We start from the raw sequence: 71,735 nt of genomic DNA, 5'->3' as shown, positions 1-71,735 counted from the left end.
CTCCCCATCTTTGTTTTAACCCCAAACTTTTTATAGCTATATATACATGTTAAGATATACTATAGCTATATATACATGTTAAGATATATATAAAAATAAAAATAAAAATTATATATATATATATATATATTATACACTTAGTATATAGCTTATATACTATACACTTACAATATTTTTGTCTTTAAATTTGAATTAAAAAATTTAGGTGACAATTCTATAATATAATTTACAAGGAATTGCCTTAGATATTTTTATTACCATTTTTTTCCTCTAACTTCTATAAAAAAAAAAAATTTAAAAATAAAAAGTATCTGTTGGGCCCACTTAGGCCCGGGACCGGCCTACTTAACTCGGGACCGTTAGTTCGTGGTCACGGTCCCGGACCGATTCCAACAAGAAGCCCGCGAAGTCCGGGACCGCTTAGGACTGGCCCACTTAGGACCGGGCCCGCGAAACCCACTTAGGATCGGACCCGACCCACATGCCACCTTTATTCCAATATATGAGTATTCTCTCATAGGTAGAACTCCCTCTTTTTATATGATATCATTTTCTTTTTAGTTTGGTCCAAAAAGAATGATATTCCGATTACTTCATCCATAAACCTTATTTTTTTATATTTTAAAATAGCGATACGTTCTAAAAAAATAAAGGAGAAGCTTCCATTCTAGAAGCTGTCGCTTCTCTTTTTTCTTTTTAGTTGTGAGCACCTAATTTTTATTTATATTTGAGTTTTTCATCACTTTTTAGTATGTAAATAAATTTGAAGTTTAATGTACATATTTTAGCTCTTATTTCTTCTTTTATATATTTTACTTAAGAAAATTAAAAACAACAAAAAATAGTCACATTTTTAATATAAGCTTTATCTCCATTTACAAAGAAAGAAAAAGTTTTGGACTAGTTCTCCTAAAGTCTTGTTTTGTTCAAATATCCTGAGTCATGACCCAAATTGGGCCAAACCTAAGCCCAATAGCCAAAACCACATCACATTTTTCCCTAACAAAAACCTAATCTCTAACCTAGACCCCAGGATTCTGAGAAAGAAAAGGGTGCCGCTGTTGTCTTCGAAAAAAAAAAGGAAGCACCCCCATTTCCTTAATTCCCCTAAGAGATCCCTTTGAATCATGAGATCTCACACACTAAAAAAAAAACACAGCCACACACACACAAATAGAAAAGAGAACAGAAAGAAACGAGAGAAAATGGAAATGGCGAAAGTCAAAGTTTTTTGAAAAGTTTGATCCGGGGTTGACTTTTTGATATTGGGTTGGATTCCGATTTCGGAAGTTGCAGTAGGTTCGTAGGGTCATTTATGACTTATGTAAAAAAATTGAACTCAATCGGACGTGATTTGATAGGTTTCAACGTCGTTTGTAAAATTATAAAATTTCGAAGTTCATTAGGCTTGAATCCGTGAGAGGTGACAAGAAAATGGAGTTCAGCGAAAGCTCACAAAAAATGGAGTTCCTGGGCCTCTTTACATTACTCCATTAACGTGGCTCTAAAGTAGTACACAAAGCAGCCATTAGAGCATCTCATTAGTTAAGCTCTATTCCACTACTAAAACCCAGTCATATTCGAAACCATAAAAATCGTTCTCTGCTAGCTCACTCTCGCCGGCATTTCGCCGAATTTTTACCATCTCCGGCCACCTCTTTTCCCTCGTGAACAGTCCCCAAAATAGTCCGAAAACCACCGCAAAGGCTGTCGTCCTTCACACAAAACAAGCAGCTCCTCCACATTCCATCAACCACTACAAAATGAGCCAAGTTCGGTTTGAAGTTCGAGGTTACCTGTGAGGCCGTCCGAGTTGGCAAGCCGTTGATACTTCCGGGTCGGAATGCGGGTGTGAATTCGGTTTCATTATTGGAAGGGCAGAATTACAATGATGCTATGAACAAGTATGTTTTTTTTTATTGGTTCTTAAGGTGAATCATAACAGATGTTTGTGTTTTTTTATTTATTTATTTCTATGCTTGTTGTGCCCTTGTGTTTAATATGCATTTATCGAGCATAAGATGTAAATATAATTTGCAGAAATTGATATCTTTGTTCTTCTTAATACATGAATGCTTGGGAAAAGTATAGTGACCATGGGCAGTTTGCTTAGGGAAAATTAATTATCTCATAAACACCGTAGTTTCCTTTAGGCGCTATTAATAAATTATCGTGATCATGGGTACGATTCCTGTGGCATTATCACGATATGTAAATCCCAATTAGAGTGCACATTTCATGCGACTCGACCATCACTTTAAATAATAATTAAAATAAATATGTTGTGAATTACGGGTGCATTTCACGTGACGCGATTTGCAATGCGTACAAAAATAACGAACGCGCGACATCGCGACTTGTTCAAATAAATTTCACAAACATTAAAAGGCGATTAATTTAATTGAAAACGGTGAGAAGCTAAAAATGCACAATGGGTTCTAAATATGTAATAAATCAGATAAGCGACCGTGCTAATTCCACGAAACTCGAGAGTGCCTCACACCTTTTTCCGGATTAACAGAATTTCTTACCCGATCTTCTGTGTTCGCAGACCATAAAAATAGAGTCAATTTCCTTGATTTGGGATTTAAAATAAATCGGTGACTTGGGACACCATAAATTATTCCAAGTGGCGACTCTGAATTGAATAAATAATCCAATTTCGAATAATGTCACTTAAATTGAAAAAACTCCCCCACCCCCTCGGGAAAAAGAAGGTGTGACGCTCTGGCGACTCTGATGGGGACCAAGAACCCTGAATCTCTGGTTCAGGGTTCAGAATTCGAGCTTAGAATAACTGTTATACCTGGCTTTTGTTTATTATCTAATTTTTTACGTGTTTGAGTCTAATGTGCTAAATGTCTCTTTTTACCGCTTTGATATTGCTTGAACGGTATATAGAACTGGTATGAAACCCTTCTTCATTCTGAGTTTTCTGATAGTTAGTTATGTTGTGTTTGCCTACCAGCATCACAAAATTTCTGTCTTGAGATAAAGCCAGTTTAGCCTACCAGCTTCTAGTGAAGGATTTAGTCACACATGTTTAGGCGAGAAAGCCGTTAGCTAGCCAGTGTTGTTCTACTACTGGTGACGTTTGACGCTCCTTGGCTCGGGTTGTCCGCCCGGGTAAGCCAGTCTAGATACCTTCTCTACCAGTATTTAAACCTAGAAGAACAAATCGCATGCCGGATATCCCTAGTAGGTTCGCATTGTTTGCATCACGTGCATTTGACTTAGTAGGGGTCGGCACAGGGGTCGAGTTGTGTTTTAGGACAAGTACCTTGTTGAGACAATTATGTCATATTATGTGTTACTTGTTGTATTATTTGGGAGGCTTGTATGTTGCCAACTTTAGCATAAATCAATTGAATGAACAAAAAAAATGATGTGGTCTAGTGCTTATGATTTTTTAAAGATTAATTTTCAAAAAAAAAAGAAGAGAAACATAGTTGGTTTGACCGAACTACGCGGGTCTGATTCTTACCGGATGTGAGATATGTAGGCAAACCTCATCGGTTCCGGTCCCCAATTTTTAAAAATCCAAAAAAATAATAATATTTTTCTTTAATTCCTTATTTAGAAGTCTTTCTTTGAGACGTAAAATCCAAAATTCCAAAAATATTACCTTCCTTTTTTTTTAAAAAAAAGGTCTTTCTCCCAAAATTCAAAAAAAAAAAATCAAAATCTAAAAAAGTATTTTATGTCTTTATAAATTTACAAAAAAAATAAAAATTCAAAATATTTTGTTTCTTTTTTTAAAAAGTATTTCTTTCGGAGATTAAAAAAAAAAAGCAAAATAAAAAAAAATCTGTGATTATTTGTATATGAGTAAAAAAAGAGTTAGTTTATTTTACTTTATTCCTAATTTTACCCGAACTATGCAAGATATGATTCGTGCGGCGTCATGATACGTAGGCAATCCTCATCGGATTCGATCATAGCCATTAAATAAATCGAGTGAAAAAAAGAGAAGAAAGAAAAAGAGTGACAAAAATAATAAAGAAAAATAAAGAGCGAAAAAAAGCAAGAGTGAAAAAAAAATAATCCAAAAAGAACGCTTTGTCCAATTTGAAAACGAAAATCGCGAAAAGTTTTCGTAAATATGCTGTCAAATGTCGCGAGCAAGCCACCACAGTAAAACCTCCAATGAACGAAGCAGAAATGGTTACGGTTTTTCTACAGGCCCAAGAGGCGGATTACCTCCAGAACATAATATCTGTTATGGGTAGACCATTCGCGGAGGCTATCAAAATTGGGGAGATGGTCGAAAATGATTTTAAAACATGCCGAATCTTGAGTCATGCTGCCTTTAAGGGCACATCACAGACCGTTCAGAATGGTTCCGGGGGTTTGATGAACGGAAACAGGAGGAAAGATGGAGCATGATGTTTTTGAGCTCGAGGGGGGCCGCATGTCATTCAACCAATCATATATGCTTTCTAAGGCCTCACAATACTATTATCCACATCAAGATGCTGCTTATGACGTGGTACTGCCTCCCAATGCGGTGATGAACGCGTGACAGTACACGCGACCACAACATTATACACAAAAATCGAGCTCTACCTCCCAGAAATGCCCGTCATTACCAAGCTCTGTATAACCCCTAACCAAATGTTCCCCAATACAATCCTCGCCCAAAAGATCCCCTCAGAAGGAATCAGTTCACCCATACTGGTGAATCATATTCAAGTTTGTTTCAAAAGCTAATCGGGTTAGGTCTGTTGTAGCCAGTGGCCCCGAATCGGCCAAACCCTGAATCCCCCTCGCACCAAGCTGATGGTAGATGTGAATACCACTCTGGAGCAGTGGGACACGATACAGAGGATTATTGGATCCTCAAAAGGGCAGTTGAAGAATTGATGATCCAGCATTGAAAGCCATAATAGTCATTGCCGCGATAGAAGAGAAACCTAAAAACAGGCGCCAAACCTGAAAGTTCCCTATTAGACGGGAGTCTCGGTAGCCAGTCTTGCTATCTTTTTTGCATCCGGATTATTTTAGGGTGTAATCCAGATGTTTTACATTTATTGTCTTACTTTCTGATATAAACCCTTCTATCTTTAAAAAAAAAAATTAAAAAAAGAAAAGAAAAAAGAAATCAATATTTCATTGTCCAAGAATGTCTCTTTTCTTAATCTTGTCATTATTTTTATTCTCTTTTCAGTTTTGTTAATAAAGATTTTAATAACATGACATGCTTGCGGACTTCATGCCCAGATCCTAAAATGCCGTCAGACCTCGAAATAATGAATCAAGAAGCAGAATGTGTTGAAGATAAGGCTTGTGAGAAAATAAGCAAAGAATTGGAACACTAGGCCTAAGCCAAGATCCAAATGAAATCGGAAGAAGTTGAAATTCCCTCTCTTTGGATCATTGTCGAAGCCGAGATTGAGGATAAATATTGGGTTAAAATCGGTTTGGAACAATTGACTATGATTGATAAAAAACATATGGCCGCAGTTTTCCACGTGAAGTTGTACCAACAAAGAATGGCATGTGCCTACAACAAGAAAGTGCGGCCCAAAAAGTTTGAAGTGGGGCAACTCGTCCTAAGACGTATCCTCTCGCATCATGAAGAAGCCAAAGGAAAATTGACTCGAAATTGGAAAGGTCCATACATTGTAACGAGAGTAATGCAAAAGAGAGAGTTGTACCTGGGAAGCATCGAAGGAAATGTCCCTGAAACAACCGTCAACGCGGATGCAGTCAAAAGATACTTTGTTTGACCCTCTATATAGCATTAATGTTCTCTGATTTGGATGATGAAGGCTTTCATTCTCGCTATCTAAACACCATCAACCCTTTGCTAACCCTTTTGAGCCGGTTACCTTTCTTTGATTACCCTCTTTGGAACCTGAAGATATTATTAAAAAACAAAAACAAGAAAGAAAAAAGAAAAAAAATACAAAACAAAAAAAAAAGGAAAAAAAGAGAAAGAAGAAGAAAAATAAAATAAAACAAAAATCCAAACAGGTTAATGGCTTGAACTACGTTCGACTTGATTCCGAAAGGATACGTAGGCAGCCTCTCTATGGGTTCAGTCACACCAAAATAAGAATCCACATTCCCCCAAAAGTTAAAATTAGGGAAATGTTACAATGGTTCGACGATAGTTTCGCCTTAGAGGTTCCAAAGTTGTAATTCAATCCAAATCGTTTTTACCCAAATCCTTTTCAAGTCCTTTCGATCAATCAACGAGAATGTTCAAGAATGGGAGGATACATTTACTTGGATCTAATGCAATCAAATGAGAGAAATAAAATGAGAGAGTTTTATTGGTGAAAATCCTCACAGGCACCATAAGGAGATGGTAAGCAGAGAAATTAAAATGAGAGAGTCTTGTTAGTGAAAACTCGCAAAGAGCACTGTAAGGCAATGGTGAGAAGAGAAATGAGAGGTCAGTTGGTAAAAATCCGCGAATGGCACCACTGATCAGAAAAGAGGATTCCCATATTTATTTATTTATTTATTTATTTCTATGCTTGTTGTGCCCTTGTGTTTAATATGCATTTATAGAGCATAAGATGTAAATATGATTTGCAGAAATTGATATCTTTGTTCTTCTTAATACATGAATGCTTGGAAAAAGTATAGTGACCATGGGTAGTTTGCTTAGGGAAAATTAATTATGTCATAAACACTGTAGTTTTCTTTAGGCGCTATTAATAAATCATCGTGACCATGGGTACGGTTCCTGTGGCATGGTCACGATATGTAAATCCCAATTCGAGTGCACATTTCATGCAACTCGACCATCACTTCAAATAATAATTAAAATAAACATGTTATGAATCACGGGTGCATTTCACGTGACGTGATTTGCAATGTGTATAAAAATAACGAGTGCGCGATATCACGACTTGTTCAAATAAATTCCATAAACACTAAAAGGCGATTAAGTTAATTGAAAGCGGTTTCTAAATATGTAATAAATCAGATAATTAGGCCAAGTATTAATTGTTAAGCAACCATGCTAATACCACGGAACTCGGGAGTGCCTCAAACCTTCTCCCAGGTTAACAGAATTTCTTACCCGGTCTTCTGTATTCGCGGACCATAAAAATAGAGTCAATTTCCTCGATTTGGGATTTAAAATAAACCGGTGACTTGGGACACCATAAATTATTCCAAGTGGCGACTCTGAATTGAATAAATAATCCACTTTCGAATAATGTCATTTAAATTGGAAAAACTCTCCCACTCCCTCGGAAAAAAGGAGGTGTGACATTAGTCTTTCCTTGCAATGAACCGAAAGGTGAGAGGCATGGCTTAGTCTCAAGGTTTAATTTAAAATCACTAGTGAACCCAACTGCAATGGATGGTAGAGGGTCCATAGTACCCGAAGTATTTCTAAATTTAAAAATAATTTAATTTAAACTTCTCATTTTATCCTTAATGAGAAGCTTTATAGTAACACAAATATCTATGACTTGTTTTAGATCACAAAATTTTAAACTTTTTTTTTCTTCTTAAACTCTGTAACCGGATCAAATTTTTGCACGTACAGTGGAACGAAGAGAGTAGTATTGTAAGTTTTCTTACCCATAACGGGAAAAGTGGTCTAATAATTAACGTCTACCCCGGTATGCACTATTCGAATTATAGGTTGGATAAGCTCACATGGACAATCATAGTTCAACGTCTAGTATTTGTTGAGTGTTTTGTGTTAAATCCACTCAACGCCAAAAATTAATTCATGAGGTGTAAATTATATGTGGTATGTTATCCTCCATCAACGCTGAGACTCTTAAAATTCCTTTATACGTTAAGACTAGACATCTAATGTGTGGACAATATAATATAAAATTTCAACATTAAGTAAATTAAGAATTAATATAAGTTTGACTTCGATCATTAACATGGTAAAAAATATTAATTTTAACTCACTCAATTCGAAAAGCTAGATTATCATAAGGTGAATATTGGTTGAGACAATAAAAAGATTACGCCCATATCCTTAAGCAGTGTTGGACATTTTCTAATACTACTAGCTTTTTTCCCCCTCTGAGAATCCTCCAAAGAATGAAAAAGATGGAAAGGAAAAGACTAGTGGGGATCTACAATCAATAAAAGACACCTTAGAAGATAACACCAACAAACACAATCAACTGCTGTAATGTTAAATTTTATGAATATGACAAAAAAATTTGGATTCTGAGAGCTTTATTTTTGTGTGAAGGCAATGCAAGCATGCAAGACATTCTTTCATTTTCGTAATTTAAACTTATGGTGACATTTTTATATTCAGATGTGAGATAATGACAGGAATATCGACATTCTGATAGATATTCAAATATTTTTTCAGTGAATTGGTTGCATAAAGTGGGAACTCATCTGAAGGCGGTGGATTTTCTTTTCCTATAATTTCAAAAAAATCATGCCCAAATAGAAGGTATTAGCTAGCTAATTGAATAAATTAGTCTGCTACCTAGATTTTTTTATTAGGACGTCTGGATATTCTTATTTCATTGTTTAGCTGAAAAACGGCGACATTGACAATCAGTCAATCACCAGTTTACCGTCATTTATTGGAATCTTTTTTTTTTTAAATTTTATTTTATAGAATAGGAACCTTCGCTGCATTATATTTTTAAAAATTTAACACTCACCGGTCTAGGGTATGCGGTACATGAACCGGGTTGATTCGGTTTTTATATATTAACATCAAACCAAACTATTTATATCGGTTTGGATTGATTTGGTTTTGTCGGACTTTTTCAAATTTTTTTGTTACATGAATAATATGTCTATCTTACTTTGTTAAATTTTATAAGTAAATATATGTTTAATAAAAATTAAAAAAATTGACAAACATATGATCTATTAAAATATTTTTATGAGAAAATTTTCTTAGTAACTCATGATAGTTATTTTCTTAGTTGTCTGACAATAAATTTTCGTTGATGTACATTTTCAAAGTTAACCGAATTCAATAATTAAACATAAAAATCAATATGATGCCTAAATAATGATATGTTCTATTTAATTTTCAATTATCGAAATACCACTTCAAATTCAAAAAAGATATAAGAATATAATAGATCCTGACATATGAATATTGAAAAACAAAGAGATTGACGCATTTCAATAACATTTGATAAGAAAGTGATCAAACAACACATTATTTAAAGTTAATAAAAATGGAGCACTTCATGTTCTATATAACATTCCATTCCATACGAGAATCCCAAATATTTCTAGACATTTTTTTTAAATAAAATTGTATATAAGTCTTAAAAGTATATATAAAAATTATATATTTATATGTCGGTTTGGTTCGAATTTTTTTACTCAACACCAAACCAAGTCAAACCAAACCTCGTCAAGTTTTTTAATCGGTTTGGTTTGATTTTTCGGTTTGGTGTGGTTTTTCGGTTCGGTTTGTACACCCTTACTCACCACTAGGGGTGTATATAGGTCGGGTTGGTTCGGATTTTTCAATTATCAAACCAAACCAATAGTGTCAGGTTTTTAAATTTATAAACCAAACCAAACCAACAAAGTCGAGTTTTTCAATCTCGTTTTTTCTAGAATTTTTTGGGTTTTTTCCGGTAAAGTCTTCATAGCATTAAATATGTAACTTGTACTCCAAATATTTCTTAAGTCCTAATAAAATATAATTATATAATATATTTTTCAAGAAACTAACACAATAATATGAGATAAGTCATAGCATTATACTAAAATATTCAATAACAAAGATAAGATAATAAAATTATATAAAATAAATATTGCTAATTAATAAGCCATAATGAAAATTAACATAATCTAAAAAATACTATATAGGTCATGCTAAAATAAGTATAGCTAATAAGTATTAATATTAATTACATAACTAAGCACTAAAGAAAAAGATAAATTGAGTTATGAACTTTCATTATAAAGTATAAACCAGTGTAAAACTAAAATAATTATCCAACACTATCGTCATTCCTACTTCCTAGTATTGAATTGAATTTCTTTTGTTAGCATTAGTATTGATTTGAACTCTGTTTGAGTTAATACATTTATGGGCTTTAAAATTTATTTACCGTTCAAGAATGTTAAGTCTAAACTTGAAATAATACGTTAAAAGATGAAACTATGAAACAGTTTAAGAAATATTTATAAACTATATTACAATAAATATTTATATGTATAAAATATTTTTAAAAACTATATAAATATACTATCAGGTTGGTTTGGTTTCGGTTTGACTTTTTTTAGTTAAAACTAAACCAAACCAATTATGGTCAGATTTTATTTTTCAATACCAAACTAAATCAAACCAAAACACATTTTTTTTTTCGATTTGACTCGAATTATCGATTTGGTGCGATTTATCGCTTTTCTTTGTACACCCATACTCACCACCACAAAATAGTAGCAGCATAACTTGCATTCTGCATCCGCTCATCTAAAATTTTAGATTCACTTCCATCTATTACTGGATTGTTCTTTTTTTCATTTTCTATTTTTCTTTTTTGGTTCACCATCTCTTTGATGGAAGAATATTTAATTGTATAAAACAGCAAAATGAGTAGTTAAGTCTAATATATAAGAAAAGTGATTGAACCTCATTTATTTTTAATTATTGATATACAGTATTATAAACTCTTCATCTAACTATCACTAGATTAAGGTAATAATTGTCGAGAAGAAGAAGCCATGAGATCTTTCTCTCTTGACATTACAAAATCACAAATGATTGGTTTGGACCCATTTCAATTATAAGGATCCCGCTTCCAGTCCAATATGGTTACATGATGATGTAGAAATAGTTTCAGCTTAGACTCTTGAGCTTTAATTTAATCATAATGCTTCTAAGAGTTCAACAAATTATTAAATAAAATATTAAGTCATTAATAGTTAACTTATGTAAGCTATATAACCTGATTTTGCTCGGTGAAGGTGTGCACGCGTAAAACCGAACTCGGTGTTCGATCGAGCTTATGGAACGGAGAGCCAAGGTCAGTACATCTGTAATTGGGTAAAAATCAAAGTCCTAGGTTTGATGTGACATCCAACATGGTTAGCCAAGGGCGGAATATAATATTCGAGATCGGACCCAAAGCATCATCAAAACTAGCCATCGAGATTATCATATTTGCCCTCGAGTTAACCAAAGGTATAACCGGTCCCGTTTCTAGGGGTCTCGGAAAAAGCTTTGCCGACTCATCCGACAAGGGTCCGTAATTCTCACCATTAACTAATAATTATGGCGGAAATCACGGAACGACTCAAAAAGAGAACCAACGGTCAGCAAATCAAGGATTTTTCCTTTTATAGAACAATAAAATAATACCTTAAAAGGTAGATCTCCCCTAATATATAAAGGGGACTTGACAATTCATTAGGAACATTGTAACATACACTCATAAGCAATACATTTTTCAAGCTCTTACTCTTTGATATTTTTCGGTCAATAAAAGTATATTCAACTCAAGAGTGGCTGCCATTCTAAAATTGAAATCATCCAATTCTTGTGGTTTGCAATTATTTTATCGCTATTTATTTTAATTGCAATCTAATTTATCGCTTTGTATCAAGTTAATCTACATGTCCTTATAACCACTAACAAATTCAATTGTTATTCGATTTTGAGGGTAAACAGTTTGGTGTCCACCGTGGGGCTAAGGATAATAGTGGTTATTTGATACAAATCTTCATAACACACACTACTTTACACTTGCTCTTTGAAGTGTCTTTGATTTTAAGCTAAAAATGCCAAACTCTCAATTAGCACCCCTACATATCGACAACGAGTCCGATCATCAGGGTGAGAATAACAACATAGTGCCCGGTAATATAGGGCCACCCGCTGATCCCGTTGGAATTTCGATCGCAGATCCGATTGATGTTAATTCACATATGGCTATTGACGCCAACTTGCCTACCGACCCCGAAAATAGCATTTGTGGTTGAGCCCGATCGACAGCTTGAAACACACAAAATAATGAAGAAGACGGGATCAACCTACGCATGATCTTCGAAATACTGCAAGCTCAACAAGTGGTGATAACTCAGTTGCAGAGCCAAAGCCAGACGTCGACCAGGGTTGAACCCGATCCGCCTCGTGAAGTCACCCGCATAAATGAACCGGTCGTAGTAAGGTCAAATGAACAAGAATCGGGTACTAACTCCGAGATTGTAAAGATGCTCGAGGAGCCGACAAAGTGGATAGGATCAGGGGAAACGAAAATTGAAGCAAACAACAAAAAGGCATAAACCTACAATTCCAGGGTGGATCAAATCCCAGGGGCACCTCCGATATTAAAAGGACTGGATTCCAGGAAGTTCGTGCAAAAACCTTTTTCTCCAAGCGCGGCTCTGAAGCCGATCCCCAAGAAATTATGTATGCCCGAAATACCTAAGTATAACGGGACGACCGATTCAAACGAGCATGTAACCTATTATACATGTGCCATCAAAGGGAACGACTTGAAAGATGATGAGATCGAGTCTGCTCTACTAAAAATATTTGGGGAGACCTTATCAAAGGGAGCCATGATATGGTATCACAACTTACCTTATAATTCTATTGACTCATTTGCTATGCTTACAGACTCTTTCGTAAAAGCACATGCCGGTGCCATCAAGGTCGAAACCAGGAAATCAGACCTTTTCAAAGTCAAACAGAGGGACAACGAGATGCTCATGGAATTCGTGTCCCGTTTTCAAATGGAACAAATGGATCTGCCGCCGGTCGCTGATGATTGGGTTGTTCAAGCTTTCACTCAAGGACTCAATATTCGAAGCTCGGTGGCTTCACAACAACTGAAGCAGAATTCCATAGAATACCCTGTCGTTACCTGGGCCGATGTACATAACCAATATCAATCGAAAATCAAAGTCGAAGGTGACCAACTCGGGGCCCCTTCGGAGTCTGTTTATCCCGTCAGAACCTTCGACAGAGTCAAGAGAGATATCGACCGTGAACCAAGATCAAACACGGATCGATATCTTCCATATAATGGAGATCGGAGGAGCAGTGGGTCTGGGCGGAACCCCGTTAGAAACAAAAGGAGAAATGATCAAGGCCGAAGCAACCGGGGGCTCATGACCAAAAACAGCTTCGACAGGTCCATCAGGCCTAAAGAAGCGCCAAGACTATCAGAATACAACTTTAATGTCGATGCTCCCACCATCGTATCAACTATCAGGCGCATCAAGGATACCAAATGGCCTCGACCTATACAATTTGATCCAGCTCAAAGGGATCCTAACCAGATGTGCAAATATCATGGGACCCACGGTCATAGAACAGATGATTGCCGACAACTGAGAGAAGAAGTAGCCCGACTATTCAACAATGGGCACCTTCGAGAATTCTTGAGCGACCCGGCCAAGAATCATTTCAAGAACAGGGATTCTAACAAACAGACAGAACAAGAAGATACTGAACCTTTACAAGTCATTAATATGATCATCAGTGGAGTTGATATCCCACAAGGGCCGATGATAAAACGCACCAAAGTATCCATCACTAGGGAGAAACGAACTCGAGACTACGCACCAGAAGGAATTTTATCTTTCAGCGACGAGGATGTGGAAAGGATCATACAACCTCACAATGATGCATTGGTAATATCTATACTCTTAAATAAAACTCGAATTAAACGTGTGTTGATTGATCCAGGTAGCTCGGCCAACATCATTCGGTCGAGGGTCATGGAACAGCTCGATTTACAAGACAAAATCGTGCCTGTAGTCCGAATTCTAAATAGGTTCAACATGGCATGTGAAACCACTAAGGGGGAGATAACGTGTAAGGCCCCGCAAAATTTTGCCTAAAACCCGAGGTTCCGTAGTGGCCAGGTAGGCTAATATGTTTGGTGAATTTTTGGGTTGAACAGTACGCTGGGGAGTAAGAGAAAATTTTTGGCAAAAGAAGTAATTTCTACGGCCCACTATGCGGCCACAGAATCACTCTGCGGGCTGCAGAATGGCCGCAGAGTGAAGCAGGAAACTGGGCAAGTTTGGATGGTATTGTGCGGTCAATTGTGTGGTCGCAAAACCATTAACCATTTCGCGGGCCGCACATTGACCGCGGAGCCAGCATGAATATTTTTTCGGAGGGAGGTTATGCTATGTATTATACGACCGCAGAATAGGTCTGCGAACCGCATAACAGCCGTATAATGGGACATGGCTGCCCAGTTCCGGAGGGATATTTTGTGAGCATCTAATTTTTGACTATGCTTGAATTTTTTTCCACTCATCTCATAAATACCTCACTTCTCACTCCATCTTTCTCACCCCCATCTTCCAACGCGTGTCCCCACTCTACTTTCCTTTGCCCCCCACTCTTTGTCCCCTCACACTTTGTCCCCACTTCACTTTCTCTTGTCCCTCATGCTTGTCCCCACTCACAACCCCCACATGTTCCTCCTTCAAGAACCGGTCCCCCCCTCTCCTGGTCTCTCTCATCTACAATCATACATACATATTTTGATCTCATTGACATACACTCAAGGAACACACGCAAAGGAGGGGAGTTGGTCTTCCTTAACCCAAAAAAAGAGGGCAGCCATAACCGGATCTCTTCCAATAAACACCACCAAAATTTCAGCTAAAGCGAGATCCGAAAACCAACCCCAAAACCATGTAAAACTCCATTAAAATAACCTTAAAACCACCAAAATGCTCTCGTCTTAGTTCATATTTTTCTTAGTTATGTTATTGATTTTGCGCATAATCTGTTTTTTTTTAAATGCTCAATGGTGAATTTTGTTTGATTTGCTAAATATTAGTTTAATATTTTATTTGCAAAATATTAGTTATGTTTAAAATGCTCAATGCTCAATGCTCAATCGTGATTGTGTACACGTTCGAGTGACATAATTGTGATTTTTCCAAAATTAAAAGCGAAGTAAGTGTTCGCCCAACTTTGGCCAAAACAATCTTAATATAATAAACTGCTATTAATTGTGTACATGTATGCATGACGTAATTTTGGCACAATAAACAAAACGGATTCACACACGTGATTTGTTTCAAAGATAATTCTATATTTAAATAATTAAAAGAGGATACATAAAATATGGAAATCATTAAATCAGAGTTTATCCAAAATTAATTCAAGCGATTTTTAGTCAATAAAGCGACCGTGCTAGAATCACGGGACTCGGAGAATGCCTTATACCTTCTCCCCAGTCAACAGAATTGCTTACCTGGACTTTACTTTCGTAGACCAATAATAAAAGAGTCGAATTTTCCTTTGAATAGGGATTCAAATAAAAGGTTACTTGAAACACCCAAAAAATCAAATTCCAAGTGGCGACTCTAAATAATAAAATAAACTCTACTTCAAAAATATCACTTTAATTGAAAAAACTCTTTTACCCACATACCATACACATATCATTTGGGGGTGGGGGTAGAAAGGGGTGTGACACATTTCGCGGCCCCTTTTGCGGACCTCAGAAGCATTATGCGATCACATATGCGACCGCAGATTGGGTTCCGAAGCTTCATTTTTCTGGTTTTCATAACCCGACCCTATTCCATTATATAGACGCTATGGACCATTTCTTAAGTAAAAACCTGGTATTTTGAGAGCGAGAGAGTGCTCTGGAGTGGAAGAGGGTTTCTCAATAATTTGTTCTTCAATTCTTGCTCAAACCTTGGAAGATTAACAAGGAAAACTCACTAGGTCTTCATCCTAGAGGAAAGATTCTACACCCTAACTCTCAATTTCGAAATTCAACTAAAAATAGGTAATTAGTAAGGGAATTCTTGGGTGTGAAAGTTGTTCATTTTGCATGCATGTGTTATCAAGGGGTGTAGGTAGATTGTTGAGCTAAATATGGTAGATAATTGATTGTGAGATGATGGAATTCACCATATGAGGACCTTGGAACCTTAATGCACACCTAGTGTTTGATAAAATGCTCAAATGAGCTGGAACCATGATCATCCTCCTAATTTTTAGTTCAATTTGTTATATTTCTAAAATAGATCGAAGTTGCTAAGATTTTCGAAACATTTTAGAGTTTAAAGAAGCTCAAGTGAGGTATGTTGGCTAAACTCCTTCCTTAAAATTGAACCCCACAATGTCATTGAGTGGTAAATACTTTTAATAACAAATACTTTGGGAGTATAGCTTAGATACTGAGGAAGGGTAGGTCGGAACAACCTAACCCCGAAACTACGATGTAGGAGTGATTGAGGGGTAAATCCTCGTGTTAATGTGATGAGACTATTTCTCCTTATATGGGATGAGATTGGGTGTTGAGATATTTTCCCCTTAAATGGGATGAGATTATTGCTAACTGGATGTGATGTGATGTCGACCCACACGGCATTGTGGTGAGACAACATAGCTGATCGGACTGAGATCGGACGTCATGCCGTGTACATGGTGGTATTGTGAGTGTATGTCTCGGGGTGAGACGGCTTAGCCGGTCGGGCTGAGATCGGACTCCGTGCTAAAACACGATGGAAACCTACTTGAAATTTACGTTTCCCCTAATGTGACCCTTTGATACAGTTTGAGTCTCTTATTGATATCATGTTTTATTCTTCATTTACTGCTGACTGTTACGCGTTCTATTGAGAGAGCGTTTAGTTTTAAATACTAGTACTATTCTATATGTACTAGTATCCCTTTTGTCGGGGCGCTGCATATTTAATGGATGCAGGTGGTTACATAACAGGTGGCATCGATCAGTGATAGCAACACACCCTCTCCTCAGCTGATTTGGTGAGCCCCGATTCATTTCGGGGTCCTGTATCTTCTATCCTTTGTATAGAGCATTTTGAGGTATAGCAGGAGGCTTGTTGCTGGCACTGTCACCGCACTCTTCTGTTCCTGTTAGAGGCTCCGTAGATATAATGTTGGTTGTATATATTTTTGGGAGAGTTAAACTAAAAATGTTGTAATTGTATCACTTGTCCCTCTTTAAATATGATGTACAATGTTGTTGTTCACATGACTTCTTACAGACTAATTAAGGAAATGCACTCTTCTCTTTATTTTGGGTAAGTTGGGTAGACGGCAATGTGCAGGCTTGCTCGACTGAGGTAACTCTGTTGAGCACCGGTTGCGCTCCCCGAGGTCGGGGCATAACATAACGTTATCGGTCAATATTACCGGAACCATACGAGAGGACAAGTTTTATGTGATCGAAGGAGACATGAGGTACAACGCCCTTCTCGAAAGGCCATGGATCCATAACATGAGGGCAGTGCCCTCAACTCTTCACCAAGCGTTAAAATTCCCAACTCTGGAAGGGATTAAGACAATCTACGAGGAACAACAGGCTGCAAAAGAGATGTTTGCAGTCGAAGAAGTGATTCCAATATCAATACTCGCAACATCGAAGGAACCGAATTCGAGCGCAAACCAAGAGGCCAAATAGCAGTCACCAACACTGGCCACGACCCAATCGGATAAGCAGGGGATATATGAAGATGATGATTACGGGGTTCCGCGATCTTTTATAATCATCGATGACTCCGACGCAACCAAATCGATGGTCGAAGAGTTGGAACAGGTTATATTGGTTGAGCATCTACCTGATCGGAAGGTATAACTAGGCACGGGGTTAACTCCCGAGCTCAGAAAAAAACTTATTCAATTTCTTGTAGCTAACATAAATTATTTTGCTTGGTCCCATCTCGATATGATAGGGATCCCACCGGGGATAACCACTCATAAGCTAAACCTGGACCCAAAAATAAATCCGTTCAAGCAGAAGAGGAGGCCCCAGTCTGAGGTCAAACATGCTTTCATCAAGGACGAGGTATCTAAACTCCTTAAAATAGGGTCCATTCGGGAGGTTAAATACCCGAATTGGTTAGCAAACGTAGCTGTAGTTCCTAAAAAAGAGAATAAACTAAGAATGTGTGTAGATTACAAAGATTTGAATTAGGCATGCCCCAAAGATTCTTTTCCTTTGGCCAACATCGACCGTATGATCGATGCTACGGCCGGCCACGAGATCCTCAGTTTTCTCGATGCCTATTCTGGGTACAACCAAATACGGATGGACCCGAGTGATCAGGAAAAAACCTCCTTCATCACTAAATACGGCACATACAGTTATAACGTGATGCCATTCGGATTAAAAAATGCTGGTGCCACCTATCAACGCCTAGTAAACCAGATGTTTGAGGAAAAAATATGAAAATCGATGGAGGTTTACATTGATGATATATTGGTTAAGTCCCTGCGAACAGAGGACCATTTAAAATATTTGCAGGAAACCTTCAGCATATTGAAGAAGTACAATATAAAGCTCAACCCAAAAAATGCGCGTTCGGAGTTGGATCAGGTTAATTTCTCGGGTTCATGGTATCCAACCGAGAAATCGAGATCAACCCCGATAAGATCAAAGCCATCGATGATATCACGGTCGTGGACAACGTAAAGGCTGTGCAAAGGCTAACCGAGCGCATAGCCGCCCTCGAGCGATTTATTTCGAGGTCGTCTGATAAAAGCCACCGATGTTTCGCACTATTGAAAAAGAAGAATAACTTTTCATGGACTCCGGAATGCCAATGAGTTTTGGAGGAGCTAAAAAGGTATTTATCGAGCCCACCGCTACTTCACACACCAAAGAAAGATGAACAACTGTACTTGTACTTGGCGGTCTCGGAGATAGCGATAAGTGGAGTCTTAGTTCGGGAGGAACGAGGTACGCAATTTCCGATTTATTATGTTAGTAGGACCTTAGGTGAGGCCGAAACTAGGTACCATCACCTAGAAAACTGGCGCTTGCCTTGCTAAGCACCTCTAGAAAACTAAAACCATACTTTCAATGTCATCCCATATATGTCGTAACAACTTACCCGTTAAGGAACGTGATGCAGAAGCCCGAACTCTCGGGCCGATTGGCCAAATGGGCCGCGGAAGTAAGTGGTTACAATATTGAGTATCGGCCCCGCACCACCATTAAGTCCCAAATTTTGGCAGACTTCGTGGCCGAGTTTACGCCGACCTTAGTACCCGAGGTCGAATGAAAGTTATTGATTAACTCGGGGACTTCCTCGGGAATCTTAACCCTCTTTACGAACGGCGCCTCAAACGCAAAAGGGTCCGGTCTTGGCATCGTACGAAAGTCACCAACAGGTAAAATAATTAGGCAATTTATTAAGACTGTGAAATTTACTAACAATGAGGCCATGATTATATGCCTTGAATTAGAAAAAAGCTTGGGGGTAAAGGTGATCGATGCCATGTGCGACTCACTCCTTGTGGTAAACCAAGTTAATGGGACATTCGAGGTTAGGGAAGAACGAATGCAGAGATACTTGGACAAGTTACAGGTAACATTACATCGGTTAAAAGAATGGACTTTGCAACATTTACCTCGAAATCAAAACAACGAAGCTGATACCCTCGCTAACTTAGGATCGTCGGTCGAAGACAACGAGATCAACTCGGGAAAAATTGTATAGCTTATAAGATCAGTAATGGAACAAGGCCACGCCGAGATCAACTCAACGAGCCTAACTTAGGACTAGAGGAATAACTGCATGGAATATCTCAAGATCTGAAAATTGCCCTCGGACCCAAAATAATCGAGGGCACTACGAACGAAGGCAACTCGATTTTTCTTGGCCGGGGATGGAACCTTAGTCAGAAGAATGTTCGATTGCCCGATCGCGATATGTTTGGGACCGGGAGACATCGAATACGTTTTGAGGGAAATCCACGAAGGTACCTGTGGAAATCATTCAGGCGCCGAATCATTGGTTAAAAAAATAATCAGCCACTACGAGTTCGTTCGAAAATACGATGGATGCCAAAGGCATGCTCTGATGATTCATCGAGCAGGAGAGCCGCTACATTCGGTCTTGTCACCATGGTCGTTCATGAAATGTAGGATGGACATCGTTGGCCCCCTTCCACGGGCACCCGGTAAGGCTCAATTTATTTTATTTATGACTGACTATTTTTCTAAATGGGTGGAAGCACAGGCATATGAAAAGGTCAGAGAAAAAAAGTCATCGATTTTATCAGGGACCACATCATATGTCCATTTGGAAAACATGCCGAGATTGTGTGCGACAACGGGAAACAGTTTATTGGCAGCAACGTAAGCAAGTTTCTCGAAGACCATAAGATCAAAAGAATCTTATCCAATCCTTACCGCCCTAGTAGGAACGGACAAGCAGAATCCACCAATAAAATCATAATCCAAAACGTCAGAAAGAGGTTGATAGACGCCAAAGGAAAATGGAAGGAAATGCTATCTGAGGTCTTATGGGCGTACCGTACAACCTCGAAGTCCAGTACCAGGGCCACTCCGTTTTTATTAGTTTATGGCACCGAAGCATTAATACCGGTCGAGGTCGAAGAACCAAGCATCAGATTCCGATATGCAACAAAGGAATCGAACGATGATGCTATGAGTACAGGCCTGGAGCTATTAGATGAAAGGTGTGAAGCCGCCCTTGTCCATCTGGCCGCCCAAAAACAACGGATCGAAAGATATTACAATCGAAGGGACAACCTTTGACACTTCAATAAAAGGGACTTGGTGCTAAGAAAAGTTACACTGAGCACCCGAAACCCAAACGAAGGGAAATTAGGACCAAATTGGGAAGGACCATACCAAATTATCGAGATCACTGGAAAAGGGTCCTACAAGCTCGGAACAATCAACGGCGAGCAATTACCGAACAACTGGAATATAACTTATTTAAAGCGATATTACTGCTAAGGTACGACCCCGATTCTTTCTTTTATTTTTACATTTCAAACTAACACTAGTAGGTGACCAACAAGGGATGATACGAGATCCTAGGTCTGAAAGCACGCGCTGCACTCTTTTTTTTCCTTGAACCGACTTTGTCCCAAATGGGTTTTTCGGCAAGGTTTTTAATGAGGCAACAAGTAAATCGTGATAACTTAGAATTGAAGGCCGGCCACGAACCGGTGACAATAATCACAACAACATTCGAGGCCACTCTTCATTAAGCCCCGAACACTGGGGGGAAATACCAAATACCCTCGGATATCAACTCTAACAAGAAAAGAAACTTCGTGATTAAAGGGCCTCAATCAATAGGATTTATTGTAATGGCCAAACGGTCAAATGAACCGTGCCCACACAGAACGCTCGAGCCCTGGCACAAAACATGTATACATGTACAACTATTATGCACAAGAATATAAAAGAAGATTCTTTCTTGCGCATAAACATCTTGTCCTTTAAAATATTTCTTACATCTTTCAAGAAGCTAAAGCTATCGAACCCAAGGGCCACCTTAATCCAAGTTAACAAAACCCGAGGGCACAAAACTTATTTGGCAATGCCAAATTTAAAGTCTAAGGCCATTCCGGGTTAACAAAATCCGAGGGCATGAAGCTTATTTGGCATTGTCCGAATTAAAAGGCTGAGGTCGTTTCAAGTTAATAACACTCGAGGGCATGAAGCTTATTTGGCATTGGCCGAATAAAAAGGCTAAGGCCGTTCCGAGTTAATAACACTCGAGGGTATGAAACTTATTTGGCATTGCCCGAACTAAAAATGCTACGACCATATTAACACGACTCGGATACGTCCGAGACTCGTAACAAAAACAAGGCATTCAAAAAATTCTTATAACCGGTTCTAAAGACTACCCTCGACAAGCTATAAACCTAAATTATTTTGGGGAAAAGTTTTCAGTAACACCGAATCCCTACAATGCCTTAACACAAAGTAACGTTAAAGGCAAAGTTTGTTCGAACCTTCGAACATAACCTAATTATTTCATGCTAAGGCATTTTCGACCTTTGCAAAGACAGATAAAAAAGCAAAGGAAAAATTCAAAAGTGATGAAAGGGAAAAGTGTTTTTTACAAAGAGCTGAATAGCCCCTATACATATTTTTTACAAAGGCCGAACGACCTCAACAAAAAGATGGCATAATCTTCATTGGGGGCCACGTCGTCGCCTATGGGGTCTTCGCCACCATCAGACTCACCCGATCCCTCAGAATCTTCTTCGGGATAAGCCAGCTTCCAGGCCTTGGCTTCGTATATCTTGGCACTCTCAATTTCAGCTAATATGTCTAAATTCTGAGCATGGACTCCCCCAAGGGCCTCCCTTCGGGATTGCCACCTCGCATGGTTCACCATGTTTCTCACTTGTTCCTTAATAGCCTCAACATCAGCCTTGAACTGGGACACTTTATCATCGGCCTCGGTCTTGGCCATGACGACCTCTAACTTGGCCGCCTCAAGCTTCTTGGCCAGGTTCTCTTGACCAGAAACATGCGATTTCAACTGAGATTGGAGTCCCTCAATCGTATTGACCTGCACCTAGTGTTTCTCCTTTATAGACCGAAGCTGAACCTCAGTCGAAGCTAACTGCGCCCGGGCGATCTCTTTTTTCGAGGCCAGGCGGTCCATATTTTTCTTCCATTCTTTGGCCTCAGCTTTCACAGTGTCCACCTCCACCTGGAGCTGCCCGATCTGGTCAAGTCTCTTTTGAACCTGTGGGTTCGGGTTGTTAGCCAATGTTTCTGAATTATCATCACTAAGTTCGAATATTCGTCTTACTTGCTCGACCAGATCAGCATGCTCCTTCCGAGCCGCTTCTAACTCGGCCTGAAGCTTCTCACTAACAAGCTTGTAAGTATCTTTCTTCTCAGCAAGCTCCCGAGTCTCGGCCTCGTGATGCTTAAACTTCTCCCGATATCGGAGAGAGTCCTCGTGATGAAGCACCAAGGCCTGCAAGCACAAAGGAAAGTGTTACGATTATTTATGATTAAATCTAAGTACATAATGAAGGGACATTCGAAATTACCCGATTCAGCGCCTGTTGAGCTTCGTCGAACAGGTAGGGCACTTCCACCTCATTCATTCTAGCTTGATCCTCTTACTGGCAATCCCCACCGGGGTAGAGAGAACCCGGGCGTCCTCCGAAATGGACATAAAAATTGCTCGTCTACGAGTAGGATCAACACTCGGAGCTGGAAACTGATTCACTAATTTTAGGCTTGAAGAAGACCCGCCAGCTCCCGGGGAAGGTATCTTCTTTGGTACCGGTAAGTCGCCCAGCCTCGTGACATCCTCCGAAGCAGTAGAATCTAGGCCATCAAAGAAATTATGGAAAGAATCGGCTGTTCCTTGGGCCCCTTCGCTGAGGTTACCTTTCAACGTTTGAGCCTCATTTGTCATAGAATCGGTAAACGAAGGCGACCCAAAGAGATCGATCACCCCAAGCGCCTCCTTAGGCACATTATCTTGTAACTGAGAAGTACCGGTCACAGTCTTTTTTTCGACCTCCCTGACTTGGGGAAAAATAGTCTCGACCCTCATTGGTTCGGGGACTTCAGCCACTGCTTCTTCTACGACCTCCATGGCTTGAGGTAGTTCGGAACCGCTTCTCACGCGGGCCACCAATTCAGAATCTTCTTCTTGTTTTTCGGACTCATCCCTCAACCGATGGAGCGAGTCCGATGAAAGTTCTTGGGCACGGCATTCTTAGGTTTGCGCCCCAGTCGCTTCCTCGGTCTCTTCTTTCAGGGCTCGAGGAACTCAGAGCTTTTCTTATTTTCTTCTCTTTATCATGCTTTGGAGCAGGAGGATCGGCGTATATGTCGTCGTCAGCTGTTGGAGGCCTCATTTCGACATATTTTAGTAAACCTATAAAAAGAAAGTAAAATTATTCAAAGATCGAAGATGTGAAAGTAAGATCAAATATAACTTAGAGAAAAAATTCTCACCATGGTTACGGGCCTCCCATCGGCCCTTAGAGACCTCACACCATAAGCGCTCGAAATAAGGTCTATGTGTCACAATGCCCTCGACCCACTCCTTGAGTCGAGGAACAACATCCGCATCTGGGCAACAGATGCATCATCACACAACATTGATGATAAGGGAGGGAAAAGAAAATCAATAAAAGAAATCTTGAAGGCAAAGTTATACTTACGTTTCATGTTCCATTTATTAGGGAATGGCATATCCGCAGCCGGGATTAAGTCCAAGGTCCTCACTCGAACGAATCGGCCCAACCAGCCCCGGTCCCGATCCTCGTCTATGCTTGAGAATAAGCCCTTAGTGGCTCGAAGTGCGAGCTTGATTAATCCCCCTCGGTAAAGTCGAGGGCTATACAAGCGCATGAGGTGGTCGATGGTAAATGGACACCCCTCGAGCTTGCTCACAAAGAAACGAAGCAGAATAATAATCCTCCAAAATAAAGGATGGATCTGCCCAAGCGTCACTTCATACCTTTTGCAAAAGGCTATGATAACTGGATCTAAAGGACCCAGTGTGAAAGGGTAAGTGTAAATACTTTAAAAAAAACCTCCACGTAGGTGGTGATCGATTCTTCGGGGGTAGGGACCACTACAGTTTATCTTCCCAATTGCAGTCCGCTTTGACCTTATCGAGGATGCTGGCAGTAATAGTACATATATACCTCGAGACCGGCTCGCACCGACCCGGTACCAAGGGGGTTTTCTCGATCTTGAAGTCGGCCCTAATTGGGCACCCCGAAGGGACATACGACCTTAGAAGGGTTCCGGTGTTGGTTCCTCAGTAGCAGCAGGCAAAACATTTTCAGATGTTTTCGAGGAAGAAGGGGTTTATTTTCTAGGAACAAATTTTGAAGTCTTTGCCATTTATTCCAAATAGAGGAAAGAAGAAGATGTTGGTAAAGGAGGAGTAGGTGTAACTAGCAGGTAACTTATGTAGAAATTTCAAAGAACTAATAAGGAAGGAAGTTCTTAAGCTTAAAGACAGAAAACCAAAAGATGAGGATGATGAAGTTCTCTTAAAACCCAAGAGCAAGAGTTGGAATGGAAAAGGTTCTAATGAATGGATTGAATGGTATTTAAAGTTTTTCAAAACGGCGGTTCACATCCCAAGATGACCGATCATTAACTGACACATATTTAATGCCTTGAAGACTGGACCGGCGGGACGTTCAATTACCTTTTGTCGCTTACGTCATGATTGATCGAAGTAAGAATCGAGAGCTCATATCATTTCTCGTCACCGAGTCTCCGAAAAATGAGGGGACTATCTGTGTACGGGTAAAATCGAGCTCGGTGTTCGATCGAGCTTGTGCAACGGAGGGCCAAGGTCGGAACATCTGTAATTGGGTAAAAATCGAAGTCCGAGGTTCGATCTGACATCCAACATGGTCAGACAAGGGCAGAATATAATATTCGAGATCGAACCCAAAGCATCATCAAAACTAGCCATCGAGATTAACAAATTCTCCCTCGAGTTAACCAAAGGCATAACCGGTCCCGTTTCTAGGGGTCTCGGAAAAAGCTTTGCCGACTCATCCGACAAGGGTCCGTAATTCTCGCCATTAACCAATCATTATGGCAGAAATCACTGAACGACTCAAAAAGGGAACCAACGGTCAGCAAATCAAGGACTTTTGCCTTTAATAGAACAATAAAATAATACTACCTTAATAGGTAGATCTCCCCTAATATATAAAGGGGACTTGACAATTCATTAGGAACATTGTAACATACATTCATAAGCAATACATTTTTCAAGCTCTTACTCTTTGATATCTTTCTGTCAATAAAAGTATATTCAACTCAAGGGTGTCTAACATTCTAAAATTGAAATCATCCAATTCTCGTGGTTTGCAGTTATTTTATCGCTATTTATTTTAATTGCAATCTAATTTATCCCTTTGTATCAAGTTAATCCATATGTCCTTATAACCACTAACAAATTCAATTGTTATCCAATTTTGAGGGTAAACAGAAGGAAATGTCATCCCGCTCCAATATCACTAATCTGAAAGCCAACTATATATATATATATACGAAAAAGTCAATGAATTCAACTATCTATATATATATATATATATATATATAAAAAATAATTTTGACCTAGTATATATAGTGTAATTTTACGACGAAGGAGGTTTATCTCCTTTTGGCTCCGCCCATGCCCGAACTGTGTAAGTATTGAGTCCAGAAATACAATTTAAGTAGTAGTTAAGAAGTCATAATTCGCGAGTTTGAATCACAATAACCTCTTGACCATTCTTTCTCATCGAATATTTTCTATTCGCTTAGTGTAGGCGAAACTGTTTGTCTTTTCCTAGTTTCTCATGTTTATGCATTTACAGATAAAAAATAAGCAAACTTCAAAGACTCTCTTAAATAACCTGGAATTGAGATACATTAAGAACTAGTTCTATTGGCCAATTTTGACTTGGTAATTTCGAAAGATGTATAAAGAAATATATGAAAAGATGTATATATATATATATATATATATATATATATATATATATATATATATATATATATATGTGCATGAGTATGTATAAAGTATTTACAAGTACATTATATATACTATCAATTAATTTATATAACATAAATTCTTTGTGAATTTCATCAGTCATTATTAATGAGTTACTGTATGTAGAATTGTTGCTTTCACAACCACCCCTGCGTCGCCCAAAAGTTTTAAAATTCACCTAGGACGTGGATACCATATTTGTGAAATTAAAATAGAAATCTTCATAGGCCAATAATTTTCTAATTATCACAATATAGTGCCGACCACTCTGTCACAGACTATAGCTTAGCTTTTCCCCAAATTTGCAAGAGCCCGTTCTCACAAGTCACAACAATGTCCCTTAATAAAACCAATAGGGTGACTTAGTCAATAGTGCTTTCTTTAGCTCCTAGTGTCAAATTATACCATCCAAATATAATATGCCAAATTGCATTTAATTTAAAAGCTATATTTTATTAACTTCCTTTTCCTCATTTCCTTCTGTTTGCCACTTTTTCTGATGTTTCCATTTGTATTTGTAGGGACCCTCCATACAAGCCAGTGGACATTAGAGATTAGAGAGACGTGATAAGAACGAGAAGAAGATAAGCATACATGTCAGCAATCAACATTCTCCTATCAAAAATAAATATCCCCCCCATAGCTTACAAATGTGTTGTTTTAGAAAAACTCTACAAAGAAGAAATCACAAATAGAATGTAATTTTATGACTTCAATAAATGGTCAATACCTCATGTGAGTAATAATATTACGAATATACATATATCTAGCATTCATAGGCAATATCAAAGATTTAATTTGAACTTGATGGATCAACATTATAAGTTCTGAATTTATTATATTTTTAAAAATTTATGATTTAAATCTTATATTTGTTAAAATGTCTATAATTCTCATATATATAATTATATATTTGTGTATTCAATGTCAAAAATATTGAGTTGAGCTATGTCGAACTCATATACATGTTCCACTTGTCTTTGCTTGCATTCATGATTTGGTGTAAATATCAAGTGCGGCGAGTTAGTATTTTCGGTTAAAAAGTTCCCTATCTTTTATTGTTGTATGGATAGATCTTTTCTTCTTCCTTATTAACTAGTACACTCCCTCCGGTCCATAATAAGTAATCTTTTAGCCTTTGCACACCTCTTAAGAAAATACGAACTCTTATAAAAAATATATTCACTAAATTACCCTTAATTAAGTGTTACCTTGACATATTGGGATATTTAAATAAAGGCAAATTTTAAAAAAATAAAAATAATTTTTTTTTAATTATGTAAAAAGATACTTATTTTGGATCAAAATAAAAAGACTAAAAGATCATTTATTATGGACCGGAAGAGTACCATTTAAAAAATTAATTTAAAACCACAAAATTAAGAGATCATCAAGACAACATGGGCCGTCAAAATGGTCCCTACAGAATCATTTCTTCTTTTTTCTTCGGTGGGAGCGCGTTGCAAATTTTTTGGATAATTTACGAATAGGTCCCACAAGTTTTTAAAATTGTTGGCAGCCGAACAACTTATAGCCGTTCATCAAACAATCAGACACCTCATATTCAAACTATTGGAAGAGAGAGCTTCACAAATTCAAAAATGGAATACAGGTAGACTATTAAACTACAAATTAATTAAGAATTCTTTGGGACTCTAGTTTCTAGATAATGTATAATTAGTTGCCTTTAATTAAATAACAACGGGAAAAAAAACCTTGAATATTCCATCATATACCCTCCACCTTTTTAGTTAATTACAAACTTAGCTCATTTTCGTATGTTAGTTACACACTTAGGTGGCCACGTACAAATACCAGAATCGTAGGACCCTACTTGACCTTTTATTTTTTTAATTCAAGCAAACGACTAGAAATTAAGTTTTATCCACTAATATATTGTAAAAATATTTGCTGAAAACTAGTTAATTATACGTAAGTATTTACTCTGAATAAGGATTGATAACCTAACAAAAAAAGCAAGTAACGTATAGTAATCCGACAAATTACTTTGAGCATTTAAAATTTACTTACAACATTAGTGAATAGACTTAATTCATTGAACAATACTAGTATTAAACAAATTAGCAAACTTTAGCTTGTTGTAAATTTATAACAAAAGAGAAGAATTTGTCGGAGCTCGGAGACAAACATATATGTTGCACCTCATCCCTTACTTATTATAAAAAAATTGCCACTTTTTTTTTTTTGGTGTGTATATTTTCTTCTGCTCCTTTTATTAAAAGAGAAGTTTCGTTTCTCTCTTATAGGAAGGAGTAAGGGAGAAGTAGGGTTGGTAAGTTAGTTTGTGGCAAAGATATAATGGTTAAAGTGGGTAAACTAACTTTATTTTTCTCCTTCTTAAGCTAAACACGAATGATCGCTTATCAATATATATAATAATTCCTAATTAGTTACTCATCGAAGTAATTTTGTATTGAAATAGATATAGATTCACGAATTTAAATCAGTAAATATAAGATATTTTTCATATATATATATATATATATATATAATTTAATTAAACGTCAGTATAATGTTGCATTTACTACTAACCTTGCATGTTTGTCTATGCACTAAAATGAAAGCTAAGTTCAGGCATCTCGAATTATGCCCTAACAAGAAATTAAATAAATTCATAAACATTAAAAGAACAAAATTATTGCTATCCCTTAACATTATTTGAGAGTTAAATAATACTATGTGTATAATTTATAGCTGAACCACCCAAATAGTTATATTTGGAGCATAATAGGCAAAAATAAAATATACTAAGAGTCTGCATGCATGTTGTATAGTTTTGGATAATTGCTTAATCATAGAGGTGGAAAATGGAAAAAGATGGTTAGCTTTGTATATAATTTTCTTTTATTTTCGAAGATCCTTAAAGATTTAATTTAAATTCTTTAAGCGCGTATTGATTATGTACAACTTGTACCTATGTGGTAGATTCATTTGAAAATTCTGAATAAGGGCAATCTTGGAATTTCACCCTCTATCTTCTTGGTATATTTATACTCTCTGAGACTCCAAGAAAACAGAGAAAGAAGGAAAGAACAAAAATATCAAAGAATAAAAGAAGAAGAAGAAAGTTGCAGAGTAATTAATTCAACAGATTATGAAAAGCAAAAACCAGATGGGAGAAGTGATAATATATGTAGATGATTATAAATTCATCTCTGCTTCAACATATTTATGTAGAATTTGCCACGAAGAAGAATTTGAAAGCTGTAAAAATTTGGAAGCTCCTTGTGCATGTTCTGGAACTGTCAAGGTAATTACTGATTATTAATTTTTATCATTTAAATTTTCTTTTGGTAACTAAATTTCTAATTGAGCTGGTTTGATCCTCTTATTTTTAATTTTTTTTTTAAAAATCTTTTGGTGATCACATATTGAATTTGGACTTTTTGTTTTTTTCAGTTTGCGCACAGGGATTGTATTCAAAGATGGTGCAATGAAAAGGGAAATATAATCTGCGAAATTTGTTTACAGGTTCGAATTTCGATTCTTCTTTTTTGATAATTCCAATTCCAAGAAATGAAATTAACATAAGTGACTCTTGTTGGGTTCTCTTTTTGTTTTGTGGGGAAATTTATATTTCCGTACAGAACACATATTCTGTTCTTGTCATCTAAAACTATTTTTTCAGGTTTAAGACAAAAATTTGCTTCCTCTGTTTTTTCTTCTACTGAAATGTTAAGTGTTTTTGTATGAGGTCAAAACATTTACATTGGTGTTCAATTCAGACAAAAATACATAAAAATTTTCAAAATAAAAATAACATTTAATAAAATCATGTGGGAAGTAGTATACGTTCGTAAGTATTAATCCAAAATATTTAAAGCAAATTTGGAAAAATCGCAATTAAATTTGACCCTCTAAATAATACTAGTATTAAGTTTTACGTAAAATAGGACATGGAGGAAGCACATATTTTTGGGAAATAAAGGGCAGAGATAAAATATAATTAACATATGACAGAAATCAGAACACGCTTTCTTTCGATAATATAAAGAATGAAAATGTCACCATCGTCTATGCTTATCTACTTCTTGACTGGTTGCTTATACTTTGACGTTCAGTTTAAGCTACGCAATTTTCTGTTACTATCTCTTTTTTCCATTTGTTTTAACTATTTGGATTGTTCATCTATTAATTTTAAAGAGGTTAACTTTTATAGAGTGATAATATACAATGATTTTTTCACCTTGGATAATTATAAACTTTTTTCAATAATAAGTCAAACTAATTACCTCGAAAAAAATAAGACAGTAAGATTGTAATATATAAGTGACGTCCATTTTTAGATATCTTCTTCTTTTAGAGTTGCTGACCAAATTAAAAGTTTCTTTTATGTACTCTGTATCCGAATAATCTATAAAGTTGATGACATTTTTAACGTTGCAGAAATTTGAACCTGGATACACGGCTCCACCTCCTAAGAAAGTCCACTCAGTTGATAATACAGCTGGGACAATTAGGTATATATTCGACCAATTTTCCTCCTGGAATTAAATTTATGTTTACAAAAGAAAGAAAGAAAGAAGAATAGTTGGCACGCTATAATTTTAGACTAGCCTTTATTGTATATTTAATTTAATATTGCTATTGTCTCCTTCATTGTACTTGATAGATAGTTAATACATTCCTAAAGAAACTGCCAGGGATGTCTAATAAATATTAGTAACTCCGACACTGGATATAACAAATTAATAAGCAGTTTCGCCATGAGGGGCAATATTTAATTACCATTACTAACGCACTTGTTAGTTAATGGATCTAATTAAGTTATTTGCTCTGACTATTTAAATATATACTTTTTATGCTATTAATATAGTTTTACTTGTAATAGCATGTAAGATTAGGCCTAATTGTGTAAATATTTTATGTTATCGGTACATAGAACTTAAACTATACGAACATTGTTTGCATGTACTTAGAGGAAGTGCAGAAGCAGATATAGAAAATGGAAGGGAAAGAGTGGTTGTTTTGGAGTCAGATTCAGAAGAAGAAAGACAAATGCTGGCGAGGAGTCAATATTCTGAATGCTCACAAGCAGCAGATAGAAGTGCCTCTTGTTGTCGAACTGTTGCTCTCATTGTAAGCACTTGAATTTTTTTTCCTTTTTTAATCAACAATGCTTGAGTTTTGTGTAATTGTTTTTGCCTTTTATATAAGTAGTTAACAACGAAATAGAGAACGTCCAACTCAACAATAATTAATGGTCAAGATGAGAAATTAAAACTTGTAATTATACTGACTATTTGAATTGTGACATCTTAACCATTTAAATTGTCTCTTTGGAAACGTAATAACCAAACATAGTTAACAGCCCAAAAACACATGTGCTTCAATGCTGCTTCATATTTTATTATGGAAACCAACATTTAAGTTACTATTAATTAACTTTCTTCTTGTGATTTGCTCCCAAAGACATGAACCGAAGCATTATGCACTAGTTCGTGATCCTGCGTGGACATTAATTAACTTCATTATCTCATTAATTGATTATTAATATGGTATTTATTAATATCCATAGATTTTTCATTTTTGCTTTAACATTGTGGTATTAATTTAATTTTGCAGTTCACAATTCTGCTTATGATGAGACATTTGTTAGAGGTGCTCAATGGAGGACCAAGAAACTATCCCTTTACACTTCCTACAGTAAGTGTACCAACTTATCTGATTGTGATGTATATAATAAAAAGATAATTTGGTACCAATTTAACTGTCTTAACAACTAATAAATAGTTCTTACCAACCTTATTTGTCATTTTACTTGCAGCTGCTTATTATAAAATCCACTGGAATACTCTTGCCTATGTACATTATAGTCCTGTTGATCACAAGAATTCAGATTATCATTAGACAGCAGTATCTGGTAATCTCATTTCTTTATTTTTAGTCAACTCAATCCAATTTCAAGTCCAATCATTTTCTAACATGTTCGTTAGCTCCATAAATACAATCTAAATATTTTGTTTGTTTCTTTATTCAGGATACAGAAGACAGGTTATCCAACTCTGACTAACACAACTAATACGAGAGTCCTCCCTAATTGTTTATTCTTTTCATTAACAGTGTAATTTGTATTTTCTAAGCATCACCCTGATGCTTTATCTAATTGGTTTTTCCCATACACGTGGAGAGCAATGAAAGTTTCACAATAGATTCCTTGGCAGTTAGATTGATTATTAATACAATTCCATTGCTTCTTATGAATAACTACTACAACTTACGCTATTAGCTTGCACACAGACAAATGCTAAATGGAAATACTTATATATTTAGCTAGGCCAACGACGTTAGCCAAACTCCTCTTGCGATCCAAGTCAAACGGAAGAGAAACCAACCTTGTTAAAACGGTTAGATATTGCCAACAAACTAGGTTGTTTTGATGTTTCACTATAGGAAATTACAAACTGGATGGAGACAACCTTTCCCCTCCACACCCCTATGCCAACTACTGCCTTTGACCATGTGAAGTCTGCTACCTAAATATCCATGTGGGAAAAATTTGGCATAGTATAGAGAAAAAAACTGGCTTAGTAACATCTTTTCTTTTGTAAAACTCTAATAGCAACCTTAATCAAGGAGGAAACATTGCCATAGCATGTTTCTATACAAAATTGGCAACGGAAAATAGTTGCAACAGAGTGGTCCAGAACACTAGGGAATAAGAATGCCCATACAGGATTAGAAGCTGTACATTAAGATTTCTTTTTCAATTTTGTTCAAGGAGTATTCTTGCTCTCCTTTGCAATCCATTCAACTCAGAAAGAACCACACCTTCATTGTCTTCACATTTCTCAGTAATAACGAAATTCATCAAATTCTGCACAAGTGCTGCTGCCTTTCTTGTCAAATTCCCATACGAGTTCTCTTCAAATTGCTTATTGTGGCCATTAATTTCAAACTCTTCAGATTTAGCAGCAGCTCTCTGAAGCACACCATCAGGAAGTCCTGAAAAGAGAGTTCTGAGATTAAAGAGTGTGGTTCAACAAGCTAAAAGTGAAAATAAAATCGAGGCCTAAGTTCACAAACTAAGGTTGCAAACCAACCCGAAATGTTCTCATTGGATGAAAAAAGAGATATCGAGTCCCCTAAACCTTTATGAGGTGGAACGGAAAAGATACATAAAGCAAGAGTTCATGGTGCAGTAGAAAAACTTATACGACATACCAGCCAGCCGTGCCACATTGACACCATAACTTTTAGGACATGCACCTGGTGTCAACCTGTATAGGAAAGTAACTTCCGCAAGACCTCCGGACCCTTTCCCAACTTGGCATGCCATATGGCACAGTGACACCTGCACAACCAAAGAACATAAAATTCCATGTGATCTACTGAGCATCTGATTTTAACAGGTTAATAGTCAAAATCAAAACAAGCTAATGAGTATCAACCAAAAGGCATCCGCTTATTAACTGTCTGATTTTATTATTCTGCTAGCTATTGCATCAAAATGTTCAGGCCAAATGCTTGATCTTTAAAGCAATGCATATAAAATACGACAATTAAAAGGGAAGTGAAAGATTGGAAGACAGTACTCTGGAATCTTTCTGATAGTCAATAGATAATCGATGATAGTGGGTAGAAAACATTCCTCGGCATTGCACCTTGTGGACAAAGTGTTCGAGAACTGATTCACTGCCAACAGAACCAGAAACATAACATAATGATCTTTAGTGAAAATGTTTGAGCAAATAAGGGAAAGAAAATAAAATCTACAATGTAACAAATAATCAATAATGTTTTTTGTATAATTGGCACATACGCTATTGCTTGTCCATCGGAAGTTGATGTACCGCGACCAAGTTCATCGAGTGCGACGAGTGAATTACGGCTCGCCAAAGACTACAATCATTGATAATTAGTCCAAACAAACAAATGTTCAGATTACTAAATGGAGACGAGTGCGAAATTAATATCAATAACCCAATAATGATCTCCCAATTTAGCTCTTAATAATGACCATGTCTAAGGCCATCTTAGCAGACACCATAATACAAGTCAATTATTTATTTATTTATTTATTTATTTATTTGTTTACATAATTCTCTCCCCTTCACTCTCAATTAAATAGTATTATATCTAAAACAACTGAATGGTAGTCAAGCAATGAATTGATAACAGCCTTTTAGTTGAAATTAATATCAACCCCATTTTGCTCTTAATAATGACTATGTCTAAGCAGGTACAATATATTAGCATGTATTTGTTTACATAATTCTCTATCCCTCCCACTCTCAGCCAGATGGTATATATCTAACAAAATCAGATGGTAGTCAAGCAATAAATTGATAACAGCCTTTAGAAACAATAAAATCTCACCAGCATTGAAGCAGTTTCCAAGAGTTCTGTCAAGAATGTACTCTGGCCTGCCATAATATGATCTTTGGCCCCCATTCTTACAAATATACGATCAACGGGTGATAAGTCAAAGGATGATGCTGGTACATCAGCTCCTATCTAAAAAGCATCAAAATCTTTTAGCCATCGATTGATGAGGAAACACTAATTTTCTACTGGATGTAACTCACCTGGGCCAAAATTACAGCCATGCAAACTTGGCGCAAAAGAGTGGATTTCCCTCCCATGTTAGGACCAGTAAGAAGGATAAAGCTTGCATTTGGAGGACCGCCAAGGGAAACATTGTTGGAAACAAAGGTTCCCTTATCTAGAGAATCACTTTTAAGAACAGGATGTCCTAAATTTTCAGCATGAAGAACTGGCACATCATCTTCACTTGGCACTGACTTGATGTTTGGACGACATGTTGGTCCCTCATAGTAATCACTCGCAATTGATAAACTGATTAAAACATCCAATTCTGCAAGAGATAACAGCCACATTTCTTGTATTAAAGATCCTAATTGTGTATCATTAAGCTTCTTTTGTTTAAATACCTGATAATATAGCAGATGCTCTTGAATCAAAGTTCTACCAAGTATAGATTTAAACTTCACGAGCAAAAAGCTCTTTCTAAAGCAAGAGGTTATTAGTTATGTTCAACACAGTGCTATTTACCAGGACTTGGTTTGGAGTTTGGACATAGTGACTAACCTCCCAATTTTCCTCTAATTTGAATTCAAATGAGGATAATAACCAAGATATTTTTTAACTTGGAAAAAGTTGTTACAAATTAGGGAACCTCCCTCCTAGTTTGTTAAAATCACAGAGACCTTTCCACTTTTCTGGAATGTCGACGCCCTTGCGTTAACTGTTGCTTAAAAGAATCTTATGAAATTAAGAAAAGAGTAATCTATTTTTCTTCCCTTATCAAAAAAGAATCACCAGCTTTTTATCTTGCTTTTTACTTCAGAATACACTATTTATGGTTTCTTATATTTCCCCAACCTTTACTTCCCTTGTTTCTTTGCATACAGAGGAGAGAGACAAAAGCAAAGAGAGACTTCTTTTTGCCTTAATTAGAGATTTTTATGTTTCCAAATCCACTGTTCAGCTGGGGCAGAGCATTTTTTTTTGAGTGGGCAGACTGAATAAGCTGTCACCAGGAGGACAGAGCGGACAAAAGAATGATAAATAAGTTTTCCAGCTCCAAATTTTCTTAACGAAAGAATACAATCAAGTATGCATGAAAAGGAGCACAAGTAACTTCCATGGAACATCATGTCGCTGCCCAAAAGCATGCAAAGAAAACGGAGAACCTGGAAGTAATCTATTATTTTTCCACCACAAGTATGATTTTTTTCCCCAGAAGACTTGACTAGATTCACCATAGAGCACTAATGATATTACTGCTCCAAAATGAATAGAGGGGGAAAGAGAGACTTAGAGCAATATCTGATTCCATGTCCAAATTAAGGGTCAACAATACCTGCAGTGATACTAACTAATTCTCTCCACTTATTATGATGTTCACAGAACCGTCCTATCAACCTCTGCAAAATGCTTTTTAGCTTAGATTCCTTCTCTGAATCAGCTTGTGAGAGCTCTCCGATTAGTTTCTTTAAGACTGGATTCCAGTACCTGAAATAACCCTGCATGCCAGATATTTTATAGGGGAAAGTAGAAGATCAGTAGTGGCACGTGGCTGGAATTATTGCTTCTACGACCGATTAACAGCCAGTTCTTCTAAATACAAAGCAGGTGCACAGCTACTATTAACCAACAAACCAGGTAATTAAACTACAGTTACTGGGTGATGATATACTTGTTTAAATCTAGTACGAATTCCAATATACCACATGGTAAATTTCCTAGTATCGTTCCTTTGTTTCTAGAATCGCCACAGCTTTAAAAAGATTAAATGAATCTTCATGCTCCTCATCCAACCCAATACAGATAACCACATAAAAGGAAGGGAGAGAATCTGTCAAAGATTGTCTGAGTTTGCAATGAGGGCAATAAAACTCATAACAAACTAGAAACACTGCAATTAGCTGTTGTTAAGCTGCAGCATCAACTGCATGCATGCACAGCTCAATAGAATAATGAAACATGTGTTAAACAGTTTGATTAAAAGTAGCAATCTTCTAAATAACGGTTTTGAAACAATCATCTAGGTTGACTCAAGCATCTCATTAGCAATAGGTAAACTTTGACTTCACGTAGCAAGAAATCTCATGAACACAATTTACAACCCTTGGTATGTTTAGCACTGAAAATGTAGAAGTATGCCAACTAACCTTTTTCGATGACTGTAATTCATACTCCTTCGGAATGCTCCTGCACAAACATTCTGGTACTTCCAAAAGGTATGCATCTTTTCCTACAGTCACGTAATCTATCTGCAAAGTTCACAAATATAAGATTTGGTTCTGAATAACCTCCTATTGCACATTAAATCTATGTTCTTACTGATGAGTCTCCAAGCAGTTTCCTCTGTTCCTTCAAGTGCTTGGATAATTTAAGTTCAATCTCCTGCACTTGTTTACATGCAGCATCATACTCCTCATCAACCCCCTCATGAGGTATAATTCGGCCCGAGTTATTTGCTTCTACCCAATCAAAAGCATCCTTGAAATGCTTGAGAATTGAATCTACATCTGGAAGACCTTTACCTATAAATCCAATTAATCAATCAGATGCCACCAGAACATACAGCATGATTGAACAATACAATTTATATACCTGGTGTTAATAGATGACATAGTAGCTTTGAGTCTGTGTTTTCCAAGATCACCCCAAGTGAAGAGCATGCATGCACCATTGATTCACATCCACGTAAAGCAGACACAAACTCTTGCAGTTGTTTCTTTGCTGCATCCTCGTATAAAATCACTTTATTTGCATTTCTTCCATTTGCTTCACTGCATTTATGCAAATTAAAGAGAAACATACTTAAGAGGTGACTACCTCTAATGGAAAAAGAGTATTGAATCTGATAATTATCGATCTTTACCTGCTACCAAAGAGGCGTGCAAGCAACCGTTCCATATCAGGAAGCCTTGACAACTCTTTTCTAAACTCAAGAACAAAAGGTAGATTGAGCCCCTAGAAAAGCATTGAGCACATTATAGCATCTCATTTGTCATAGCAGCTCATTAAGAAGCTACCACAATATATGCAAGGGCAAAATAAAAAAGGAACAAGAAAGTTGAAAAGGCAAAAGGACAAGCAAATTCAGGTATAATTATAAATATGGTCCAGAACAAAAACATTCAGCAACAAGATTCTGCTAAAGCCACAATAAATCCAATAAACCAATTCTTTATAATATCATTCAGTCTGTATTTGAGTAGATCTAATGTATCAGTTTCACTTTGTGAAGATGGACGGAAGGGTCCAGCACCAAGCAATTGCTTACTGCAAATGAAGGCTCCAAAAACCTTCCATCAGCAATCACAAGTAACAGGATAGATGCAATCATGCTGTCAGCAAACGAGTGAACATAATCACCTGTGAAATCGTCGAACAATGAATGCTTTCAACCTGGTCAGTCCAATTCTTGTGATGCCTTCTTCATTCGATATATCCAACCTTTAGACAGTACTTTACTTGATAGATGGATTAATAATTTTCACCCTACCCAGCCAAAAAGAGATAACAAAATGCCACAAGCAAAGGACCATAACCAAAGAGTGCAAAAGTTCACCATCACTAGTACAAACACAGAACTTGGGTCTTTTGCTTTTTGAAAGTTGTAAAGATGACTCCTACCACAGCCTTTTGCTAAACAATTATATAAAATTGTTACCTTTCTAAAAAGAGACAGTACAAACACAGAACCTTAGGACCCTGAATGTACCTTTAATCCGGCTACAGCATCCTGACGTTCTCTTATGGACTCTGGATGATATAAGGGTCTTGCAAGCCATGATCTGAGCATCCTTTTCCCAAATGCTGTGATACAATGGTTGATTTGAGCGTATAATGTCCTATATTAACGAACGAATCACCTCTAAGTTTGACGACAATATAATCAACTAAATGAAAGTAAGCTAGATATACCCTGAAGAATCTCCATTTCGACTGTTCTCAAATATCTCAAGATTCTCAAGCGCAGCTGCATCAAGAACCATATTAGGTTTTTGAGTACTGTCACAAAAACCAGAAAGGGGAAGCAGTTCAAATGTTGCAAATTTGAGCAGGGATTCGTCCAGAAAAGCTTGCTTCAAGTAGTATAGAGCTCCTCCAAGTGCTGAGAGTGCATAACTCCCATTCCCACCAAGATTTACAAGCTCACATAAAACATCTGGTAGAAGGTTCCTTTCACCATATTCCTCTGAGGTAGTGCTTTCATGTGATTCCATTTCATTTGGAGATGATGACAGCTGTGGACTGCTCATGTTCCTATAGATTGCCTTCACCTCACAAATGGTTCTCTCAGCATCCCAAAATTCAGAGACAGGAACCAACTCATTTACCAGAGGATTTCGTGTATGCCGCAGCAGTACTCTCTCAGTCTCAAGACTAAGCAATTTAGCTGGCTTTATTATTTCCACCGGTCTTAACTCAGAAAGCAGACAACACAAGGCACTACAATCTGAATCATCCTCAAACTGGCAAAGAAATACATCAAATTACTAACTTTTCATTTCAGTACAAAATGAAGATAAGCCAATATAGAGATGGAATACAGCACAGAGATGATGACAAGGTTCCTTCAGAAATTAAGAATTTTTAAATAAATACAAATTTAGAAGCTCTGCTATACCAAGTGTCATTCAGTCTACTGGCAACAGAATCCCAAGACAAGATTGATTCCAGACAGTAGACAAGCAGATAGAACAGGCTTATGGCACAGCTAATCATCTCGTGCATGCTACACTTGAATGTTCTTGCACTTACTTTCATAACCAAACAAAACAAGTTGTTTCCAAACAAACAGAGAATCACATTAAATTAATGAGTTGTCAACATAACAAATTCTTTTAGTAAAAGATCATTATTTTTTTATCCAGAAAACATGTTGAAGACTTGGGTAAAAATAGCTTAGAAGAGATCACTGATAAAGAAAATAAGAAGAAGGTGATGCTAGAAACCTAAATGAATGTGTGGTCGTAATGAGGTTATAAGGATGGCAGAACCAAAAATCAAAACAGATGGATATGCGTGTTAATGTACAAGATGAAAGAGTGAGGTCAATTAATGCAGAAACCAGATATCGAAAGGTGCCAAATTGGTTGGAATATCAACATCATCACTAGTGGAACTTAGACCTAAAGATGTAAAAGAAGCTCCTGTTTAGTAGCATTTCATGTTTCTGAAGATGTATTAGATACTGTTGTGCCGAGGGTCTATCGGAAACAGCTGCGTACACCTACCCTCCCCAGACCCCACTAGTGGGATTATAGTGGGTTGTTGTTGTTGTTGTTGAGCTGAATATGAGAAGAAATTGCTCAATTTTTGCAGATTTAATAAATACGTCATGAAATTTTCTTTGTGCTCTTACTTTCAATTATTCAAGAGACATGGTTTGAGCTTATAATTAACAATCGTTGACAATTGAATTTTGCAACCTATCGATATGATTGATTAGCCAGTTATATGCCCTTAGTCTGTGAAGAACACATCACTATATGGGAAGGCTGATGAAAACTAATTCAGGTATGTGAACATTCACATTAAGCTAATCAAATTGCATTCTGAGAGAGCATTTGTGAAAAACTATCACCCACAGAGAGCAACCTTGTAGAATCAGACCGATTGACAGCAAACACACTACACATGACTAGGAAAAGATGGCACAAAATTTTTTACCAAGAAAACTACAGAAATTCATAAGCTATTTCCCAGTACCTGTCCAATAATAACCTTGCTTGTGGTGATATCCACCATACAGACACCATAAGTACGCTTCCCTTGCAATACAGCGGTTTGAGAGCTTTCAGTCACTGCCATCATATATGAAGCATCAGGGTTTGCCGCGAGCATTTCTCCCTCAGTTAATGTTCCTTTAGTGACCACTGCACATATTTCACGTCTGACAACCTGGGATATATTATGATGTGTTAGCTGCAGAAAGAACTGAAGGAAGTAAAATTGTCATCACTGTGACTGCCCTTATGTAGCATAATGATGACCTTATCTTTAGATCCCTTCTCTCTTCGACGAGTCTCAAGCTGTTCAGGTGTCTCTGTTTGCTCAACCACAAGAACCCTATAACCCTGCCCCATCAAAGCAATTAAGAATAAGAACCCTGCCATGAAAGACCAGGCAGTCCAGCTAACATTTGAACCATAAAGCAAACGCTGAACATTGTGCAATTAGCAATTAGGACCTTTCGCGCCAACTTCTCTACATTCATTGAGAAGTTCTTTTCTGGAAATCCACAATGGGGTTGTTCTCCCTGGAGATACAAGGCAACAGTCAGCTCAGATGCTCAGGAACTGAAGAATGAAACCGAACCATCCTATTGCAAAGGAAAATAAGGTACTACCTTAAAACAGAAACATGCAATTTAATCACAAAGTGATAAAGAGTATAAAACACGCACTTTCTGAACAGAGAAAAGTAAAAGGTGATGTTGAGACCATTTTTTTCTCTTTTAGGCATATCTACACATGCTGACGACCAAATTGTTTTTTAATCTTTTCTTTTCTTTCATATTTCTATTTCTGGGGCATAGACTCAAGTTACCTTCATGTACTGCAAATGAAGTTCCTTGGTTCCAATATGTGCATCCATCTCATAAAGCTCATAGAACTTTCCCATCTGATTCACAAATCACAGGATAATTAAAAATCATCACATAAAGGGCAAACTGAAGAAGATGAAATGAGAAAGCTGCACAGCAACTTCATTGGCAAATAGATTGAGCCATCAATATGATGCCACCATCATTACCTTAAAAAACAGAACTTTATCCATGTGATTCGACTTGAACTCCCACCATTGTCTCTGAGCATCATTTACACCATTTAAGTACTCATTCTAATAGGGAAAAGAACTCCAAAGATATCAACCCAGGAGAATCCAATTACCTGACCACCAGTTAAACCTTTCAAAAAATTAGGAGGTAGGTAAAGAGTCTTTGGATCATAATTGGCATCTCCAAGGGATCTCCTATTAGCGTCCTTCCTATTTCTGTTTCGGCACACAAGGAAAATTCAGAAAACAGGCCACAACAAGCAAATGGTAAAACATCACCAATCTCCACATAGATCAAATAAAACAAAATAAATAGTGAACTGCAGCAAATATTGCAAGAATAACTTACTTCCCAAGGAAAGGAAATTTCTCTGCTTCACGTTGTCCAAATCTATCTACTGCACCACACAGCAGTACATTATCATTGTTGATTGGCCTGACACCTGCAAGGCAACAGAGCCAGCTCAATTTCATTCCATATTACATTTAAGCCTTAATTTTTTTCTTGCCAACCTTACCACCGAGGGAATAAATTTTAAATTAACACAGTAACAACTGCAAATCTAATGCTATTGCCGAATTAGGCAACCTCGGATAGCTTACTACAAGTCTACATTTTCAGTTTGGATCCAACCATCAAAATGTAGTCCAGATTTTTCCTTCTTTTTTTTCTACAAGTAGAAATCTTTCCTTCATTTCCGATCTTTCCTGTCAGGTCCTTGCTCCAACCATTTTACATTTCCCTTGCAGAAACGGCCATCTTTAGTAAGATCAGCAAACAGTTCTTTTTCCTCAATACAAATTCAAAGAGTCACAATAAGTCATACATACTCGGGGACAAATATATTCATGGTTTAATATGCTCATGTTATGGATAAGATATATACTCATAACAGGTCAACCGTCAAATACAAATTCAAAGAGCGAATACTTTTATGATAGTGATTATCATAGAACAATGTCACAACCGCCAAATATTCTGAAGCATTCAACAAATAAACAGAACTCAAGAGGAACACAAAAAATGCAGGTTCAATCACTTACAATCCTCATTGGTTTTAACAAGCTCTTTCCCATTTACTCCATTCACTGCATTGTCCACCTTGCTATTAGCACTCCTCTTATCTGCAACAGTCTTACTCTTCTTGCTCGAACTCGAACTTAACTTCACCCCTTCACCACTCTTCCGCTTCCTCGACACCACCACCTTATCCGCACTCGCTTTCCTGCTTCTCGATCCAGCAGCAGCATCTTCCTCAACCTCCAAGTCCATATCCTCATCAACATCCTCGTCTTCAGACACTTGTTTATCCGCATTTTTTCCCCAATCTTCATCCTCAGAATCATCCTCAACGCTCTCCAAATCCTCCAATTTCTCTTCCTCCTCCTCAGCTTCTTCCACCACCAAAGACTTCCGCAACCGTCTCAACTTTTTTGTGGGTGCCTCGACTACCCATTCGATCTTTTCTTCAGCTAAATCGATCATTTCCTCATCGTCATCATCATACTTAACCAAATGCTCGCCAGAAGCACTGTCGAAAGACTTTACACAGCCTTCGTACCAAGTTTTATCCAATGGCCAGTAAACCTTAACTCTTTTGCCCACTATCTCTTGCCCGTACGATGACTTAAGGTCAACGATGGCAGAAATAGGTGCAGTTATCTTCCGTTTCACCTGTAGAGGCAAAGGTGTCGTAGGACTGGCACAAGGACTGGTACTAGGACTAGATTTAAGTTTAGGTTTTGTATTAGGGTTAGGGTTAGATTTGATTGGAACTTTTTTAGGGACAAGAGGTGATGGGGAAGGAGAAGTCGCTTTAGAGAAGAAAGAAGTGATTTGGCTCTGTTGATTGACTAGCGGAGATCTGCCATTGCTGGAGCGGCGAGAAGAAGCCATTTGTGGCGACTGTAAATGGAGAAGAGAATGGTGGCCAGTGGCAAATAGAGTATATGTGGGAATGAATGAGAAGAATAAACTCTGTGGAAGCGGAGACGGTATATATAGTGGTCCTGGCAAATGGCGGGAAGAGTGAACGTTGAGTGGCGGGAAGCCTCCACTAAGCCCTTCTTCCTACTGATTCACTAGCGAGTGCAACTCTATATTCCGCTGCATATTTTTATTTTATTTTATTTATTTTTCTGATTCTGCTCCCCCACCTGCAATGTCACTATAGCAACAGTCTGTGAAAAAGTCACATATTAGGAGTTGTTTGGTAATGATTTGGAAGCGTTAATTACAGCATAAATTCCCGCATAACATACGACTCATACTAAAAAATACTCCTTCCGTCCAAGTTTACTTATTCACCGTATTAAAATAGAAAATCATTTTTACTTGTCCAGATTGAAAAATCAATAGGTAATTTACCATATTATACCTATTTTACCCTTCTTATTGAATACTCCTACTACTTATTTTCAATATATTTTCCAAACATATAATAAATAAGAGCCATATAGTAAATTATCATGTTATTTATTATTTCTCATGAGATGTGCCAAGTCAATAGTGGACAAGTAAACTTGAATGGAAGGAGTAATAGTTGCATAACTAATGCAATGGTTGGTTAGCAGTATTAGATAATACTTGTACTAAGTTAAGCGAGAATTTATAAATTATTTTAGTATATGCGATAAAGATATTCAAAGACAAAAAAAAAAAAAAAAAAGTAAATAATTCATGTGTAACTCATCTCAATCACTTCTTAACAATCTCTTCATTATTAATCTCTGCAAAAACAATATAACTAGCATATGAATCAATATCCTTTAAAGTTTTTGTCTCTAATAATATTTAAACTATCTTGTGATTTTCCCCCCACTTTATTGAATGCTAAATCACAATCTTCAATGTGTTTCATTAGCTCCGTATCATAATCATTGTAATCACTATTATTTCTTGGCTGGTAAATGAAAAGCTGAAAGCGGAAAGGTTTCTTTTTTGTTTATTAAAGTGAAAAGTGCTTCTTTTGTTAACTCTACTTAAAATCTCCTACTTTGATTTGCTAATGTTACGGACTGAATGAAGATGGACGAAAAGAAAGGATTGGCAGTTTGGTTGATAGGGCCTATTCCCTGTCTCAATTTGAATGTCCACTTTTGGCATGCTAAGATTACTAATAGAAGAGTTGGAAATTGAGTTGTTTAATATCTACCCTTTTATATAGTTAGTTGATATTGATGAGAAAGAATGGTAGACTCCAAGTTTCACGAGCTGAGAACCTTGAATTTGTAGAACTTGTTTACTTCCAATATCAACAAACGTTGACCAAGTAATTAATTTTATGAATAGCCAGTAACATGATAGGAAAATTCATAATACATGGATCGAAGTGGGTAACTTAAATTTTACAAGTGTTTTCGCAAGTGATCTTAGATTTTAATAATATGATATAGGGTTTTACTCGGATAAAATAACAACATTGCCTTAAAAGTTAAACCATTAAAGCATATCTATTTTATAGACAATTTGCTGAACGGACTAGTTGCTTATATATAGAAGAAAGTTGACTACTTACATTCAATTTCCCATATGAAGTTCGTACATTCGAATCGGAACAACAACAGACTATATCTAAACGTAAGAAAGTTTGGTTACTGTGACATTCTCAAGAAGAAACATAACTACATCAAGCTCTGGTCAGGTAGCAAATTAAAGAATGTCCATATTGTACTTGTGAAAATTGTACTCCAAACCCACCATATACTATCATGTTAAAGCAACTCCGTTAAAACCTTAATCATACAACAGAACACTCTAGGCCAACATTTCTCGAGTGTAGGTACAGAAGATCCTATCCACAAAATTGGATCTCCGGGCAGTTGGATGAAGGGAGGAAAAATAACAAGCTACGGGAAAGCATGACCTCACAAATCTGACAATGTCTCACTAAACCAATCTGAAAGACGCTTCATTTTCACTGAAAGCTCTCTATTTTTGGCAAAGTAAGCCTCACCATTTGCTAGCATCACAGAGAAATCATGCTTCATTGCTTCCAAGCTTCTATAATAGTTGTTCTCTAACCTTAACTGGATTATATCAGGTGATAGAGGAACAGGGAACCTGCAAAGAGGAATCATTTATCGCATTGGGTCCATTAATTGTGTATGCCAAGCAACCGTGCAACAAACATATGTCCAAAGATTGAAAAAACAATTATAGCAAAACTCCCCCCCCCCCCCCCCCCAAAAAGAAAAAGAAAAAAGAAAGAACATAGACACCCCTGCAAAGTTAAATGAGAATATAGTATCGAAAGAGGATCAAAAGAGGCTAGTTTTACTCCTTTTTTTGTGTGTGTCCGGGGTTTTTTTTTTTGGGGGGTGGGGGGGGGGGGGGGATTGTTCTGAGGATGATATAGGGTTTCTTATTGAAATTCTTCAACTTCTGCAAAGCAACACAAACAATGTAAAAAGAGTACCTATTCACAAAATCCAGTTTCCCAGCAACTTGTTTCAATTTTAGAATCCCAAAGAAATCCTGTAACATGCACACAACAGGGTCAGCTCTGATGCTATGAACTACAAAGTTCAGTTATTACTTCAAGGCATAGACAATTGAAAAGATTAAAACCTGATTTCTGCTTGCTGAATGCAGTAGCTCGGTGATAGAAGACAAAACTCTGTTTTTGCTTTCCAAGTCAATATGAGGTTGCTCCCATGAACTATCTATATCATGTAGTTCCCAAGGACTATGAGGATGGGGTTCTGATTCGTCTTTGTATAGGATACCGCATCTTTCCCATGGACTGTCAGGAAACTGGTCAGATTTGGCTTTTACAGAAACTACCCGACCTTCCCACCACCTACCACCTTGATCACTCTCATCCCTCCACCAAACAAGACATTTGTCTCTGTATGACCAATTTCTCTCCATTGCAGTCTCATACCGAGATCTCTCAATAATGAAGTCAGGGAAGTTAACTAGTTCAGACAGTTTTATCTTAAACTTCTGTCCAAAGACGGGGGAAGTGCTATCTATGAACTGAAGTGTAACTTTACAGCAACTCTCACCAGAGCCAGGAAGAGTTGCGTAATTAAGATTCTCAACCAAACAAAATTCCACAGCTCGGAATACAGCTGCATTCTTTGTCCAAGGACCAGGCTCCGATGAATCGCTATATTCTATATATTCTTGATGCCCCTGAATTCAAGGAATACCAAGTGACATTATCATAAAAAACCCAAAATGGGAAAAACAGGAAAGAAGGGGCTACGATTAACCAATAGAAATTATGTAATGCACCTGTCGGAAGTATACTACTTCATCGCCTATCTGAGGAATGTAGCGGTAACCCTCTTCATGCTCTGACAATAGCAGCCAATTCATTTTTTTTACTGCCTTATTCAAGCTCATTCCAGCTGAGAAAACATTTTCCGCCCTGGAAGAATGCTCTTTATTGTCTGTAGATGACCGGTTGGACACATTAGCTGAAGTCCTTCCTAATGGCAGAAAACACGTAGCCTTCTTGGTCAGCTTTTCTGCATTTCTTGATGAACCTACAGCTACATGGTTCTCTCTTATCTTTACGTCATCTTTCCTGAATGCTGTATCTCTTGACATTGCAGTAAATCTTAAGGATCTCTTTCTACGTGCTGCATCAGTAGCGGCATGAGGGAATTCAGAACCTGATTCATCATGATCAATACAAGCATCGGAAGTACTTCCACTAATATCATGACTGCGAAGTAAGCGCCTTCTAGATCCATGAGACTTGCTTCTGTCAACAGTATCGTCCGTCAGTACACCCCAATGCAATTTCTGACCGAATCTATCAGGGCCATTGTCTGTTTCTGGCACTTCCGGAACTTGGTTTTGTTCCAAATGGGAAAAGATTTTAGATGTTGATTCATCTCCACAATAAGCATCTGTAGGACGATTAAATTCACAATGAGCTTGAGAATCCCTGGAAACTTTCTTTGCTTTTATCTTTATTATGGTTGTCTTCACTCTAGGTTTTGGGTTTACTTCAGGATTGTCGTTGGTGGTAGTCAGCTTGTTTGATCCTGGACCGATGCCTATTTGCTGTGGCTGATGACTAGGTGACGATGACAACTGAAATAATGAACTTTTACCACCTCCTGAGGAACATGCTGCATCTCGTGGACCATTTCCAGCAGTCGATCTGCTAGCTTCAAGCTGTCCCCGATTTGTTTGAGCCTCAGTCATTAAATTATCGGCCAGACTTTGGATATCTACACTGGCAGAAAAATTGGCATGCTCACCCAGAACACCTTTGTGTTCCTTGTCATTAACCATAATACCAGTTTTATTGTATTTCTCAGACAGTTCCATGCCAATTTCATCTGCAGAGTATGATCCTGGCTCCTTTAATCTAAGGTTAACCAGATTATCTTCAATTATCTCTTCACTAGCTTGAGAAGAACGTGACTTATCAGCTTGGTCACCACACTGAGTTGCAGTGTCTTTTGATAACTCAAGCTTCTTAGCATCACGAATTTTCAATTTCAGGACTAATCTCCTTTTGTTCTCACCGTTTGTTTGAGGTTCAGCAGATTTAGGAGGTACATCCGCAGATCCACCTGTTGAATAGTTCTGTTGTTTGCTCGGCAGCTTGTCATCAGATTCAATGCTCTGATCACTTGACCAACATTCTGGTGACTCAGTTTCCAATGAATCATCCTCAGAGCTACCTTCATCTTCTTCATCTGAAGAGCTGTCAGAATGATAACGGACAATAGCAGGATGTGCAGCTCCTCGCTGAGGTCTTAATGACTTTAGTTTAGTTGACTTCCTTTTAGTGGTAGCTTTTCGCCCATTTTTTGATTTCCTAGTTCTAAGACTTCTAGATGAAGTGCCAACATCGTCATCCTTAACTTTCTTCCTAAGACGTCTTCCAGATGATGTGACTTCCACCTGAAAAAAGATGCAAATGTTGCTCAGCCAGGGTAAATAAATAGGTATTCTGTTTGTGTTTGTGAAAGTCAGCGCTTACTTCTGATACAGATTTTTTCCTTTTTGATCTGCGCAGGCTATCTTTATGACTCCGTCTCATCTTCTCTTCTTCACTACACACTGAAGCGCTAGAAGAGCTGTCTCTTACACATTCATGTTCTCCTTCAGTAGAAACCTCTTCATTCATATTGTATTCTGAATCAGTCTCATCATTAAGAATATCATTATCTGGCTCCCAGAAAAGGGTATCGATAAACTCTGGCAGAGGTTCAGCTATTATGTCCAAGTCAGCCACGGGCAAAACATGGTACCCTAGGCTCAAATTAGCGTCTGTGCCTACAGAAAATTTAACTGAAGGAGGACGCCACTCAGTACCCAGAGCTCCCAAGCGGCGTCGCTGGTACATACTCTGGTATGGTTCAGGATATGGAAGCATACCTAGTATTCCAATTATTTCATGTTTGGAAAAACAAAACAAAAAGGCATTCATTACCATCATCTTGAAACTAACAAAAATGAGATCGAATGATGAAAGCAATTAATATCTACTTGCGTCACAAAGAAGATCTTGCATGTTCCTCCGATATGGAGCTAGCTGTGTCTCCTGCAACAGGTGAACAAATGCCTGCTGTTAATACTTCAGGAAACTTAGCAAACTTATACAAGATGCAACAGCTGTAGGGTTCAGCTGACAGATTAGATCATTGCATGTATTACTCAGATAAGTTACACCAAAACTCCAAGTAGTAAAATCAAATGGCAGAACTTAAATATGGTAAAACAACAAACCTTTTAATCAATTCGTCACTATAAACATGACCCACATTGACTACAGAGATTAATTCTAAATTGTTTGGAAAGATAATTAAATGGATTTAAATACAGAGTGTATAAAATAATACTGTAGTTTCCAATGTCCAAACTTGGATTAGTCATTTAAAAAGATTTCATACCAAGTTTTAAGTAATGTCAAGTAATATAGGGTTCAGCTGACAAATTTTATATATATATATATATATATATATAAAGTTACACCAAAACTATTAAGTAGTAAAATCAAACGGCAGAACTTAAAAATGGTAAAACTATAAACCTTTTACTCACTTCGTCACTATAAACATGGCCCACATTGACTACAGAGATTAATTGTAAATTGTTTGGAAAGATAATTAAATGGATCTAAATACAGAGTGTATAAAATAATAGTTTCCAATGTCCAAACTTGGATTAGTCATTTAAAAAGGTTTCATACTAAGAACCCGTTTGGCCATAAGAATTTTTTCACTTTTTTCGAAAAAAATTCACTTTTTCCGAAATCAATGTTTGGCCATAAAATTTCCAATTTTCACTTGAGGATGAATTTTGGAATTTTTCGAAAATTTGAAAAACTCCAAAAAGTTGTTTTTCAAAATTTTCACTTAGATCACTCACAAAACTTCAAAACCAACCCAAAATTATATTCATGTCCAAACACAACTCTAATTTTCAAATACCATTTTCACTTGAAAAACTTTGTCACTTTTTTTTGAAATTTTACAATTCTTATGTCCAAACGCCAGCTAAGTTCTAAGTAATGTCAAGTAATATTAGTTCTAATGGGATGGGTGGAGAAAAGAATAACATTAAGGAAAGAAATTTGTCAAAGGACAAAAAAGAAAAATAGGTCATAATTCAGGAATCGAAGGAGTGAACTAGTATGTCAAAACTAAAGGTACCTGATCAAGAACGTTCCCCTGCGCATCCTGGATGAGGGGTCGGTAATCCCCAAGGAAGAACTGTTGAAAAGTTACAGCCTCACGATAACATACAGTAACTGTTAAATGCTTAAAACTATGATGAGAATGAAAAAGAACGCCTCATATACCTGATCATATTTAGCGTCCTTTTGAGACTCGCCTTGGCCTGTATTTAATAAATATATTTGTCCAACATCATCAGAAAGAACAATTGATGTTCCATCCCTTTTCACAAAGAAACAGCAGATCTCCACACAATCAGTAACTTTGCATTTAAAATAAAGCAAAGAGCATTTGCACAAGTTAGCAAATCTAATCTGAAATGGAACTGAATGAGTTATTAATTCTGAAGTCAGGATAGGATTGGCGTTCTTTTATGGCCCAAAAGCAGAAAACTCTCATGATGTCTAAAATTAGTAGCACATGAAGGAATCACCATATATATAGGCAAAGAAACTTTACAAGTCAAATATCAGAGATGCAGGAAAAATTACGAGCTCCTCTTTAAAATACTTACTGTGAAAACTTTCCATCAACCAACTTAAAGCGTCCTATATCATATGTGCGGATGGGGATCCCCTCCCATATCTGGAAATAGATATAGCAAGAGTTCAACAAATGAGCTACTTGTGTAAAAGGATGTAATACAATCAAACACAAGAACCAGAAACCTACATCCCACAGGATGGTTTTCCCATCATAACCAGCACTCATTGCGATTCTGGGGTTGAAAGGATGAACATCCAGAACATAAGTCTACAAGAGGCAAACAGTTAGCGTTAATTACACCAGATAGAGCTTTTATAATGGGTGTGGGTGGGGCGTAGGGGTTGAGGAACGGTATCAGGAATTCGTTCCAGAGTTGGGCGAACAACATAATTATTTAAAGTTTATTACAACCAAGAAAGTGAAATAAACCGCCATTAAGAATTGCATGACTCTTCTACACTACCCAACCAAGAAATTAGAAAATGGTGGACGCAAGCTGAGAAAAAAGTAACCAGTGAACACATGCTGCTACATGGAGCTAAAGTGAAAGTTTCTCAAAAATGTATACCCAAGATGACACAGGAAAATGTAATAAAAACCTAAGCAGAATTCAGAAATATCAGCCTAATCATAGTCAAAAATAACTTACAGACTGTGTGTGACCAGTCAAGGAGTGCACCAAGCTACCATCAATAGCATTCCAAACGCAAATTCGGCAATCTGCATAAGTTCACCTTATGAGGATCGAAAATTACAAATTCAAGCACAAGAAATCTTCTGCTTTGAAATAAGAGCATAATATGAATCAACAACCCAAGTGGAGGTGTTTTTCTTTCTAACAGGAACCAAGATGACCATGATTTCATATTCTACGAAGTTTAAATTTGACTCTCGACGAATAAGTATCAATTTTGTTTTGCTATCCTTGCAGGTGCTTAGGCAAAGAGCCGCACTTCTAAGAGTCCAGTTTCTAAGGGGTTGCCTAGTTGTTTTGAGAAAGGGTAAGTATTATATATGTAGCACAAAATGTGCTTGAACATTTACAAGATATTTCCGCTCTCACATCAGTAACCCTTCTAACACATCATCTAGCAAAGATTCTACATCACTACTCAGTTCTTATTTACATCACTAGTTGCACACATATAGCACAAAGCCCATGTCGGATATGACCGGACACGACTCTCAGAGAACTCTTAAGAGACATAGTTCGCAGCTCTTTTAATCATGACAAATTTACTAGGAAGTCATTCTATTACTTTGCAGACGTGTTTGTACCGTGCTATACTTAAAAGACCATGAGGAATTATCCTCCATAATGCACCTCGATTATTCTCAGCTCACACATTTATCTACTTGCTGAAAGAAATAAGTTCCTATCCCAGCATTTTTTTCCATAAGCTTCATTTGCCTGCATTACTCTGATGGGTGTAAACTTAAGCCCATGCCAGGCACCAACATGTCCTATAATAGTATCAACTTGATATCGGTTTGCAATGTTTAAAATCTTGAAAATACCTCAAATGCAACTTCAATAAAACATTTGTCAACCAAAAAATTTCAACTAGCTATTACCTATTCCAACAGACATCCCTGTATGCAAACCAGAAATAAAGATTTAACATGAAGTTGAACGTTACACAGTATCTACTCCATACTTTCTAGAACTAGATGTCTGATAACGTGTGTGAAACAAGGGCAAAAATTGGTGGGTGCTCTACAGCAGTAGAGCAAGATTGAATTATTAAAGGCGACAATAAATCAGTAACCAACGGAAAGTAATAAAGTATCCATAGCTCCAGTATACCTGTCAATATCATTCTGAATTCCTGATATGATTTGGGTCCATTATAACATTAAAAAAGTCATCTATTTACTCATTATCAACATGCATTGCTCGTTAGTGTCACGACATACTCCTACTAACAAGCTTGTGAATGTGCATTCATGCCTGTTAAGAATCAACTTTGTATATGGTATAACGGGTCAACAACTAGATGCTTCACTTCACAAACACCAAACTTTAATAGGAAAGAAATGAAATTTTCATCCCATAATCATATTTAAAATAGTTTTGAATTCTATGTTGTTCGGACTCTTCAAAACCCTTGCCGCACCTGTGTCGACACGAAAGGTGTGGATCCACACCAGATTTACTTACCTCGGGTACTTTGACTACATTCCATGACCGAGAAGTATAAATTGATTGGGTAGTTGGTTTGATATTTGGGTTTATGTCAAATATATAAACATAGTTATATTATGTTTTTCTATTATGCGAGATATCTTATGAATAAAATATTAGGTGTCTATAAAGAATTAATTGTTATTAGTTTTAGTTCAATAACTTTAACTAATCGAAGTATATACTTTATATGTTACATTTATTTACCGTATCCCAGCACCCGTATCCGCACTCGAATGCATACCCCCCAATCCTAAACTTTATGTGATCAAGAATCCAATTTGTAGGTCCGCACCCGTATCGATACCCGCACCCGAGTCCGAGCAACATAAGCTTTGATGAAATAAAAGTATGTTCCAATGCGAAACTTTTGAACTGAATATGCAATTAAGATAAGATACCCATTATAGCAGCCAGTACAAAGCGATTATCCAGGCTCCATACTATCATGTTAACACCACGAGGAGTAGGGCGAAATCTCTGTCGTGGCCCTCCTCGAGGAGGCTGTGGTGGCATTGGCGGGGGAGGAACTTTAAGATGATATGCCTTACCCCAAGAACGTCCAAGTTTTCCCTGAAAGGATTAGAACATTAATAGTCAGAAAGCACCAGCACAGAGAAATATGTACACAATGACGATACACTAGGGCAGTTAGACTTAGTCCCAATTTACAAATGTAATGGTGTGTGTATTAGTCCCACACATCGGGTTAAGTACTGCATACATTCTGTAGTATGCCTATAAAAGAATACATGCATAATTTTAGGCCTGTATTCTTTCTCTTATTTCTCATAAATAAATCCACGAGAAATCTAGAAGTTGAACACCAATTATCTCAACTTATTCCACGAAAGAAATCAAATTGATGCAGCCAAGAACTCACATGGGATGACTTGCGTGGTTTTGTGGTCCAAATAATTGCACTTCCATCCCGAGAACAAGTGACTATGTTGTCATGGCTAAACCTGAATAATTGAGTTTTAACAAATAGAATTACACAAATTAATGCAACTTCTCCCATCAGTCAATTTGACAGACCAAACTCTATTTTATGTTTAACCACGAGTTAACTATAGCTGATAAAAAGGATATTAGGAACATAATGAGATCATTTGAACAGTGGAAAAAGACATTCACAAACCAAGAGTTCCTAAATTTTGGAATGCAGTCCTCCACAAATGAATCAGAAGTTGAAGATCGTGAAGCAACTGCACAGCCACTGCATAAAAGAATTGCAAGTAAGATAGTGATGACGTTTATAAGGGAGACAACATGGCTGCACCAACCTGAACTGTACATAGTTGACATCATTTTCATGACCAGATAATGTATCTATTTCATGATTTAGTTCCTCGGGGCGATCTGGGGAGAATTTACAAGCACTCCAGACCTGACGATGAATCATTTTTGTGAATCCATACAATATCATCATCCCAGTAATAGAAAAAACAACGAAAATAAGTCTTGAGTACACCAAAAACTTTCACATCGTTCACATTCTTAACATTTCTTGCATACTTCACACGGTAAACTCCATGTTTAAGTGTTACCGAAAGTTTCATATTGCCGGGTAACAACCACTCAAACATGGGTTTTGCCATAAATAGGTTAAATAATACTCCTTAGGTCAGACATTAATTAGAGGACTTTGATAAAGAAAGCTCAGAAGATCTATTATATCTGTCAGGTAAACTATACTAAGAGATTAATAAAATATTACCTTATCAAAAGAAAAGGTAAATTACACTAAGAGCTTATTGACTAATAACGAAAATTTCTCGTATCCCTGTTTATCTTAATAATGGAGATTTGACAGGGTTATAGTAGAGCATAACATTTTATGCTTGTGCATACCCTCGCTAAAGTATCAGAGCTGCCAGTGACAAAGACAGTTCCATTGGCATTGTATGCACAACACAAAATTTGATGGTTATGTGATGTATTACTTGAGGACTGAATGTTGGTTATTGCGGTAGCACTGCTCTTCACTGCATAAAACAAAAATCCATTAACAAGCTTGCTAACCAACACTAAACATTATCAGACAAATAACGTGTTCTCAGCTAACCAGAAACGTTATCCTTTGGCCTCGGCGAGTAAACGCGTGGAACACACTGGGAATACCTAGCATCCCAAATGCGACAAGTTCCGTCATCTGATGACCTACCGATAGGAAACAAAAACACAAGAGAAGTAACTCACACATCCATTAAGTAAGTCATCCTAAACCCCATGCTACTTAACAAGAAACTTTAATAGACATGAATACAGATTAAAGTGATTTCTCTGTCGATTGTATAGCCTAGTGTAAAATGTTTACTAGTTTTCTTGTGTGTTTAGTCTAAGGCTCCCATATCCTCCATCTAATGCTTTCCGTAGTCCGCTAACTCAAAGGAAGTTTTATAGAGGAATTTTTGAGAAGGAATTTTTATAGAGGAATTTAAAAATAAATAATAAGAAAAACTACATTTTATCTGTTGCTTTAACATAAATACAAAAACATGCACTACCTGGCATACAGCTAGACATATATGTTCAAGAGTTTCTTAAAACAACATATTGTGATGTAAAAATTCCTACATTATGAGAACCAAACAGCTTAGTATAGAGTTGCAGTACAGACAAAAACACAATTTGTGTATATTTGAGGGCTGTCTGAGATCAACTGAGACCTCCAGATAAGTCTCTGTATTTATGAATATACAATGCCATATGGATAAAAGAGGAAATAAAGCAACGAATACAGGACCTTGGTGCGGAGCATGTTCAGATTGGAACTGGGGATGCGCATGAGAGGTGCTTATGGGATGGAATAAGAGAAGGGAGAGAAGGACAAGGAGAGCATGCGATCCTTTTGAGCCTTTTTGATAAGTAAAGGTAAAGTAGCTCCTTTAGAGCTTACGTGGACAATATGGCAAGAGAGAAATAGGAGCGCATCTGAGGGAGTAGAATACTCTTTTGAATTAATTAGTGGAACATATTTATTCTGTGAATTCTTTGAGTTATTTTGATATTCCAGTTATCGTTGATGTTTTTTCATGAGTTATTGTTGATGACCAGATGAATTTGTAGAGTCAAGCTTTGTTACAAGATTATGTAGAAGTACTTTTTGTGCAGGCCTAAAAAGTGGGATTTCCCATCACATCATTAAAATTTGAACTTCGTAAAATCTCTTAAAACTAGGACAAACAACGAAAGAATTAAAACTAATCAAAAAAAGAACAATAAGTTTGAATCTTAATCTTACTAGCTTACTGTAGGCACTCAGCCCTACTTAATTGCAGTGATGGATTAGTCCACAAATATTCCTTCCATTTCTTCTGCTATCATGTTAGTTTCTTCCATCGTATTACTCCCTCCATTATAAAATAGATAGCCAATTTGATCCAATGCAGAGGTTTCACAGAAGAACGTTTGAAAAGATTATTTTTCTCATAATGATGGTGTCCGTGCCAGCTTGCACGCACCTCGACTATTCTAACGGGTACCTACTACCTCCTACCAGTACAAGTACCAGGTAACTCTATTCACCAAAGCTTAGACAATAAATCTTACCTTATCAAAAAAAAAAAAAAAAACATGAGGAATGATTTTCTAGAAGGTAAGGAGGCTAATCACTAGGTGATGAATCGACTTCAGTTAAGAAGTAGTATTCTAATTCTGATGATGATTAGGATGAAGCTATAGAAACTTTTAACATATCAATTTGGTTGTTGAAACCATCTAGACAGTGTGCAATGCCGTATATAATTGATATATCAGAGAAATCAAATGCCAAAATCTGGAAAACCAGTGAGCTATAGCTTTTTTTTAAACCTTTGGGTGTGAAAAATTGGAGCCAGTGAAGAGAAAGAAATGAAGCCGTTTATGTCAGTTTAAGGATGTATAACTTCTCTCTTCAACAATGTGCTATTCTTTTTACTTTTTCTACTTCAAGTCAGTATGTGTTTCGTATCAAACAATTTGCTATAATAAATTTTACAGATGCATTGTCACTAATTGTTTGACTAAAAAAACTAGCAAAAGGAGATAAAAATGGTGAGATTGATGCATCATTTTTAAGTTGAAATATTAGTTGTAAAAATAGAAAGATACAAGACCACAATCACCCATGCGGCCCTCGTGTCTCAGAAAAAAAAAGATACTCCAACAATTTCCAAATTCAGAAATTTGCAAATTTGTTATTTCCATAAGTCACAGTTAATCTGTTTGGTTTAATCAAATAGGGCTAGATCTCTTACGCATAATGATGCATCATGCCCCTTCAAAGAGAAGGAGCAACAATAAGGATCAAGTCTTAGAGGTGGCTTACGATAGAAGCTGATACACAGAGCTAGGCCTTGGAGTAAATGCGATAGCAGTGACAGCTCCAGTGTGTCCACGCAAAACTGAAATAGGTAACCCATCTGGCAAACGCCACTGAAGTACAGAGAAAGTAGATAAGCCGCTCACTCTTCAACAGAAGATCTTCTTGCCCAAAATTATTACTCTTCAAAGAAAGCAAGAAGATGTCTGTCAAGTGGGAGGAGAATCTTACAACTCGAATGCTGTAGTCATTTGATGCAGACGCCACTAAAGCATTGTTTGAACTGACAGCCAAATCAGTGATGTCACCCTAATAGAATGACAAGCAAATAAGTGGAAAAAGGCAAAAACGCATTTCATAAGGAAGAACTGAAGTTGAAACTTCCGTGAACTTACTTCATGTCCTCGGCAACTAGCCAGGCAAAATCCAGTTTCCATTGACCAAATCTTGACAAGGCGATCATCAGATCCAGTAATCACATATCTTCCTGAGCGGTCAAATATTGCTAGACGATACAGAAAAAAGGCAGAGAAATTGAGTTGAAGGTTCGCATGTCATTTTGACTGACAATCCATTATATCTCTAATATGATAAGCCTTAAAGACTGCTAAATGTCTCTACAATAGAAAAACAGCAGCTATCTTTAAAACTACTAGTAGCATTCAATTTCTGGAATATCATGTATAGCAGACGAAGTTGTGTGTTTTATGACGTGCCCAGAATGAAAACCCATTTGAGAAAAAACTTTCAAGTGTCTAGATGCAGAAGCAAACTAGAAAGTTTAAAACTCATACCACAATAAACAGCATCCCTATGTCCCCTTAGTTTCTTTATGGTTTGCATCTTCTGAACCATAGTTGACGGCTTTGCAATAGCATAACTTGCAAGACGAATAGATGGAGCACGGTGATGTTTTGGGAAACCACCTCCAATCTCTCTCAAACTTAGACCATGCACCTGATTAGCCTGCATGTGTGGCCAACGGAGGTATGAAGGAAGGGATTGAGCCTGCTTATTTACTCCGTTTCTCTCACCTGTCCATCACATATTAAAACTTATATAAACAGAAAAACCTAGACTGCCAACAGAACATAAATATCATGCTACTTAAGAGAGAGAGCAGAAAAGGGAGAGGAACAATGTACAATAAGATAGTGCAAATAATAAAGCTAGTTTTTGAAGATATAGTAGTTTGGAAAGCTTTCCTGGATAACTTAGCTCACCAAAACAAATTGATGATAGTACATCGTTCACAATCAAAGATGCAGAATACTTGCCAAAAGAATTTTTTTTATAGGAAGAAAGCACCTATAAGCTGCTTTAGAGTGAGAAACCTTATAAAGCCAAAGAAACACACAAATTCAAATGCAATACAATCCCCAAAATTCTACTCAGTAAATTGTGGTATTCTTCTTCTGGCTTATCCTCTGTTGGCCAAAACGAGTACCGAAGCTATAGTTGAAGTGAATAGTGATAGTGTATGTCAGTCCAAGAGTAGAGAGATAAAGTTAATCTTGTAATATGCTTGGACTCCAGTTAGTATATAGGTTCACTATCCAGTGACAAGAATCTGAAGAAATGTTGGATAGTGCAGGGAAGAGGTTTATATTTCAGAAAGGTGGACATATACACGGCACATGCCCGAAAGGAGAGTAGAGAAATTAATTAAGGATGAAAGGAGTTGTTTAAACCAAAAAAAAAGATAGTGAAAAAGAGAAAATTGAGACATGTGTAGGTCGTTTTACAAAAGAATATTTATTAGATCTTAAACCATCATAAAATTACTTACAAGCCAAAAGAGAAAAAGGCCCAGATCCAAGTAGCGTGGGGACATCAGCAGCACCCGGGGCATCTCCCCCACCACATTGCAATGGAGGACCCAAACTCAGCAGCAGTTGTTTAAGCAACTTTACTAAGTGATCCTTTTCAACATGAGGATACCTATCATCAGCAAACTAAAGGTTTAAATGACAAAAGATCAGGAATGTGAATTAACTGTTTTAGCAGAAACAGATGGATAATATACGGGGTTTTCCCCTACTTATAATAAAATTATTTACCTTTGCAAGAAAATAAGCAGAAATAGATGGAGAGTGGCATGTTAACCAGGTCAACTTTCCTAAGGACCCAGCACGCAACATTATAATCATTTTGAAAGCGTCACTAAGTATGAAGAATTCATATCTATATAAGCAAAAGATCTACTGCGAAAGCAATATATAGTATAATAGAAAAGTAGCTCATAATTGATTTGTAAAAAGAAAGTTTAAAATCTATAGGACTTAATCAGAATAGGTTGAAATTCTTTACCACAATTCATTTATCATATATTTGAAATAAATTCATAAAAGAATTGAACAAATGTATCCAGGGAGAATTCAATTTGAAGCAACTATTCCCTAGATCACATCTCGTGTACAAACACATAAAAATATTTTTACGAGGCACACCTTAGCACCAGATCTTCATAATTTAGAGGGAAAGAAACACCATTGTCATCGTCATCTCCACTGGGTACATCTTTTCTTGAATACCAAGTATGATATCTCCTAGGTAGAAGCTCATATTCCAAAAGTTCATCACGGAGTATCCCAAGCGTTTTTCGGCATGGCCCAGATGACAAAAAATGCATAATCAGAAAATAAACTTCTCTAAGGTCAATATTTACATCCTTCATTGGGGTATGTTCAGCAAATCTCGATTCTTCTTCAAATTGAGATTTTGTGTATACCCTATTCAGGAAACTTGTAGGTGCCATACTTGATAATGTAGCGCCATTTCTAGATGTACACTTCCCTGAATCCATCCTTTGTTAGCGAATAAATTGTCCACTCTGTGTATTCCTCTTCAAAGAGCAAGATTCACGACTCTACAATCTCATGAACTGAAATTAGAAAGCAAATTCAATCAATTTTCTTGGAAGTAATTGCAGAAGTTCTCATAAACACTTCAAGAAACATATTCTAACCACCACGAAACAGGGGCGTACAAAGGTCGCTATACAAGGTCAAAGAAGCACTTAAATGTGATTCTTCCAAACATGTTATTATCATGCAACAAATATATGAAACAATAACAAGACCCCCCCCCCCCTTTCTTTTTCATTTCACCTTCACGTTACAGCTGCATGGAAGTTATTATAAGACTAATGTTTACATCTCTAATCACAAGTATCACACTACAGAATTAACACATTTGCACACTAGCAGCAAGAAAAATAATGAAATCAGGATAGTGGCAAACCAACTAGAAAAAAATCTTTAGCAATTTCACACCTATTTTAGGGGAGTAGAAAAAATTAACCTGAAAGAACTCTAGGATTTGTATGAGACTTCAACCAACAACGTAGGAGAATATGTTGCGAACAAGTTAATGCATGAATTCCAAAATTTTATCATTCAATGAATGGAAACAGGAGGGGGGGAGGGGGGCAGGAACGAGGAGAGGTGCACAAAGCACGTTACATCAACTGAATAGGAAATAACGTTTTAGAGTTACACATGATTTTTTTGTATTGTTAGTTACACATGATATTTCCTTAACAGGAACTGGTGTGTTTTCATTTTGATTAGTAGAATAACTTAACACGGGTAGTTCCATACTGCATAGGACTAGCTTGCAATTTCTTAACCACATAAGAACTCTTTATAGGTTAGGGGGAGGAGGGCTCTCCATCTTTCTCCCAGTGCAGTAGACACTGAAGAACAGGTATGCCTACATCATCCTAATTGAGTACCGGCAACTCAATAACACACAATTTTCCACCAAACAAACAAGGAAAGAGTTAATTGGTTCACTCTTCAATGGAAAAAATCACTCCAAATTCAATCCACATTGGACACAAAAGGCAAGAAAAATCTGGATAATATGCAATACACTTCAAGCACCTGTTTCTTGCTTGTAACTGTTCTTTTTAATTATTAAAAGAGAATTTGCAAGTTATATGATGCCCACGACGGAGGGCGGGCCGATGACGGCGGGTCCAAGAGAAAGATTGGCAAGCTTCTAAGCTGGCAAACTTCAGAAAAAGGGGTGCACATAACACCTTAGGCGAATCCCACATCGGAATGGGAGAGGAAAGTGCAAAGCTTTATAAAGCACATAAAAGCAGGTTGCTAAGCATACCCACATGTCCTCAGCATAGATGGATAGAGAATTTCCAAAGATTCAAAATCAAACTGACATCAAATAGAGCGTAATTATGAATCAATCATGCATACAACCTCGAGCTTTACCTCTTCTCTTACATCCTTAGTCCCCGGAAGACATCTTGCCAAAGAAGTCAGTAACTTGGTAGGAATTGTTCCCAAAAAAAGGGCCAGCAACTTGGTAGAAATAGATCACAGTAAAAACAGAACAATTAATGGCCTGTGTGGCAGGTCAAAAATTGCTTGATACATACAATTCACCCAAACCAACCAGCTAATGGACGATATGGACAACCTTATCATTATCTGATAATTTGAGCTTAATGATACACTATTTTTGAAGTGCAAAAGTATTGATGTGATATGTATTTCCTATTAGTCTAATTTAAAGCTTAATCACAATTTTTTCCTCTTATTTTTTCCCTTTGACTTATATTGTTTGTTATCTAATGGTGGGAAAGCACGAATTCAGTTACTTAACCTACAGCAGCTGAGGAATAATTTACTCGCTAGAAAGTCAGGGTTTATAACTGATATACCAGAATGGTGCAACTATTGTATTCCATAAATTTAATCACCGCTGGTGTTGGAGGTCATCATTTTAATTGTAATTCTCCTCTTCCTTTAGCATCATTAGTACTTACTATGAGAGCATGATCTCTTCCCTGAGCTAATATGGCAAGCTTGAATGTGCCTGTCACACACTATGGATCCATCAAAAGGTACTAATTTCTTTGTGAAACCAAGCTTTTCCATTGTTAGAAGATCATTAGCATTGTTCTTGTTTAAGCTTCAAAAGGCACAGATACTGGGAGCCAAAAAAAAGTTAGGCTTGCTCTGAAACCTTTATCGGACTGAACAAAGCAGGAAAGCAGACAATTTTGGTAGAATTAATGCGTCGGAATGATTGACAAGATAAAATTGCCCTAGAGGAGGGCATGGGATTATAATCCACTCATTAGTCATTAACCCCTTGCAGATATAAAGAAGATGGACATGACATCTTCATTTTACGTCCTTCCATTTTCTCCTTTTCATACATCCCACACAGCTCTGGACAGATAGCAGATCCACAATAAATCCCTCATTGTATCCGCCTCAGGATCATAATCTATGGTTATTTGGCTTAACCATTAACTACCAAAAACTTTGCAAACATTAACATATACGAATTTAATAAACCTCAGCAAAGTTTATGCAGGAGGAAGTTAAATACTTTTTAAGTTATTAAACCATAAATATTTATATCTTTTCTTGAACAGGGCCATAAAGATTCATTCTTTGAACAAGTAATAAACTAAGAAACCGTTTGATGTTTTCTAGAAATATTCAAAGTCCCCTGTTAAACCCAATAAGTGAAAATTACTCAAACCATAAGCTACAAAAGATCCCTCACACAAATTTGGTATCAAAATTCTCTAACAAGATAATGAATAGGACGCAAGAAAAAAGAAAAAAATTAAACTACAGAAACAACACAACATTCAGCCAATCATGTTATTAATGACTAAGCAATGTCATAATCCGAGGCTAGTTGTGATTGACTCTACGAATCCTCTATTTCCATTTCACTCTAGCTGACTCATTTCATTCCAATTACGATCAATAATTTGTCTTTTAAGGCAATTTCGGGCTCTCTAGAGATTCCCTAAATCTCATACTTATTTGTAAGTTAACAAGCAATTCTCTAACTAGATTAAAAATGACGTGTATGAATCCTCTATATCGATTCCGCTCTAGTTGACCCATTCCATTCCAATTGCGATACAATAATTGTTTTTTAAGGCAAATTAGGGTTCTCTCGAGATTCTCTAAATCTCACACTTATTTGTAAACTAACAAGAAATTCTCTAACTAGATCAAAAATAACGTGTATGAATCCGCTATTTCAATTCCGCTCTAGTTGACCCATTTCATTCCAGTTATGATCAATAATTTGCCTTTTAAGGCAAATTAGGGTTCTCCGAATATTCTCTAAATCTCACACTTTTTATTAAAAAATTAACATGCAATTCTCTAGCTAGATTAAAGATGAGCTGCATAACTAGTCATATATAATATCAAGAATCCTCTAAAGACAAATAATAAATCAGCCTAAAAACCCAAAGCACAGTAAGCTGGATTTTCTTAGTCAGAAATTTTCAAATGAAAAAAATTAATAGGAACTAATATTAGATTAGCATCTCTTTTCCTCCCCTAGTTTAAATTTTTTATCACAAAAAAAAAAAAAAAAAAAAAACAGAAAACATGCAGCAAAGTTTGTGCAATTTAGAGACCAAATTTGTCAAAGTAAAAGAAAGAAGTAGTTTGTTATGATTGACCTAAGAAAAATAGAGCAAGCTTATCCCCAGAAGAGCTGATGATTTTATAGGCAAGAAACTGACGAGCTAAAAGGGGTTCGGATTTAAACAGTGCACTTACTTTGCGGTAAATTCAGATGCAGATGTTCGCCCTCAGCCTCCAAATCACAGAAACTGTTTCCAAAGGAAATGGAAAGTTAGCTCTTTTTTGGGGACAACGAAGGAGAAATGTTTTTTAAGGAAAATAGAAAAGACAATACAGTGGTACTATGAATTCTGGCGATATGGCCAATCCAAAATTTGGAAAAAACGCAATTCCGTTTGACGCCGCAATTCCCCTACTTTGTTGGTAAAAAGTTAAAACCTTGTCTTTTCCTTTTCTTTATTTTAATTTTTTTTTTTTTTTAAATTGGACTTTCATATTTTATTAGAATGCACAAAATAAAAGTACAACTCCTATTAGATTAACTGCAGAGTTATCACAAAAAAAAAATTATATTGGTAGCTATCAGACCAATTTGAGAGTGCTATTATTTTCATTGCACTTCTATAATTCTTTTTATTCCGAAAGTCTCCTTATATAAACTTCCCTTTTATCTAAAAATCAAATCGTATTTGTCGATTTTTTAAGAAGCAGTCTATTGAATAGTTAAACTCTGCTCTAAAATTATACTAATTCAATCAATTATACTTTAATTTCAAACTAGTTTAGATTGATGATATAAATTATTTAAATATTTTGTTCTCTTTTTTAATAAAATTATTTATATTCCGCTATATTTGGGCATTTCATCCAATTTGTAATTATAAGGCAAATTAAAAGTTTTTCCACTTATATTTTTGCCTTAAGTTCAATTAATTTGCATGGCTTATTTATAGGTCATTTGCCTTTTTTAGCAAAAGATAATTTTCATTGAATGTGTTTATTTTTTAGCTAATTCAATATTAATTCACAGAGACATAAATTCTTTGAGATAACGTTTCTCAATGTAATTTTAGAATTTTCCTGTTTACTTTAATATGTTTAATTTCTGGTGGTCATTTATGATAAAAACAATATTGAGAACTGAATTATTTTAAGCAAAAACATCAATATACTTATATACATTCACATTATAATGTTGCAGCATTTCTCAAGTCTGAAACAATGCAAATCGCTGACTTGAGAAGTTCGTAGAATTTTGCTACCAATTAAATGATTTCACTATGTCACAAGATAATTTTAGTTTGCATCTTGAACAAGATCTACGTTTAAGTCCTTTAGAAGAGTAAAATTGATCGTGCCAAGTTTTTCTTCTGCTAACAATGTTTCTGTTAACAGGAAGAATTTGCTCTACATTGTCATGACCAAGGTACACTGAGGGGCATAGAAACTTCTTAGAAAATAATACACTAGCAAATTCCTTACAAACAAGAAATGGTTAACCTAATAGCAGGGAAGACACCGTGAATTAAGTACTGGTTTCACACTGTTCCATTGCCAATCATGCATCAGTACATATTTCCATTGCCTATCATGCATCTAGATATGTTTCCATTGCCTATCATGCATCAATGAATCTGATATTAAAGCTATCGGGGTGAATCTGCCACACATTTAAGGCTGCATATTCTTCCAAACATTCCTTTAGTTGAGCTTCAGTGTATCCCTGTTCCAAGATAATCATCATATCAGAGGTGAGAAAACCCATAGCAAAACATCATTGCCATGCCTAAAGAAGATTGTCACCAATTCAAAGCAAACAGATTAAAACAAAGTCAAAGGAAAAAACAAAGAATGAAGTGAGGTAGCCTCAAAAGTATTGATAAAGCTAGACATACATCCCAACTAATCTTTAGCTAATTGCCAGTACATGCAGTAAAACTGATCAGTTGAAAACTGATTCAGTTGGTTAAAAACATGTGCGGACCTGAGTAAAAGTAAAAGAAGCTACGTCAATCTCTTTGTTCACCATAAGAGGACTCACTGTGAATAATTCTGGGAATATACTGGTACTATAGCACTTGCCAGATTGAGCTATTTAATCTGATATGTTCTTTCCTTCTCTTTTGTATGGGGGAATGACAGTGGCTGGAGGGAAGTTCAGCAGCAATAAGATAAACTAGCATACTTTGAATTTGCACCAAGCAAAACTTTTGCAAATAGCAAAGAATGTTCTAACAAAGGCACCGTATTTATCATTCTGCATGCTTCCTTCCCAAAAGTATGAAAGTCAATGCAGTGGTACCACCACTTCATTGAGAAATCATAGCACAAACAATTTTTAAAAGCTTAACAGATCATGTTCTTTTCTCCGTTTTAATCACAATTATCCACCATTTTTTTTATTCAGCTATATCATCAGATATGTGCATGTGTGAAATGTAACATGTACATTAGATCCAAGTATATATCAAGCTACCAACAAGGGTAGTGCTTCCAGCCTGATCTGCATAAATTACCCACAAACTAACCTTTCTGGAAATCCAGTTCAGAGCCTGGGAGTAGCTTAGTTCCAGCCTGTTCATCCTAGCAGCCTCATCACGCAAAATTGAATAAATGTCAGATATTGCATCCAGACCAGATTTTTGCCTATCTTCTGAATACAAGGAGAACTTCGACATCTGCATTAGCCGAAGCGCCTCATCCACATCACTTTGAGCAACTTTTTCTGAGAAACGTAGTCTAGCTAGTGCCTATTTTAACAAAGTAAAATGTCATCAACAAAGTGTAAAAGGCAGCAATTAAAGAGGAGGTGATGTTATGAAATTCATTTGATTAATTCCTCATTATCATTGTCTATTTGACCTTATAATTATAAGGAGACCAAACTATATTTACAACTTATTATCACCACTTGAGTTTGTAGAACCTACGATCAGGACAGGTAGGTCCAGAATTGTCTTGGAAAGTAAAGCCTTATATTTTCAAGGACCCATATTGTCCTACTGATAGCTAGCCCCAATTTCTGCTTTTTAGCCTAGGGAGAACAAGAAAGCTTCATCCCTCTTTTTCTTCCACCTGGCACTTGCCAACTGTCACACTTGATTCAGTAAAAGTTCCCATTTTCAAGTGAGAGTTGAAGAAAGAAAAATAGTTCCAACTCTTACTATGATGCAATTAGATACTTTACTCTGGAAATTGATGCAGAAACTTACAGCTGATATCCTCAGGATGCTTAGCAGTGTTCTGACCGTTGTATAAGAGTGAGGAGTGTTGGATTTTGCTTCTTCTTGCCTAATACTAGAATATGCACCAGCAATATAATCCCCTAGCTCCTCTGGGCAAGAGGGAGACAACCTCCTAGCAGCTGAAATATAAGCCCTGAAAAAAAAAAGGATGTAGTCAATTCTAAGTCTCACTAATAACTAGTTAAGAGAGATTTTCTCAGAGGTTAAAACAGCAGAAAGGTATTCTTGTATTTACCGAAGCACAGATGGTTCAAGTGGAGTGAACCCGAGAGCAGGAGATTCTCTGTTCTGATGCACATAAACAATGTGTCTAGCCATTTCAAGATCGGCATCCATATCTGCTCGATCTAAGATTAGCCATAAAAGATCAAACCTTGATAGAAGAGCTGGAGGAAGATTAATATTTTCAGCTGGCGTCCTTCTCATATCATATCTTCCCCTAAAAATATTTTGAACAAGAATCGTGAGTGTTTTTAAAGTTTGTGAATTACCACAGCCAGCTGCCACCAAAAATAAATTGGATGACCATCTGTTCAAAATTTAGCATAGTTTTACATACAGGGAAGGTCACACTTCAAATTAGGGGAAAGTAAATGTTTACCAGGCAGGATTAGCAGCAGCAAGCACTGCAGTCCTTGCATTCAGAGATGTAGTGATCCCAGCCTTTGCAATGCTAACAGTCTGTTGCTCCATTACTTCGTGAATAGCTGTTCTATCAGACTCATCCATCTTGTCGAATTCATCAATAGCACATATACCCATATCTGCCAATACCTGAGAAGAAACATTGTCCCAGAACACTTAGGAAATAGATGATTTTGAGATCAACTATGTGAGGATACTGCATCACTGAAAGATACCTGATACAGTCCGAACTCCTAATGCACATTGCTCATACTATGATGTTGTACAAAACTAGATGCAGTGAGGAAAATAAAGTAATTTGTTCTCACCAGTGCTCCGCCTTCAAGAACCATCTCATTAGTTACTGGATCTTTCTGAACAGCAGCAGTTAGACCAACTCCACTACTTCCCTTACCAGTTGTGTAGACACCTCTTGGTGCAACATTGATTATGTGTTTGAGAAGCTGACTTTTTGCTACCCCAGGATCACCCATCAAACATATATGCAAATCTCCTCTGATCTGATTTTTTATCATAGAAGATTATCATATTTTCTTAATCTCAGGAGATAGTCAGAAGATGAATTTCAATTTAGGCAGGCTGGGGCAGTTACCTTCATACCATCCTTCAACTTCCGATGAGGAGCACCTACTAGAAGAAGAAGAAGAGCTTTCTTAATATCCTCATGCCCAAAAATTTCTGGAGCCAAGGAACGAGACAACTTGTTATATATATCCCCATCCTCAGCTAACCGTGCAATCTGCTCTTCCTCATCTCCTCTAAGTTCATAACTGCATTCAAAACATATTGATCATATCTTCCTTATTAAAAAAAATTTAGCAAGTATAAAAACTTTAATTTTCCATTTCAGTAGTGAACAAGTAAATGTATCTTTCTGAGAAAGGGGTTATGTGTAGCAAGTTAGTACCCTAACATTCTAAATAGGAAACCAGAAAAGAGATAAATTTGATCTGAAGTAGTCTGAATCTACTCCAAACATAATATATCAACAACATTTAAAGAGAAAAAGTAATAAAGAAACAGGCTAAATTACAAGAGATTTCAAATTTTGAATTTAAGCTGAATCTGGAATCAAAGTTTGACTCCTCAATGTGCCAAAAGCAGACTTTGATCCTTTCAAGAAAAATCTGATACAATTTGCATACAGTTAAGCTTTTCCAGTTGCTAGTACAAGACAGAATTCATCTCGAAAAGGACTACTAGCAGAACAAGAAGATGAAGAAGTTCAGTAGAAGAGGAGAAAAATAACAATAGCTTACTCTTCATATTTTTTCTTGAAGTGGGTAACAGACATCGCTTCCAAGTAAGTATCTGCAATTAAGCCAGCTCGCATAGCTCTAAATCCAGTGTAAGGCATAGGCAGAAAAATGCCTGACATTTCCACAACATCACCAGGAGATACCTGCAATTTTTAGAAAAGCGGCAGCATGTTACACTCAAGTTGGTAGTAAAAGCTTTAGAGAGCCCCTATAAGAAGATGCTCACAGTGAGCTTTAGGTTTGTAGTAATTATTTGATATCACAGATTAACTCAATCTAAAAAGCAGTTCACTGTTCTTATCATTTACTGCACCGAGACATACGTCTAGACAAGCTCCTTTCAAATACAACTTTAGAAGAAGAAAAAAACAGCAAAGATCACCAACCTTCCTTGTAAGTTCTCCTCTGAAATGCACAGTCATTGTTCTGGGAATGTGACCTTTGGGGACATGTTCAGCCAACTCTTGAATTTTGGCCTGATTCAATTTCAAGAATGTAAAACAACTGTGCTACCGGTTTGACATTGTGATCAAACATTAATGCAAAAAACAAACCTCTTGAAACTTCAAAAACTTTGATGCCCTAAGTTGAAGGATGAGGTTCCCTTTTGCTTTATTTACGTCACAGCGTTTGGATGGGCACTCAAACAGAGGCATGAATACTCTAGCAGTTACTTCCTGTTCATCAAGTGAATTAAGATAGGCGCATTAGATCTAAAACAATGTAGCTTTGACGTGTTAATTAACATTGTCGTGGCTCAATTTAAGGTTAGCATTGTGGCGCAGTTGCATTTAGCATGTCAAAATATTGAGAAACCAAGTAACAGACAAGCTTAAATAAAATTCATACCTGATAGATTTCAAAACCACATTCTTCACATGTATATACAGCCACCTGCATCAGCGGCTTGACATCTGAACAGCGTGTCACAATACCAGATGTCCTGACAAGCTGTCCAATATATGAAGCCTTGACTTCCCGAATTGTAAATGGCCGACCTTTTGGAGATGCTTTGACGTACACTTCACTGGATTCAACAAAGACAAACAGTTAGGTGTATACCTCATTCTGAATTTCCACCCACGAGCTGTCTTTAAGCTTAAGTTAAAGGACAAGCTGTTTTCGCCTGGGAACTTGACTGCCTAGTATACTAAAACAAATAATGATCATGCATATCATCATGTTGTTTCGAGATGAACTAAACAAGCCATCTAATTCATGGCATACAATTAACAAAACTTGTACTCTTAACAATGTTGAGAGAGAGAACAACAGATATTTATACATACAGAGAAAAGAGATAGCAAATTAATCCATAAAGTTAGATCCTTGAGGATAATTTTATGCTGCTTACTAGAATCGCTTGATCTCAGGGGGCATCTTTTGTTTTGGATCAGAACCATCTGTGTTCTCAGTTCCTTCCTCTGATCGCTGGGTCATCAAAATATCATGATCATCGTCTGGAATGGCCTCCGTTGGCTCTGGCATGAGCTCATCAATGGCACTTGCTAATATTTCAATATATCGTCGAGTGTTCTCAGCGATTCTACGAAGAAACTCTTCATCCAAATCCTTGTACTGAAAGAGAAGTGAGAAATGCACACTTTTAGAGCTACGTACTTCAAAAGAAAAGACAAAAAGTGTAAAGTCCAAAAATCTACAACAAAGATTATTACAGAGGTAGTGGAACTTACATCAGCCAAGTCTTCGAGCTCAATCTCAATAGCTTTGATTTTACGATTAGCAACATCTTGCTAAGTAAAAACAGAAATTGTAACAATTAGCAAGTGTTCCATTGAGGCAAAAAAGAAAAGCACATTTCTTGGATGAATATATTCACTAAAACAACGTATAGGAAGCGGAGTTTTTCAACTGAAAAACACCGATGGACTGAAAATGAAAGGAACTCACCAGAATGTTCAAGTATTTGGCTTCACCATTAGAATCAGCAAAGTTTGACAGAAAATCTTTCGCCAGATCTATAATTGAAAAATAATTAGTAACAGCAAAAGATAATTTGATCAGAATCTAAAGGCAGATCCAGAATTTGAAACCACTCGATGCAGTCTCTCTCACATACACACACACCTTTGTCGCGGTTGTAGTCAAAGTCCATGGTGTTTGGAGGGACGCAGAGAGAGAAGCGAGAGCAGTTGGACAAAATGAGGGTTTGAGGTTGAGGGTAGGGTTTTGGGGAAAATTGATAGACATAAAGGGATTTTGGCGGTAAAATTGTGGAGGTGTTTTGGCGGGAAAGACCGAGCTAGGTTATGCTCGTCTGCGCTACGGCCTATGGTGTACGTCCACACCAGACAAAATTAAAGAAGAGACCAGACGAAATGCTATTGGTGATTACTAATTAAGTTGACTCTTATGGAAAATCTATATATCCCAAGGGACATTTTCATCTTATAATTAACATTTAATCGATCTATAATGTAATTAATGTTCAAATGCGAAAAAGTGATAAATTGTTACAACATGCAACAATAACTACAAGTACTGTGTTACGTTATTTTAAATTTAATACTATGACATTTTCTTAACTTCTTTAGTACCTTCAAACAATTAAGAGCAAAAACCACATGTAACATGAAATTATTTTTAACTAGTTAATTGATCCGCGCTTCGCGCGGTAAGATAATTCATTTTTTAAAATTTACTTGATATAAAATAGATAAAGAATTTATAGCACAGAAAATTTTCAAAAAAAAAAGTTTGATCTTAAAAATAGAGCAAGAAAAATGCACAAATCTTCATACCTTATCCATAAAGGGGTTTCAAGAAAGTTGCTTGGTATTTTGGGAAAAAACATTAGAACATCGAATTAAAAGATGAAATATAAATAAACTCAACAATAACTGGCCAAAATATCATGAAAAAACTACAATATCGATAAATTATTCATGGAGACGAACACAATTGCCATGAATAAATTAAAATGCCAATGAAATATATTGTATGATCTAGCTCCAAAAACAAAGCAAACTATAATAAAACTACTAACAAACAATCAAATTCTCATAGAGCATTTCTCCATCACAATATTTTATATATATCCCCAAAAGTAAGACAACTATCAAAGATAATGAA

The 71,735-nt window shown here is 36.8% G+C and overlaps 5 protein-coding genes across 8 annotated transcripts; 1 reads left to right on the top strand and 4 right to left on the bottom strand.

The window, feature by feature from the left end:
• Positions 1-22,239: 22,239 nt before the first annotated feature.
• Positions 22,240-22,783, bottom strand: LOC138907209 (uncharacterized). The gene is made up of 2 exons (XM_070197584.1): positions 22,727-22,783; positions 22,240-22,650 (listed from the first exon to the last, which is right to left on the bottom strand). The coding sequence occupies exons 1-2, from the start codon at positions 22,781-22,783 to the stop codon at positions 22,240-22,242; spliced, it is 468 nt and encodes a 155-aa protein (XP_070053685.1).
• Positions 22,784-29,234: 6,451 nt separating this feature from the next.
• On the top strand, positions 29,235-32,393 carry LOC104093900 (uncharacterized). Its single transcript, XM_009599730.4, has 7 exons — positions 29,235-29,476; positions 29,626-29,697; positions 30,613-30,686; positions 31,146-31,305; positions 31,792-31,872; positions 31,994-32,089; positions 32,207-32,393. The coding sequence occupies exons 1-7, from the start codon at positions 29,321-29,323 to the stop codon at positions 32,237-32,239; spliced, it is 672 nt and encodes a 223-aa protein (XP_009598025.1). The 5' UTR covers positions 29,235-29,320; the 3' UTR covers positions 32,240-32,393.
• A 147-nt stretch (positions 32,394-32,540) lies between these two features.
• LOC104093899 (DNA mismatch repair protein MSH6) lies at positions 32,541-43,598 on the bottom strand. The gene is made up of 21 exons (XM_009599729.4): positions 42,535-43,598; positions 41,840-41,933; positions 41,604-41,706; positions 41,467-41,520; positions 41,260-41,334; positions 40,901-40,969; positions 40,704-40,787; positions 40,420-40,611; positions 38,629-39,179; positions 38,426-38,555; positions 37,580-37,671; positions 37,309-37,487; positions 37,036-37,238; positions 36,864-36,965; positions 36,053-36,215; positions 34,755-35,044; positions 34,546-34,683; positions 33,989-34,068; positions 33,762-33,861; positions 33,391-33,520; positions 32,541-33,171 (listed from the first exon to the last, which is right to left on the bottom strand). The coding sequence occupies exons 1-21, from the start codon at positions 43,385-43,387 to the stop codon at positions 32,933-32,935; spliced, it is 3,921 nt and encodes a 1,306-aa protein (XP_009598024.1). The 5' UTR covers positions 43,388-43,598; the 3' UTR covers positions 32,541-32,932.
• A 1,360-nt stretch (positions 43,599-44,958) lies between these two features.
• LOC104093898 (uncharacterized) lies at positions 44,959-63,860 on the bottom strand. 4 transcript variants are annotated; one of them, XM_009599726.4, is made up of 24 exons: positions 63,589-63,860; positions 59,570-60,003; positions 58,909-59,060; positions 57,914-58,153; positions 57,515-57,624; positions 57,351-57,428; positions 57,126-57,232; positions 54,882-54,976; positions 54,668-54,801; positions 54,100-54,203; positions 53,955-54,032; positions 53,697-53,778; positions 53,215-53,386; positions 51,278-51,348; positions 50,815-50,895; positions 50,657-50,727; positions 50,268-50,364; positions 50,119-50,178; positions 48,953-49,007; positions 48,444-48,841; positions 46,733-48,364; positions 46,061-46,630; positions 45,909-45,967; positions 44,959-45,553 (listed from the first exon to the last, which is right to left on the bottom strand). In XM_009599726.4, the coding sequence occupies exons 2-24, from the start codon at positions 59,923-59,925 to the stop codon at positions 45,358-45,360; spliced, it is 4,998 nt and encodes a 1,665-aa protein (XP_009598021.1). In that variant the 5' UTR covers positions 59,926-60,003; positions 63,589-63,860; the 3' UTR covers positions 44,959-45,357. The 4 variants fall into 4 exon arrangements, with proteins under 4 accessions (XP_009598021.1, XP_009598019.1, XP_009598022.1 ...); XM_009599724.4 differs by having other exon boundaries at positions 63,689-63,860; XM_009599727.4 differs by lacking the exon at positions 63,589-63,860 and adding an exon at positions 61,355-61,500.
• A 953-nt stretch (positions 63,861-64,813) lies between these two features.
• On the bottom strand, positions 64,814-70,883 carry LOC104093897 (DNA replication licensing factor MCM7). The gene is made up of 16 exons (XM_009599723.4): positions 70,731-70,883; positions 70,554-70,621; positions 70,337-70,396; positions 69,997-70,220; positions 69,492-69,669; positions 69,197-69,319; positions 69,029-69,118; positions 68,643-68,785; positions 67,976-68,153; positions 67,692-67,883; positions 67,340-67,512; positions 66,974-67,177; positions 66,706-66,871; positions 66,022-66,243; positions 65,122-65,216; positions 64,814-65,061 (listed from the first exon to the last, which is right to left on the bottom strand). The coding sequence occupies exons 1-16, from the start codon at positions 70,756-70,758 to the stop codon at positions 65,052-65,054; spliced, it is 2,154 nt and encodes a 717-aa protein (XP_009598018.1). The 5' UTR covers positions 70,759-70,883; the 3' UTR covers positions 64,814-65,051.
• Positions 70,884-71,735: the final 852 nt, after the last annotated feature.

The sequence above is a fragment of the Nicotiana tomentosiformis genome, chromosome 1 (genome assembly GCF_000390325.3).
Source record: "Nicotiana tomentosiformis chromosome 1, ASM39032v3, whole genome shotgun sequence".
NCBI lineage: Eukaryota > Viridiplantae > Streptophyta > Magnoliopsida > Solanales > Solanaceae > Nicotiana > Nicotiana tomentosiformis.
Note: the sequence above shows the minus strand (reverse complement) of the source record. Positions and strands in the feature narration are given on the sequence as shown.

Coding starts and splice junctions, on each gene's coding strand:
- LOC138907209 (XM_070197584.1), bottom strand. CDS start 22,783: ATGAATGAGGTGGAAGTGCCCTACCTGTTCGACGAAGCTCAACAGGCG. Junction 22,651..22,726: donor CTCAACAGGCGCTGAATCGG/GTAATTTCGAAT, acceptor TTGTGCTTGCAG/GCCTTGGTGCTTCATCACGA.
- LOC104093900 (XM_009599730.4), top strand. CDS start 29,321: ATGAAAAGCAAAAACCAGATGGGAGAAGTGATAATATATGTAGATGAT. Junction 30,687..31,145: donor AATACAGCTGGGACAATTAG/GTATATATTCGA, acceptor GCATGTACTTAG/AGGAAGTGCAGAAGCAGATA. Junction 32,090..32,206: donor TCATTAGACAGCAGTATCTG/GTAATCTCATTT, acceptor TTCTTTATTCAG/GATACAGAAGACAGGTTATC.
- LOC104093899 (XM_009599729.4), bottom strand. CDS start 43,387: ATGGCTTCTTCTCGCCGCTCCAGCAATGGCAGATCTCCGCTAGTCAAT. Junction 37,239..37,308: donor ATGTCATCTATTAACACCAG/GTATATAAATTG, acceptor TTGGATTTATAG/GTAAAGGTCTTCCAGATGTA. Junction 36,216..36,863: donor AATTACAGTCATCGAAAAAG/GTTAGTTGGCAT, acceptor TCTGGCATGCAG/GGTTATTTCAGGTACTGGAA.
- LOC104093898 (XM_009599726.4), bottom strand. CDS start 59,925: ATGGATTCAGGGAAGTGTACATCTAGAAATGGCGCTACATTATCAAGT. Junction 57,625..57,913: donor TAGGGATGCTGTTTATTGTG/GTATGAGTTTTA, acceptor TGTATCGTCTAG/CAATATTTGACCGCTCAGGA. Junction 54,033..54,099: donor GTCAACTATGTACAGTTCAG/GTTGGTGCAGCC, acceptor TCTTTTATGCAG/TGGCTGTGCAGTTGCTTCAC.
- LOC104093897 (XM_009599723.4), bottom strand. CDS start 70,758: ATGGACTTTGACTACAACCGCGACAAAG. Junction 70,622..70,730: donor TGACTACAACCGCGACAAAG/GTGTGTGTGTAT, acceptor TTTCAATTATAG/ATCTGGCGAAAGATTTTCTG. Junction 68,786..69,028: donor GAGGAGAACTTACAAGGAAG/GTTGGTGATCTT, acceptor TAAAAATTGCAG/GTATCTCCTGGTGATGTTGT.